Here is a 72,089-nt window from a genome sequence, read left to right as displayed (position 1 = left end):
TATATATATATATATATATATATATATATATATATATAAATATATATATATATATTTTTTTTTTTCTTCACCTATCGTTTATTTGACACGGCACAAATACAATTTAATGTTTAACGGCACCAATTATCTCTGATGACTTAAAATCTTTAAGTAAATTTTTTATCCTTGCTGCCGACTACGAGCTGAAATTAAGTCTATCTTAAAACTAGCATATATTTTTCAATTAATGTTTTGTAGTTGAATGGTCGTCTGATGATCGTCGAATGGCCATGAATATGCAGCATGTATGGATTTTTTCTGCTAAGTCACGATGTTATGAGCTGAGACAGGGGCTTGTAATCCTCGGGTCCTGGAAGTATTGTGCGGGGTTCAGTTGCTGGTTATGGCTCGTTGTTGTTGTTCGCTGTTGTTCAAGCCAAGATATCACGAAAGGCCTCGGGTTCTCAGGTCCTGGCGGATTCGTGTGGGGTTCAGTTGATGATTCCAAAATCGAGGTCTATGACGTGTTCTTGCCGTTTTGTTGAATGTGGATGGAAAGGAATGGGACTAGACTGGGGCGTGGATGGATTTCAGGAAAATGTATATAAGGGACATGTAGGGTAGGTCACGACTCGCCAAGACATCACGAACAGGAACAGCTGGTCCTCTACCCTCGGCCCGGAGGGAAGTTATTAATTTAGACCTGAAGTCACGGTGTACAGGGCATGACCAAACAACGTGCTCTATGTCGTGATAACCTTCACCACAGGCACAGATACCACTGTCCCCGAGCCCAATACGACGGAGATGCGTATCAAAACTATAGTGATTGGACATAAGCCGCGACATCACGCAAATGAAATCTCGACATACATCCAACCCCTTGAACCACGGGCTCGTCGATACCTTGGGGATAATGGAATGTAACCACCTTCCCAGTTCCCCTCTAGTTCAAGAATTTTGCCAACTGATGATCGTATTCTGACGTACAAGCGCGAAAAACTCATTGAAAGCAATTGGTCTTTCATAAATTTCACCGTTTGTTGCGCCCACCTTAGCCAAAGTGTCCGCTTTCTCACTACCCGGTATCGAGCAGTGAGAAGGGACCAACGCTAAGGTAATCTGATACGATTTTTCGGATAAAGCACTCAGATGTTCCCGTATTTTCCCCAAGAAAAACGGGGAGTGCTTAACATCTTTCATCGATCGGAGAGCCTCAATGGAACTGAGACTGTCCGTAAAGATGAAATTATGGTCCGTGGGCATTTTTTCGATAATCCCTAGGGTGTACTGAATTGCAGCTAATTCTGCGACGTAAACAGAAGCAGGATTATCGAGCTTATGGGAGACGGTTAAATTGTTATTGAAGATACCGAAGCCAGTGGACCCATCGAGAAGTGATCCGTCAGTGAAGAACATATTGTCGCAGTTGATATTTCGATATTTATTGGAAAAAATTTTGTGGATCTGCTGCACGCGTAAATGATCCGGGATTCCACGAGTTTCTTCTATCATGGATGTATCGAAAAACACAGTAGAATCAGAAGTATTTGATAAGTTGACACGATTTGGAATATTCGAAGAAGGGTTAATATTTTGGGACATATGATTGAAATACAATGTCATAAAACGGGTTTAAGAATTAAGTTCGATTAACCTTTCAAAATTTTTAATCACAGGACGGTTCAAGACCTCACATTTGATAAGAATACGAGAAGACAGGCTCCAAAAGTGGTTTTTCAATGGTAGAACTCCAGCTAAGACCTCCAAACTCATCGTATGGGTCGATTGCATGCAACCCAAGGCGATACGCAAACAACGATATTGTATTCGCTCCAGTTTGATCAAATGTGTGTTTGCTGCGGAGCGGAAGCAGAAACACCCGTACTCAATAACAGACAATATCGTTGTTTGGTAAAGCCTTATAAGGTCTCCTGGATGGGCACCCCACCATTGTCCGGTTATTGTACGAAGAAAATTCACTCTTTGTTGACATTTTTTCATCAGATACCTCACGTGACAACCCCAGGTGCCTTTAGAGTCGAACAAAATACCAAGATATTTGTGTACCAAAACCTGAGAAATCGTTTTACCCATTAATTGTGTTTGAAGCTGAGCATGTTCATGCTTCCTAGAAAAAACTACTATCTCAGTCTTCTCCGGAGAGAATTCGATACCTAGCTGTAAAGCCCAAGCAGACAAATTGTCCAAGGTATCTTGCAATGGTCCTTGCAAATCGGCAGCTTTGGCCCCTGTAACAGAGATTACACTGTCGTCTGCAAGTTGTCTTATCGTGCATGAATTTGCCAGACATTCGTCGATGTCATTTACATAAAAATGGTAAAGAAGGGGGCTTAAACATGAGCCCTGGGGAAGACCCATGTAGCTAATTCGAAAAGTTGCCAAATCACCGTGCGTAAAATGCATGTGCTTTTCGGACAACAAATTGTGCAAAATATTGTTCAAAATTGGGGAAAATCCTTGTCGGTGAAGTTTACCCGAAAGAATGTCAATAGAAACGGAATCAAAAGCCCCCTTAATGTCCAAGAACGCAGACGCCATTTGTTTTTTGCGAGCATACGCCAGCTGAATATCTGTTGAAAGCAACGCAAGACAATCATTCGTCCCTTTGGCACGGCGGAAGCCAAATTGAGTATCTGATAGTAGACCATTTGATTCGACCCAATGGTCTAAACGACGGAGTATCATTTTTTCCATCAATTTCCAGATACAGGATAGCATTGCAATCGGCCTATAAGAGTTGTAGTCAGAAGCTGGTTTTCCCGGTTTTTGGATGGCGATCACCTTCACCTGCCTCCAATCCTGCGGTACAATGTTTTGCTCCAGGAACTTATTGAACAAGTTCAACAAGCGCCTCTTGGCATTGCCGGGTAGATTCTTCAACAAGTTGAATTTGATTCTATCTAACCCAGGCGCGTTATTGTTACAGGACAGGAGGGCAACCGAAAATTCTGCCATCGTAAAAGGTGATTCTATCGCGTCGTGGCCCGGAGCCGATGCCAATATCCGCGTTTCTTTGCTTTAGCCAAGCTTTTAAGCTTGGTATCAAGCTCCGAATACCGTATATAGTCGCCAGGTATACCTCCCTTCTGGAAGGCCAAAAACGCCTCGGATCTTTGCGTGTAGACATCGGAGCACTCTTTGTCCCACCACGGAGTGGGAGGCCGTTCTTTAATCGTTACGCCGGGATATTTCTTCGTTTGGGCTTGCAACGCGGCGTCGAGAATCAAGCCCGCGAGGAGGTTGTATTCTTCAAGTGGTGGATGATGTTGAATCGACTCGACCGATTTTGAAATCATTTCCTCGTATAACTTCCAATTGACATTCCGTGTGAGGTCATACGGAATGTCAATTGGTCGCATGCGAGTTGACCCGCTAGTAATTGAAATAAGAATAGGCAAATGGTCGCTACCGTGAGGATCGAGGATTACCTTCCATGTGCAATCCAACCGTAGCGACGTCGAACATAAGGATAGATCCAAAGCGCTTGGGCGCGCCGGAGGTTTCGGGATACGTGTCATTTCACCGTTGTTTAAAATAGTTAGTCGAAGTCATCGCAAAGGTTATAGATTAAAGAGGAGCGGTTATCATTGTAAGGGGAGCCCCAAGCCACACCATGAGAGTTGAAGTCTCCCAAAATCAAACGTGGCGAGGGAAGTAGTTCTATTAAATCAAAGAGCAGCCGTTGCCCAATCTGTGCTCTGGGAGGAATATATATTGAGGCAATACAAAGCTCTTTACCTTATATTGTCATTTGACATGCAACAACTTCGATGCCTGGAATCGAGGGGAGGTTAATACGATAGAAAGAATAGCACTTTTTAATCCCTAGAAGTACTCCTCCATATGGTGTGTCTCGATCAAGGCGAATAATATTAAAATCATGAAAGTTGAGATTAATATTTGAAGTAAGCCAAGTTTCACAAAGGGAAAATGCATCGCATTTGTTTTTATTTATCAAAACTTTAAACGAATCAATTTTTGGTAAAATACTTCTACAATTCCACTGTAAGACAGAGATAGAATCTTCAGATTAGCAGATGAATTAGGCATCGAAGGATACGATCACTGCAAGGAGGGGCCATTGAGCGGTCAACTGCTTCAAAAATGTTCTAACTGTTGGGAGGAATGCTGTAAGAAAAACTTTTATTGGATCGGGTACATTGAAAGTTTCAAAAATCCAGTCCACAATGTCAGAAAATTTCACCAGTCCAGCATTTGATTTTTCCACTGGATGTGCAAAAGGAACAACTGGGGTTTTAGATGTTCCTGGCAGTGCTGGGAACTCCTTCTGGGACTTTAAATTTGCAAGCCCAGGAGGAGTTTGCTTCCGGATTTCCGCAGCACTGTTTGGTTTGTTTGTAACTTTCATTACACTTTGAGAAATCTTAGGACCTTTTCTGGGAGGTTTAGGAGAGGAAATATTTTTCCTCTTTCTAGACTCCCCAGGATTGGCGTAAGATGTTCCCGCTGGTGAATCGTCAGAATCGGTTTCATCAGTGGACAACAGATCAAATGGGTTTGATGTAATGGGAGAAGTGGTAACGGTCTTCTTCAGCATCTCAGCGTAAGAACGCTTCGAACGCTCTTTGAGAGACCTCTTTATTTTATCCCTGCGCTGCATGTACACCGCACATGTCGAGAGCTCATGCTTACTCTCCCCACAGTGAATGCATTTTTCAGCATTTTTACTGCAGGAATCATCCGCATGATTCTCCCCACACTTGCCACAACGTGCCTTATTGCAGCAGTAGGCGGCGGTGTGGCCTAACTGCTTACAATTCAGGCAGTTCATGACGCGAGGCACATATAAGCGCACAGGGAGACGAACCCGGTGGATCGAGACGTGGCTTGGTAGCGCTGACCCGGCGAACGTAACTCGAAACGAGTCTGACGGAGTGTATACTGTTTTGCCACCGATGATCGATGCTGACCGCAATTGCTTGCAGTCGAGCACCATTACATCGGGACAGGTTTTGTTCTTAAAGCACCCTTTGGCACTTTTCAATGTACACTCGACGGACAGACTCGAATCGGTTATGACACCGTCGATCTCCACGTCTCGTGCGGGTATGTAAACGCGATACTCGCGTGTGAAGAGCTCAGAGCAGGCTATATCGTTGGCCTCTTTCAGGCTACTGACCACGACACGGAGCTTGTTAGGCCGGACTTTGGAAATTTCGGTCACGCCCGACGAAGGAGTACGTCAGGTCTTTAGAAATCTGCAAGAGGTTCAACTGTTTCGATTTCGGTCCCGCCTTTGGCCGAAAATAGACAGTATAGCTGCCCTGGGCTCCGTCTGGGTAAAGCCTGGGGCGAGGGGGGACTGAAGAATGAACAGGGAAGGGTCTAACAGAAGGGTCAGGGTCAGAGGGGTTCGGGGATGGTTGCGCGGGAGGCGAGGGATCTACATCCATCCCGCTAAGTCTAGCGCACTAGCGCCGACAAGAGCACGTACCTTTTTACTTCTCCCTTCCAGTAAGGTTGGTTGTCCGATCGTTCGAAGTTGCAGCCGTTACAGCCAGCAGCACCAATACAGCAGCACCAAGCAGCCACCAGCAGCGAGCCAGGTGTGAGATCACTCCACACAGCGATACAACTCAACTGTCAACTGATGGCTTCTTCTTTTTCCTCTTTTGTGTCTCGTCCACTGCTGTAGCACAATTCAGCCAGCAGCCAAATCGGCTTACGCACCAGCTGGTAGTCACGATGCGAAACAGTTGCACAAAGGCGCGACCTTGAACCCGGATTTATTTCACTCGACCAGGCAAACAATGCCAACACTTGTTCACACGTCTTTTGTTTTATATTCTATCGGAGCGATCACCAAACACGTCCGATACTGATGCGTGTTCGGCTCAGAATGATGGATATAAAGTTACGTGATGTATTTTTTTGAGAAATTGAGCAATTAATTTAGTAAAACATGATTTACGGCTAGTTATAGCATGTCGAAGGAGAAAACCTCGAAAAATCTCGAATTTCACGATCCAGATATATCAAACAAAGTTAAGGTATACGTAGTACGGCCATTAATATTTAGGTAGTTTGGATTTAAATTTAACGAGTTGCGCTCTAAACTAACATTGCTTGTTAAAAAAATGGCCGCTTGCGCGTCGCACGCTCGTTTTTGTTTTTGATATTTTGAACGTTTAGCCGAAAATTGCCCAGAAAACTCTTTTGCTCCTGTCTTTATGAACACGAGGGAACATTATAATTTTTGAGTGAGCGCGGCTAACGGCGGGGATACCATTTTAAACTCTACATAAAGTTGGAGTGGCAAGTATTTTATACTACTTATTTTGTGGAAGGCTTATTGCCATGAAACAACTATAAAGAGGATATCCTAAGTTGTTAGAATGCTTGATTAAGGCCATTTAAGCAATTCGACACTATTGTAACATTCATTACTACTTCAGCATTCTGTAATAAATCACTTGGGTAAACAACGTGAAAATAGAGAAGCAGTGCTACTTACGGAAGAGCAGCTTGGCGCAGCTACCCTTGAAGATGGCTGGAGGAGCATCCGATCTGCCATAGGTAGCACTGCTGTGGCACTACTAGGTACAAGGGCCCCGAATCATAGAAATGACTGGTTTGACGGCGAATGCTAACGGCACGGACAACAGGCACGGAAAAGCCAAAACTCAGTCCTCCGAAGAAAGAAGCGCCAGCAAGAGGACCAAGATCGCGTAGCGAAGGAAGAGCTGTACCAAGCTAACGACACTCGGAAGTTTTACGAGAAGCTGAACAGCTCCCGTACAGGCTTCGTGCCGCAAGCCGATATGTGCAGGAGTTTGGACGGCAACCTCCTTACAGACGAGTGTGAGGTGATCGAAAGGTGGAAGCAGCACTTCGACGAGCATCTAAACGGCGATGCAGTAGAGCGCGAGGACGGTATGGCAACTGGTCTTGGTGCACGAGCAGAAGACATCAGCCCCCGATTCTCTGGAGGTGGAGGAGGAGATTGGTCGGCTGAAAAACAATAAAGCTGCTGGAGTCGACCAACTTTCCAGCGAGCTAATGAAATACGGTGTAGAAACACTGGCTAGAGCAGTGCACTGGGTCATTGTCAAGGTTTGGGAGAAAGAACGAGTACCTAAGGAGTGGATTGAGGGTATTGTGTGTCCCATCTACAAAAAGGGCTACAAACTGGAGTGCTACAATTACCGGGCAATCACTCTGTTGAACGCCGCCTACAAGATACTCTCCCAAATACTATGCCGTCGACTATCACCATTTGCGAAGCAGCTCGTGGGGCACTACCAGGCGGGATTTATGGGTGCCCGGATCAGATATTCGTGGTTCGGCAGGTTTTGCAGAAATGCGCGAATATAACGTGCCCACACATCATTTCTTCATCGATTTTAAATCAGCGTACGATACAATCGATCGGGACAAGCTATGGCAAATTATGCACGACTACGGATTTCCGGACAAACTGACGCGGTTGGTCAAAGCGACGATGGATCGAGTGATGTGTGTAGTTCGAGTTTCGGGGGCACTCTCGAACCCCTTTGAAACCCGAGGCAAGGTGATGGTCTCTCGTGCCTACTGTTTAACACTGCCCTGGAAGGTGTCATTAGAAAAGCGGGGATTAACACGAGTGGCACGATATTTCAAAAATCGGTTCAACTGTTTGGTTTCGCCGACGATATCGACATTGTGGCTCGGACCATTGTGAATATGGCTGATACGTACATCGGACTAAAGGCTGAAGCCAAACGGATTGGACTGGTCATTGATGCATCGAAGACGAAGTAGGAAAGGAAGGGGTTCACGAGAAGACAGTGCTAACCTCCCACCTCGATTTCAAATTGGTGGTGATGAAATCGAGGTGGTTGATGAGTTCGTGTATCTGGGCTCACTGGTAACTGCCGACAACGATACCAGCAGTTAAATGCAACAGCGCATTATGGTAGGAAATCGTGCATACTTTGGTGTCCGGAGGACGTTCCGATCGAGTAGAATTCGTCGCCTCACGAAGTTAACCATCTACAAGACGCTGATCAGACCGGTAGTCCTCTACGGGCATGATACATGGACTATGCTTGTGGAGGATCAACGCGCCCTTGCGGTCTTCGAGCGGAAGGTGTTGCGTACCATCTTCGGTGGACTGCAGATGGAAAACAGAGTGTGGAGTGGGCGAATGAACCACGAACTGTAGGAGCTGCTTGGGGAGCCATTTTTCGTCCACTCTGCTAAGATAGGCAGGTTGCGGTGGGCTGGGCATGTTGTAAGGATGTCAGACGACAGCCCGGTAAAGATGGTTCTTGAAACTAATCCGTCAGGGACGAGACGGAGAGGTGCAGAGCGGGCAAGGTGGATCGATCAGGTGGAAGACGACCTGCGGACGCTATGCAGAGTGCAGAGCTGGCGAACTGCAGCCATGGACCGAGTGGAATGGAGACGACTCTTACGTACAGCAAAGGCCACACCACGGCTTGGGACTGTTTGGTAAGTAAGGTAAAGTATCAGATACTCAATTTGGCTTCCGCCGTGCCAAAGGAAGGAATGATTGTCTTGCGTTGCTTTCTACAGATATTCAGCTTGCATATTCTCTCAAAGAACAAATGGCATCTGTTTTCTTGGACATTAAAGGGGCTTTTGATTCCGTTTCTATTGACATTCTTTCGGACAAACTTCACCGACAAGGATTTTCACTAATTTTAAACAATTTTTTGCTTAATTTGTTGTCCGAAAAGCATATGCATTTTACGCATGGCAAGGTTGCGCGATTTGGCAACATTTCGTATTAGCTACATGGGTCTTTCCCTGGGCTCATGCTTAAGCCCCCTTCTCTACAACTCTTATGTGAATGACATTGACGCATGTCTGGCAAATTTATGCACGATAAGACAACTTGCAGACGACAGCGTGGTTTCTGTTACAGGAGCCAAAGCTGCCGATTTGCAAGGACCATTGCCAGATACCTTGGACAATTTGTCTGCTTGGGCTTTACAGCTAGGTATCGAATTCTCTCCGGAGAAGACTGAGATAGCAGTTTTTCCAGGAAGTGCGAGCCTGCTCAGCTCCACTTACAGTTAATGGGTGAAAGGATTTCTCAAGTTTTGGTATATAAATATCTTGGTGTCTGGTGTCTGATTTGAAAGGCACCTGGGAATGTTACGTTTGGTATTTGATGAAAAAATTTCAACAGCGAGTAAATTTTCTCCGGACAATTACTGGGTGGGGCGCCCACAAAGGAGACCTTATAAGGCTTTACCAAACAACGATATTGTCGGTGCTTGAGTACGGGTGTTTCTGCTTCCGCTCCGCTGCAAACACCCATTTAATCAAGCTGGAACGATTGCGGTACCGTTGTTTGCGTTTTGCCTTAGGTTGCATGCATTTGACCCATGCGATGAGTTTGGACGTTTTGGTGGGCGTTCTCCCATTGAAAGACCGCTTTTGGGATCTGACTACTCGTATACTCATCAAATGTGAGGTTTTGAACCCCTTGGTAATTGAAAATTTCGATTGGCTAGTTGAACTTTATTCTCAAACTCGTTTCATGACTGTGTATTTCAATCACATGTCTCAAAGTATAAATCCTTCCTCATACACCTCCAATCGTGTCAACTTGTTATATACTTCTGTTTCTACTGTGTTTTTCGATAAATCCATGATGGAAGAAACTCTTGGAATACCGAATCACTTAAGCGTGCAGCAGATCCCCAAAATATTTTATAACAAATATAAAAACATCAACTGCGACAATGTGTTTTATACTGACGGATCACTTCTCAACGGGTCCATTGGCTTCGGTATCTTCAACAATAATTTTACCGCCTCGTACAAGCTCGATAATCCTGCTTCTGTTTACGTCGCAGAATTGGCTGCAATTCAGTATACCTTAGGGATTATTGAAAAAATGCCCACGGACCATTACTTCATCTTTACGGACAGTCTCAGTTCTATTGAGGCTTTCCGATCGATGAAGGATGTAAGGCACTCTCCGTATTTCCTGGGAAAAATACGGGAACATCTGTGTGCTTTATCCGAAAAATCTTCCCAGATTACCTTAGTGTGGGTCCCTTCACATTGTTCCATTCCGGGTAATGAGAAAGCGGACACTTTGGCTAAGGTGGGCGCAACAAACGGTGATATTTACAACAGACCAATTGCCTACAATGAATTTTTAAAATTTTCACGTCAGAGTACATTTATCAACTGGCAGGCCTCGTGGGAAAAGGCAGAATTAGGAAGGTGGCTACACAGCATCACCCCCAAGGTATCCACCAAATCTTGGTTTTGGGGTTGGATGTAGGACGAGACTTCATTCGCGTGATGTCTCGGATAATGTCCAACCACTACGGGTTAGACGCACATCTACTGCGCATTGGGCTCACGGACAGCAATCATTGCGTTTGTGGCTTGGGGTATCATGACATTGAACACGTAGTTTGGGTGTGTGCTGAATTCCGCGGCGCCAGTTCTCTACTTTTGGATACCCTCAAGGCCCGAGGAATACAGCCCTATGTGCCAGTTCGTGATATCCTCGCCCAGCGAAACTTGCCATACATGTTACATATTCATAGCTATTTGAAGAGCATCAAGGTTCCCATTTAACAGCGAAATGAATCTCGGATAAAAAAAATGTTATTTTTAGTATTAGATTTTGTTTCAGCTCGTAGTCGGCAGCGAGGATGAAAAATTTGCCCTTTGTTTATAAGATATTCTCGACCATAAGGCATTAGATTTAATTGGCTCCGTAAAACATTTATTTGTATTGTGCCGTGTCAAATAAATGTTGTGTGAACAAAAAAAAAACCAAAATGACAAACTAACATTGTATTTCTTTTGCAGGAGCACAAATTGCAAAAACACACCACACGATCATGTCGTAAAATTTGTAATTGTTTATTAATCAGCCGAGCTGCAGTGAGCAAGCTTATCAGGATTCTGAGGTTCTCGATGAAGAAGGCGGTGACCTTGTACTACTTTCTTGTGAAGGTATTTATAAACGTTATAGAAAACCAAAAAGTTTTAACACATTTCCTCCTTTCTTTTTCTACTTACAATAGGATCTAACTCTCATCAGAAAAACGGGTTTGATCTCTCAGATGTGCTGGTCGTGCCGGTCCAAAGTGCTGGTCGTAATTCAAACGTTCGAGTTTCAAAGCAACATTCAACATTACTGATGTGAACAGTGGATATTAATTAAGGCAAAACAAAATTTTTTAACTTTTTATTCATAGGACGATTATTACTTGAAGTATTTCAGATATAATGTGTTTGGAAAAATTGAACAATTTAGTTTTTTCCTATAGTTAATATTCTTGAAATAATCTGATATCCTAATGAAAATGGCAATGAATATTGACTTTCATAAACTTATCACATTAGATTCTATAAGGGCGATTTTTTATGTTTCAAAGTTCTAAAAGATCAAAATTCATAAGGTTGTCGTATGAAATGCATAGTTTTTTTAATCAATCGATCTTGGCTTATTTCATAAAACAATCCAATGGAATTAATGCTGGTTGCTTGTGGCAAAAAATCAGAAGGCATTTTAATGAACTTCGCTAGTCCAGTTACCTAAGTGCAGGACATCTCAAGAGCACGCGGAACATTTTAGATGGACGCGGGACATTCCGCGGGATGCATTTCTACGCGGGACATTTTGTTGCAAAGCGGGACTATGTCTGGTCACTTTATTCTATCCTTACTTGTAATTGTACAACACTATGCAAATAATAATTTCTGAAGCTAATGTTGTTTATCATTCTAGCCCGGTTTATTTTTTAACGTAGGACTACGTCTAACCGCACTATATTGAGCTACATTCTGAGAAAACTAAAAACCAAGGTGTAACGCCGGAATGAAAGATTTCAAACGGTAGTACTTGTGTAACCACATGATGGATTACAATGATCAATATGTCGTTGGATTGATAAAATGATGGACATTTTTGTGATACTTCAGTGATCATTATTACTTAATTGTTCAACAGTGAAAATTAGTGAAAACTTTCAAGATCGAATTTCCCCTACAATGAACCAATCACGTGCGCGCATGCCTGGCACAGACTTCATGAGTAGACACAAACCATGGCGCATGTAAACGTAAAATTGATTCTTGAAATGCCACGTCGTGATTGATTTTTTGTTACGCTTTCGGACATTTTAAACAACTATTCCATTTAACATACAGCTTCGAAAAAGTATGAATATCCTTGGTTGGATGAAATTGAATTAACTATTCTTATACATTTTTCAAAAGTCTTGAAAAGACTGTTTCTGAACTGCTTGATAAAGTTGTGTGCTGGGCTTCGGCAGATTCCTTCGCTGCAGCAAATTTGTTTACTACAAGTACTGCCCTACCAAGCATAGTTGTCCCAGCGTGCATAAGTTTTGTGTAGAACATGGGACTACTATGATTGGAACGGCAGAGTAGCCTTTCGACAGCCCATCACTTTCATCACAACTATTTTTCTGCGTCTCCAGTGTTAGCGCCATGAATCAGTCAAATGATTAGAGTTCGTTGTCTAATCCGAACAGGAACATCCACCGTTCCACTAGCTCCAAACAGAAATGCTGCGACGCGCACAGGTCTAGCTCAAAATGCGAAATGACTGAACGCGCGGACGGTTCTTTTCCTTTTATACTCGCACACTGGCAACTAATAAGCTCCGCCCGGTTTAATTTTTCTTTCATTTCCTTAGCTGCATATGTTATTATTATTTTTATTATATTTGATGTCAACAGATAAAATTTTTACCCCAATGACAGATTGAGATTAACTAACAGTACAATTAAGCTAACAGAAAACTGTCTTAAAGCTATTCTTATTGCTAACACGAGAGACATTAAAATCGAAAACAGCATAGCAACGATTAAACACACGGGACATACTGCGCATTGGTTCATTTAGTCCGTAATTAGTCCTCGAGGGCTGAATGTGCAGAAAAGTGTGTGAGCGAGTATCACGGCGCCGTGTGTTGATGTCAAGTAGACCCAAAAGAGTGTGAAAGTCGATGTTTCCCTGCAGTAGATCGCCTACAAAGCAAGCTTTAGCTACATTTCGTCTCGCTTCTAACATCTCTAGGTTGATGAGTTTGCAGCGATCGGCATACCTAGGTAAGTTGAAGGGGTCGCGCCAAGGGAGTTTACGCAAGGCGAAGCGAACGAATTTCCTTTGAACGGTTTCAATCCTATGTGTGTCGTTTTGGTAATAGGGAGACCAGATTACCGCAGCATATTCGAGTACTGGACGTACAAGAGCGCAGAATAGTGCCTTTAGGCAATAAATATCGTGGAATTTCTTTGAAAATCGAAGAATGAAGCCTAACTGGGACGATGCCTTGGAAACGACGTGCGAAACGTGTTCCTTGAAGCTCAGTTTTGAATCCAGCAACACTCCCAAATCTTTTACTGTCGTCTCACGCTTTAGCTCAGTACCGAATAGCGAATAGTTGTGATGGAGAAGAGTGCGCTTACGGCCAAATGAGATTGCTGAGCATTTAGTCACATTAAGAGACATCCGGTTGATGCAGCACCAAGCACCAAACAACTCCAGTTGTTGTTGTAGGAAGAAAGCATCAGCGTGATCCTTTATGACGAGAAATAACTTAAGGTCGTCAGCGTACGATAGCTTGAAACATTTGAGAGTGTTGTTTACGTCATTCATGTGAAGAAGAAAGAGGAAAGGGCCGAGATGGCTCCCCTGAGGCACTCCAGATGAGACAGAAATTGGCGATGAAATAAAATCACCAATCTTCACCGACATGTTCCGGCCGATAAGGTAAGAACGCAACCAGGTCAGCAAGCTATTGTCGATGCCCATACGGTCAAACTTCGCCAGGGCTATTTCGTGGTTCATTTTGTCAAAAGCAGCGGAGAGATCGGTATAGATGGCGTCTATCTGATGTCCATTTTCTATTTCTCGTATGATAAATGACGTGAAAGTGGCTAAATTGGTTGTAGTTAATCTCTTAGGCATAAAGCCATGCTGTTCCGGCGAAATGTTATGCGAGTACCTTGAGAATAATGTTTCAAGAACAATAATCTCGAAAAGCTTAGAGGTAGCGCACAATGCTGCTATACCGCGATAGTTTGAAACCGTGCGTTTGCAGCCTTTCTTGTGTACAGGAAAAACAAAAGAATCTTTCCAACAAGTAGGAAAAATACCAGATGATAACGACAGATTAAATACAGTTGTTAGCGGAGTTGCGAGCGGGCCAAGGCATCGTTTCAAGATTAGCGACGGAATTCCATCTGGGCCGCAACCTGTCGAGGATTTGATTTGTTTACCTGCCTTAGTCACCATTTCACTAGTGATGGACATTCGTAAGCTAGGGGAAGAAATTCTAGGTACGTTATTAGCGGCAGTAACGATATCTTCAGCACTTAGGGTCTCTCTAGTAAATACGCTGCTAAACTGCGAACGAAAAAGATTTGCGATACCGGGGATTGAATCCGCTTCGTTTGTACCGTTGGTCATGCACGAAGGCAGTCCAGATTCTTTCCTTTGTTCGTTGACATGATACCAGAAGTTTCTCGGGTTAGACCTGAGGCGTTGCTGAAGTCGGCCAAGATGAGTGTTGTGCAAACGCTGGTTCAGTTCTCTATATTCATTGTTCGCATGGACGTAGCGGGCTCTGGTTTGGTCAGTGCGATGCTTGCTGTGTTTTCTGAGTGCGGATCTTTTAATTCTCTTAAGAATTCTTAATTGTGGATTTGACCAGGCGGGTTTGACAGGTTTCCGACGATTTTTACGTGGCACGAATTGATCGATGGCATATAGCAAGATGCTAGACAGAGTTGATGCCGCCGAATAAGCATTAGTATCACAGAATGTCTCCTCCCAATTAATACTTGCAAGGAACGCGTTCATCTCGTCATAGTTACCTCTACCGAAATCGTACATCACGCTATCAATAACTTCATTGAAACTGTTTTTCAGGTTTACTGCCAATGTCATTAAAAGAGGAGGATGGTGTCTGCATTCTTTTACGAGAGGCACAGGAGCGCGGGAGACTGAGCAATCTGAGCCTATTTCCTCGCTGATAGAGCAAAGATCAAGGGTACGTCTGTTGCTGTTTTGAATCTCATTGGCCTGTTTAAGACCTGCTGTACAGTAGCCATCGAGCAAATTGATTGAGGCCGGCCTAAACGAGGAGTGACCAGGATCCGGGAAGAGGAAGCCATGAGAGTCTGGCACCCAGGCCATGTTTCTGTGAAGGCATCTGTTCCCGCAATCACACGCAATGAGAAATTATCTCAAGTAATCTGCGGCAGGACAAATGAATTCAATTTAAGTTTTGATTTATGACGGCTTGCCACTGCTCGTAAAAACCCCCAGAAACGATTTTAAAACACTAATAGTCATGGAATTCGATTTCCGTCTAACATTACAACAGTAATGCTGTCCGTTAAAACAAGCTAGCGCACCGTTTCTGAAGCAAAACGAACCTGTTATTATTCACTGTCCATTCACTGCACTGTCCATTCACAGGTGCAGAGCGGGCAAGGTGGATCGATCAGGTGGAAGACGACCTGCGGACGCTATGCAGAGTGCAGAGCTGGCGAACTGCAGCCATGGACCGAGTGGAATGGAGACGACTCTTACGTACAGCAAAGGCCACACCACGGCTTGGGACTGTTTGGTAAGTAAGGTAAAGTGTCAGATACTCAATTTGGCTTCCGCCGTGCCAAAGGAAGGAATGATTGTCTTGCGTTGCTTTCTACAGATATTCAGCTTGCATATTCTCTCAAAGAACAAATGGCATCTGTTTTCTTGGACATTAAAGGGGCTTTTGATTCCGTTTCTATTGACATTCTTTCGGACAAACTTCACCGACAAGGATTTTCACTAATTTTAAACAATTTTTGCTTAATTTGTTGTCCGAAAAGCATATGCATTTTACGCATGGCAAGGTTGCGCGATTTGGCAACATTTCATATTAGCTACATGGGTCTTTCCCTGGGCTCATGCTTAAGCCCCCTTCTCTACAACTCTTATGTGAATGACATTGACGCATGTCTGGCAAATTTATGCACGATAAGACAACTTGCAGACGACAGCGTGGTCTCTGTTACAGGAGCCAAAGCTGCCGATTTGCAAGGACCATTGCCAGATACCTTGGACAATTTGTCTGCTTGGGCTTTACAGCTAGGTATCGAATTCTCTCCGGAGAAGACTGAGATAGCAGTTTTTCCGGGAAGTGCGAGCCTGCTCAGCTCCACTTACAGTTAATGGATGAAAGGATTTCTCAAGTTTTGGTATATAAATATCTTGGTGTCTGGTGTCTGGTTTGAAAGGCACCTGGGAATGTTACGTTTGGTATTTGAAGCAAAAATGTCAACAGCGAGTAAATTTTCTCCGGACAATTACTGGGTGGGGCGCCCACAAAGGAGACCTTATAAGGCTTTACCAAACAACGATATTGTCGGTGCTTGAGTACGGGTGTTTCTGCTTCCGCTCCGCTGCAAACACCCATTTAATCAAGCTGGAACGATTGCGGTACCGTTGTTTGCGTTTTGCCTTAGGTTGCATGCATTTGACCCATGCGATGAGTTTGTTTGGGAGTTTTGGCGGGCGTTCTCCCATTAAAAGACCGCTTTTGGGATCTGACTACTCGTATACTCATCAAATGTGAGGTTTTGAACCCCTTGGTAATTGAAAATTTCGATTGGCTAGTTGAACTTTATTCTCAAACTCGTTTCATGACTGTGTATTTCAATCACATGTCTCAAAATATAAATCCTTCCTCATACACCTCCAATCGTGTCAACTTGTTATATACTTCTGTTTCTACTGTGTTTTTCGATAAATCCATGATGGAAGAAACTCTTGGAATACCGAATCACTTAAGCGTGCAGCAGATCCCCAAAATATTTTATAACAAATATAAAAACATCAACTGCGACAATGTGTTTTATACTGACGGATCACTTCTCAACGGGTCCACTGGCTTCGGTATCTTCAACAATAATTTTACCGCCTCGTACAAGCTCGATAATGCTGCTTCTGTTTACGTCGCAGAATTGGCTGCAATTCAGTATACCTTAGGGATTATTGAAAGAATGCCCACGGACCATTACTTCATCTTTACGGACAGTCTCAGTTCTATTGAGGCTTTCCGATCGATGAAGGATGTAAGGCACTCTCCGTATTTCCTGGGAAAAATACGGGAACATCTGTGTGCTTTATCCGAAAAATCTTCCCAGATTACCTTAGTGTGGGTCCCTTCACATTGTTCCATTCCGGGTAATGAGAAAGCGGACACTTTGGCTAAGGTGGGCGCAACAAACGGTGATATTTACAACAGACCAATTGCCTACAATGAATTTTTAAAATTTTCACGTCAGAGTACATTTATCAACTGGCAGGCCTCGTGGGAAAAGGCAGAATTAGGAAGGTGGCTACACAGCATCACCCCCAAGGTATCCACCAAATCTTGGTTTTGGGGTTGGATGTAGGACGAGACTTCATTCGCGTGATGTCTCGGATAATGTCCAACCACTACGGGTTAGACGCACATCTACTGCGTATTGGGCTCACGGACAGCAATCATTGCGTTTGTGGCTTGGGGTATCATGACATTGAACACGTAGTTTGGGTGTGTGCTGAATTCCGCGGCGCCAGTTCTCTACTTTTGGATACCCTCAAGGCCCGAGGAATACAGCCCTATGTGCCAGTTCGTGATATCCTCGCCCAGCGAAACTTGCCATACATGTTACATATTCATAGCTATTTGAAGAGCATCAATGTTCCCATTTAACAGCGAAATGAATCTCGGATAAAAAAAAACATGGTATTTTTAGTATTAGATTTAGTTTCAGCTCGTAGTCGGCAGCGAGGATGAAAAATTTGCCTTTTGTTTATAAGATATTCTAGACCATAAGGCATTAGATTTAATTGGCTCCGTAAAACATTTATTTGTATTGTGCCGTGTCAAATAAATGTTGTGTGAACAAAAAAAAACCAAAATGACAAACTAACATTGTATTTCTTTTGCAGGAGCACAAATTGCAAAAACACACCACACGATCATGTCGTAAAATTTGTAATTGTTTATTAATCAGCCGAGCTGCAGTGAGCAAGCTTATCAGGATTCTGAGGTTCTCGATGAAGAAGGCGGTGACCTTGTATTACTTTCTTGTGAAGGTATTTATAAACGTTATAAAAAACCAAAAAGTTTTAACACATTTCCTCCTTTCTTTTTCTACTTACAATAGGATCTAACTCTCATCAGAAAAACGGGTTTGATCTCTCAGATGTGCTGGTCGTGCCGGTCCAAAGTGCTGGTCGTATTTCAAACGTTCGAATTTCAAAGCAACATTCAGCATTCCTGATGTGAACAGTGGATATTTATTAAGGCAAAACAAAATTTTTTAACTTTTTATTCATAGGACGATTATTACTTGAAGTATTTCAGATATAATGTGTTTGGAAAAATTGAACAATTTAGTTTTTTCCTATAGTTAATATTCTTGAAATAATCTGATATCCTAATGAAAATGGCAATGAATATTGACTTTCATAAACTTATCACATTAGATTCTATAAGGGCGATTTTTTATGTTTCAAAGTTCTAAAAGATCAAAATTCATAAGGTTGTCGTATGAAATGCATAGTGTTTTTAATCAATCGATCTTGGCTTATTTCATAAGACAATCCAATGGAATTAATGCTGGTTGCTTGTGGCAAAAAATCAGAAGGCATTTTAATGAACTTCGCTAGTCCAGTTACCTAAGTGCAGGACATCTCAAGAGCACGCGGAACATTTTAGATGGACGCGGGACATTCCGCGGGATGCATTTCTACGCGGGACATTTTGTTGAAAAGCGGGACTATGTCTGGTCACTTCATTCTAACCTTACTTGTAATTGAACAACACTATGCAAATAATAATTTCTGAAGCTAATGTTGTTTATCATTCTAGCCCGGTTTATTTTTTGACGTAGGACTACGTCTAACCGCACTATATTGAGATACATTCTGAGAAAACTAAAAACCAAGGTGTAACGCCGGAATGAAAGATTTCAAACGGTAGTACTTGTGTAACCACATGATGGATTACAATGATCAATATGTCGTTGGATTGATAAAATGATGGACATTTTTGTGATACTTCAGTGATCATTATTACTTAATTGTTCAACAGTGAAAATTAGGGAAAACTTTCAAGATCGAATTTCCCCTACAATGAACCAATCACGTGCGCGCATGCCTGGCACAGACTACATGAGTAGACACAAACCATGGCGCATGTAAACGTAAAATTGATTCTTGAAATGCCACGTCGTGATTGATTTTTTGTTACGCTTTCGGACATTTTAAACAACTATTCCATTTAAAATACAGCTTCGAAAAAGTATGAATATCCTTGGTTGGATGAAATTGAATTAACTATTCTTATACATTTTTCAAAAGTCTTGAAAAAGACTGTTTCTGAACTGCTTGATCAAGTTGTGTGCTGGGCTTCGGCAGATTCCTTCGCTGCAGCAAATTTGTTTACTACAAGTACTGCCCTACCAAGCATAGTTGTCCCAGCCTGCATAAGTTTTGTGTGACTACTATGATTGGAACGGCAGAGTAGCCTTTCGACAGCCCATCACTTTCATCACAACTATTTTTCTGCGTCTCCAGTGTTAGCGCCATGAATCAGTCAAATGATTAGAGTTCGTTGTCTAATCCGAACAGGAACATCCACCGTTCCACTAGCTCCAAACAGAAATGCTGCGACGCGCACAGGTCTAGCTCAAAATGCGAAATGACTGAACGCGCGGACGGTTCTTTTCCTTTTATACTCGCACACTGGCAACTAATAAGCTCCGCCCGGTTTAATTTTTCTTTCATTTCCTTAGCTGCATATGTTATTATTATTTTTATTATATTTGATGTCAACAGATAAAATTTTTACCCCAATGACAGATTGAGATTAACTAACAGTACAATTAAGCTAACAGAAAACTGTCTTAAAGCTATTCTTATTGCTAACACGAGAGACATTAAAATCGAAAACAGCATAGCAACGATTAAACACACGGGACATACTGCGCATTGGTTCATTTAGTCCGTAATTAGTCCTCGAGGGCTGAATGTGCAGAAAAGTGTGTGAGCGAGTATCACGGCGCCGTGTGTTGATGTCAAGTAGACCCAAAAGAGTGTGAAAGTCGATGTTTCCCTGCAGTAGATCGCCTACAAAGCAAGCTTTAGCTACATTTCGTCTCGCTTCTAACATCTCTAGGTTGATGAGTTTGCAGCGATCGGCATACCTAGGTAAGTTGAAGGGGTCGCGCCAAGGGAGTTTACGCAAGGCGAAGCGAACGAATTTCCTTTGAACGGTTTCAATCCTATGTGTGTCGTTTTGGTAATAGGGAGACCAGATTACCGCAGCATATTCGAGTACTGGACGTACAAGAGCGCAGAATAGTGCCTTTAGGCAATAAATATCGTGGAATTTCTTTGAAAATCGAAGAATGAAGCCTAACTGGGACGATGCCTTGGAAACGACGTGCGAAACGTGTTTCTTGAAGCTCAGTTTTAAATCCAGCAGCACTCCCAAATCTTTTACTGTCGTCTCACGCTTTAGCTCAGTACCGAATAGCGAATAGTTGTGATGGAGAAGAGTGCGCTTACGGCCAAACGAGATTGCTGAGCATTTAGTCACATTAAGAGACATCCGGTTGATGCAGCACCAAGCACCAAACAACTCCAGTTGTTGTTGTAGGAAGAAAGCATCAGCGTGATCCTTTATGACGAGAAATAACTTAAGGTCGTCAGCGTACGATAGCTTGAAACATTTGAGAGTGTTGTTTACGTCATTCATGTGAAGAAGAAAGAGGAAAGGGCCGAGATGGCTCCCCTGAGGCACTCCAGATGAGACAGAAATTGGCGATGAAATAAAATCACCAATCTTCACCGACATGTTCCGGCCGATAAGGTAAGAACGCAACCAGGTCAGCAAGCTATTGTCGATGCCCATACGGTCAAACTTCGCCAGGGCTATTTCGTGGTTCATTTTGTCAAAAACAGCGGAGAGATCGGTATAGATGGCGTCTATCTGATGTCCATTTTCTATTTCTCGTATGATAAATGACGTGAAAGTGGCTAAATTGGTTGTAGTTAATCTCTTAGGCATAAAGCCATGCTGTTCCGGCGAAATGTTATGCGAGTACCTTGAGAATAATGTTTCAAGAACAATAATCTCGAAAAGCTTAGAGGTAGCGCACAATGCTGCTATACCGCGATAGTTTGAAACCGTGCGTTTGCAGCCTTTCTTGTGTACAGGAAAAACAAAAGAATCTTTCCAACAAGTAGGAAAAATACCAGATGATAACGACAGATTAAATACAGTTGTTAGCGGAGTTGCGAGCGGGCCAAGGCATCGTTTCAAGATTAGCGACGGAATTCCATCTGGGCCGCAACCTGTCGAGGATTTGATTTGTTTACCTGCCTTAGTCACCATTTCACTAGTGATGGACATTCGTAAGCTAGGGGAAGAAATTCTAGGTACGTTATTAGCGGCAGTAACGATATCTTCAGCACTTAGGGTCTCTCTAGTAAATACGCTGCTAAACTGCGAACGAAAAAGGTTTGCGATACCGGGGATTGAATCCGCTTCGTTTGTACCGTTGGTCATGCACGAAGGCAGTCCAGATTCTTTCCTTTGTTCGTTGACATGATACCAGAAGTTTCTCGGGTTAGACCTGAGGCGTTGCTGAAGTCGGCCAAGATGAGTGTTGTGCAAACGCTGGTTCAGTTCTCTATATTCATTGTTCGCATGGACGTAGCGGGCTCTGGTTTGGTCAGTGCGATGCTTGCTGTGTTTTCTGAGTGCGGATCTTTTAATTCTCTTAAGAATTCTTAATTGTGGATTTGACCAGGCGGGTTTGACAGGTTTCCGACGATTTTTACGTGGCACGAATTGATCGATGGCATATAGCAAGATGCTAGACAGAGTTGATGCCGCCGAATAAGCATCAGTATCACAGAATGTCTCCTCCCAATTAATACTTGCAAGGAACGCGTTCATCTCGTCATAGTTACCTCTACCGAAATCGTACATCACGCTATCAATAACTTCATTGAAACTGTTTTTCAGGTTTACTGCCAATGTCATTAAAAGAGGAGGATGGTGTCTGCATTCTTTTACGAGAGGCACAGGAGCGCGGGAGACTGAGCAATCTGAGCCTATTTCCTCGCTGATAGAGCAAAGATCAAGGGTACGTCTGTTGCTGTTTTGAATCTCATTGGCCTGTTTAAGACCTGCTGTACAGTAGCCATCGAGCAAATTGATTGAGGCCGGCCTAAACGAGGAGTGACCAGGATCCGGGAAGAGGAAGCCATGGGAGTCTGGCACCCAGGAGATTTCACGCATGTTGAAGTCGCCAAGAATTACGATGTTATCTCTGGCACCCATCTGCGAGACAATCCATTCGAGCGAACATAGATGCTGCTCAATAAGGCTGCTATCATTCACGCGATCTGGTGGAATATATACGATGCAAATAAAGTACGTAACTTCGGAGCTAGTAATCGCCACCCACAGATGTTCAACTGTTGATCCCTCGGGAGGATTCAATATACGAGACTCGTAACAGGACCTCACAGCCAACAAAACACCATCACCTGAGCGCTTATTGCTGTTAGTCGATGATCGATCTTGACGGTAGACCGTGAATGAATCATCAAAAAGTAGAGTGGAGATTGTGTTGTCGTTGAGCCATGTTTCTGTGAAGGCATATGTTCCCGCAATCACACGCAATGAGAAATTATCTCAAGTAATCTGCGGCAGGACAAATGAATTCAATTTTAGTTTTGATTTATGACGGCTTGCCACTGCTCATAAAAACCCCCAGAAACGATTTTAAAACACTAATAGTCATGGAATTCGATTTCCGTCTAACATTACAACAGTAATGCTGTCCGTTAAAACAAGCTAGCGCACCGTTTCTGAAGCAAAACGAACCTGTTATTATTCACTGTCCATTCACTGCACTGTCCATTCACAGGTGCAGAGCGGGCAAGGTGGATCGATCAGGTGGAAGACGACCTGCGGACGCTATGCAGAGTGCAGAGCTGGCGAACTGCAGCCATGGACCGAGTGGAATGGAGACGACTCTTACGTACAGCAAAGGCCACACCACGGCTTGGGACTGTTTGGTAAGTAAGGTAAAGTATCAGATACTCAATTTGGCTTCCGCCGTGCCAAAGGAAGGAATGATTGTCTTGCGTTGCTTTCTACAGATATTCAGCTTGCATATTCTCTCAAAGAACAAATGGCATCTGTTTTCTTGGACATTAAAGGGGCTTTTGATTCCGTTTCTATTGACATTCTTTCGGACAAACTTCACCGACAAGGATTTTCACTAATTTTAAACAATTTTTTGCTTAATTTGTTGTCCGAAAAGCATATGCATTTTACGCATGGCAAGGTTGCGCGATTTGGCAACATTTCGTATTAGCTACATGGGTCTTTCCCTGGGCTCATGCTTAAGCCCCCTTGTCTACAACTCTTATGTGAATGACATTGACGCATGTCTGGCAAATTTATGCACGATAAGACAACTTGCAGACGACAGCGTGGTCTCTGTTACAGGAGCCAAAGCTGCCGATTTGCAAGGACCATTGCCAGATACCTTGGACAATTTGTCTGCTTGGGCTTTACAGCTAGGTATCGAATTCTCTCCGGAGAAGACTGAGATAGCAGTTTTTCCGGGAAGTGCGAGCCTGCTCAGCTCCACTTACAGTTAATGGGTGAAAGGATTTCTCAAGTTTTGGTATATAAATATCTTGGTGTCTGGTGTCTGGTTTGAAAGGCACCTGGGAATGTTACGTTTGGTATTTGATGCAAAAATGTCAACAGCGAGTAAATTTTCTCCGGACAATTACTGGGTGGGGCGCCCACAAAGGAGACCTTATAAGGCTTTACCAAACAACGATATTGTCGGTGCTTGAGTACGGGTGTTTCTGCTTCCGCTCCGCTGCAAACACCCATTTAATCAAGCTGGAACGATTGCGGTACCGTTGTTTGCGTTTTGCCTTAGGTTGCATGCATTTGACCCATGCGATGAGTTTGTTTGGGAGTTTTGGCGGGCGTTCTCCCATTAAAAGACCGCTTTTGGGATCTGACTACTCGTATACTCATCAAATGTGAGGTTTTGAACCCCTTGGTAATTGAAAATTTCGATTGGCTAGTTGAACTTTATTCTCAAACTCGTTTCATGACTGTGTATTTCAATCACATGTCTCAAAATATAAATCCTTCCTCATACACCTCCAATCGTGTCAACTTGTTATATACTTCTGTTTCTACTGTGTTTTTCGATAAATCCATGATGGAAGAAACTCTTGGAATACCGAATCACTTAAGCGTGCAGCAGATCCCCAAAATATTTTATAACAAATATAAAAACATCAACTGCGACAATGTGTTTTATACTGACGGATCACTTCTCAACGGGTCCACTGGCTTCGGTATCTTCAACAATAATTTTACCGCCTCGTACAAGCTCGATAATCCTGCTTCTGTTTACGTCGCAGAATTGGCTGCAATTCAGTATACCTTAGGGATTATTGAAAGAATGCCCACGGACCATTACTTCATCTTTACGGACAGTCTCAGTTCTATTGAGGCTTTCCGATCGATGAAGGATGTAAGGCACTCTCCGTATTTCCTGGGAAAAATACGGGAACATCTGTGTGCTTTATCCGAAAAATCTTCCCAGATTACCTTAGTGTGGGTCCCTTCACATTGTTCCATTCCGGGTAATGAGAAAGCGGACACTTTGGCTAAGGTGGGCGCAACAAACGGTGATATTTACAACAGACCAACTGCCTACAATGAATTTTTAAAATTTTCACGTCAGAGTACATTTATCAACTGGCAGGCCTCGTGGGAAAAGGCAGAATTAGGAAGGTGGCTACACAGCATCACCCCCAAGGTATCCACCAAATCTTGGTTTTGGGGTTGGATGTAGGACGAGACTTCATTCGCGTGATGTCTCGGATTATGTCCAACCACTACGGGTTAGACGCACATCTACTGCGTATTGGGCTCACGGACAGCAATCATTGCGTTTGTGGCTTGGGGTATCATGACATTGAACACGTAGTTTGGGTGTGTGCTGAATTCCGCGGCGCCAGTTCTCTACTTTTGGATACCCTCAAGGCCCGAGGAATACAGCCCTATGTGCCAGTTCGTGATATCCTCGCCCAGCGAAACTTGCCATACATGTTACATATTCATAGCTATTTGAAGAGCATCAATGTTCCCATTTAACAGCGAAATGAATCTCGGATAAAAAAAAACATGGTATTTTTAGTATTAGATTTAGTTTCAGCTCGTAGTCGGCAGCGTGGATGAAAAATTTGCCTTTTGTTTATAAGATATTCTAGACCATAAGGCATTAGATTTAATTGGCTCCGTAAAACATTTATTTGTATTGTGCCGTGTCAAATAAATGTTGTGTGAACAAAAAAAAACCAAAATGACAAACTAACATTGTATTTCTTTTGCAGGAGCACAAATTGCAAAAACACACCACACGATCATGTCGTAAAATTTGTAATTGTTTATTAATCAGCCGAGCTGCAGTGAGCAAGCTTATCAGGATTCTGAGGTTCTCGATGAAGAAGGCGGTGACCTTGTATTACTTTCTTGTGAAGGTATTTATAAACGTTATAAAAAACCAAAAAGTTTTAACACATTTCCTCCTTTCTTTTTCTACTTACAATAGGATCTAACTCTCATCAGAAAAACGGGTTTGATCTCTCAGATGTGCTGGTCGTGCCGGTCCAAAGTGCTGGTCGTATTTCAAACGTTCGAATTTCAAAGCAACATTCAGCATTCCTGATGTGAACAGTGGATATTTATTAAGGCAAAACAAAATTTTTTAACTTTTTATTCATAGGACGATTATTACTTGAAGTATTTCAGATATAATGTGTTTGGAAAAATTGAACAATTCAGTTTTTTCCTATAGTTAATGTTCTTGAAATAATCTGATATCCTAATGAAAATGGCAATGAATATTGACTTTCATAAACTTATCACATTAGATTCTATAAGGGCGATTTTTTATGTTTCAAAGTTCTAAAAGATCAAAATTCATAAGGTTGTCGTATGAAATGCATAGTGTTTTTAATCAATCGATCTTGGCTTATTTCATAAGACAATCCAATGGAATTAATGCTGGTTGCTTGTGGCAAAAAATCAGAAGGCATTTTAATGAACTTCGCTAGTCCTGTTACCTAAGTGCAGGACATCTCAAGAGCACGCGGAACATTTTAGATGGACGCGGGACATTCCGCGGGATGCATTTCTACGCGGGACATTTTGTTGAAAAGCGGGACTATGTCTGGTCACTTCATTCTCACCTTACTTGTAATTGAACAACACTATGCAAATAATAATTTCTGAAGCTAATGTTGTTTATCATTCTAGCCCGGTTTATTTTTTGACGTAGGACTACGTCTAACCGCACTATATTGAGATACATTCTGAGAAAACTAAAAACCAAGGTGTAACGCCGGAATGAAAGATTTCAAACGGTAGTACTTGTGTAACCACATGATGGATTACAATGATCAATATGTCGTTGGATTGATAAAATGATGGACATTTTTGTGATACTTCAGTGATCATTATTACTTAATTGTTCAACAGTGAAAATTAGGGAAAACTTTCAAGATCGAATTTCCCCTACAATGAACCAATCACGTGTGCGCATGCCTGGCACAGACTACATGAGTAGACACAAACCATGGCGCATGTAAACGTAAAATTGATTCTTGAAATGCCACGTCGTGATTGATTTTTTGTTACGCTTTCGGACATTTTAAACAACTATTCCATTTAAAATACAGCTTCGAAAAAGTATGAATATCCTTGGTTGGATGAAATTGAATTAACTATTCTTATACATTTTTCAAAAGTCTTGAAAAAGACTGTTTCTGAACTGCTTGATAAAGTTGTGTGCTGGGCTTCGGCAGATTCCTTCGCTGCAGCAAATTTGTTTACTACAAGTACTGCCCTACCAAGCATAGTTGTCCCAGCGTGCATAAGTTTTGTGTAGAACATGGGACTACTATGATTGGAACGGCAGAGTAGCCTTTCGACAGCCCATCACTTTCATCACAACTATTTTTCTGCGTCAGGAACATCCACCGTTCCACTAGCTCCAAACAGAAATGCTGCGACGCGCACAGGTCTAGCTCAAAATGCGAAATGACTGAACGCGCGGACGGTTCTTTTCCTTTTATACTCACACACTGGCAACTAATAAGCTCCGCCCGGTTTAATTTTTCTTTCATTTCCTTAGCTGCATATGTTATTATTATTTTTATTATATTTGATGTCAACAGATAAAATTTTTACCCCAATGACAGATTGAGATTAGCTAACAGTACAATTAAGCTAACAGAAAACTGTCTTAAAGCTATTCTTATTGCTAACACGAGAGACATTAAAATCGAAAACAGCATAGCAACGATTAAACACACGGGACATACTGCGCATTGGTTCATTTAGTCCGTAATTAGTCCTCGAGGGCTGAATGTGCAGAAAAGTGTGTGAGCGAGTATCACGGCGCCGTGTGTTGATGTCAAGTAGACCCAAAAGAGTGTGAAAGTCGATGTTTCCCTGCAGTAGATCGCCTACAAAGCAAGCTTTAGCTACATTTCGTCTCGCTTCTAACATCTCTAGGTTGATGAGTTTGCAGCGATCGGCATACCTAGGTAAGTTGAAGGGGTCGCGCCAAGGGAGTTTACGCAAGGCGAAGCGAACGAATTTTCTTTGAACGGTTTCAATCCTATGTGTGTCGTTTTGGTAATAGGGAGACCAGATTACCGCAGCATATTCGAGTACTGGACGTACAAGAGCGCAGAATAGTGCCTTTAGGCAATAAATATCGTGGAATTTCTTTGAAAATCGAAGAATGAAGCCTAACTGGGACGATGCCTTGGAAACGACGTGCGAAACGTGTTTCTTGAAGCTCAGTTTTAAATCCAGCAGCACTCCCAAATCTTTTACTGTCGTCTCACGCTTTAGCTCAGTACCGAATAGCGAATAGTTGTGATGGAGAAGAGTGCGCTTACGGCCAAACGAGATTGCTGAGCATTTAGTCACATTAAGAGACATCCGGTTGATGCAGCACCAAGCACCAAACAACTCCAGTTGTTGTTGTAGGAAGAAAGCATCAGCGTGATCCTTTATGACGAGAAATAACTTAAGGTCGTCAGCGTACGATAGCTTGAAACATTTGAGAGTGTTGTTTACGTCATTCATGTGAAGAAGAAAGAGGAAAGGGCCGAGATGGCTCCCCTGAGGCACTCCAGATGAGACAGAAATTGGCGATGAAATAAAATCACCAATCTTCACCGACATGTTCCGGCCGATAAGGTAAGAACGCAACCAGGTCAGCAAGCTATTGTCGATGCCCATACGGTCAAACTTCGCCAGGGCTATTTCGTGGTTCATTTTGTCAAAAGCAGCGGAGAGATCGGTATAGATGGCGTCTATCTGATGTCCATTTTCTATTTCTCGTATGATAAATGACGTGAAAGTGGCTAAATTGGTTGTAGTTAATCTCTTAGGCATAAAGCCATGCTGTTCCGGCGAAATGTTATGCGAGTACCTTGAGAATAATGTTTCAAGAACAATAATCTCGAAAAGCTTAGAGGTAGCGCACAATGCTGCTATACCGCGATAGTTTGAAACCGTGCGTTTGCAGCCTTTCTTGTGTACAGGAAAAACAAATGAATCTTTCCAACAAGTAGGAAAAATACCAGATGATAACGACAGATTAAATACAGTTGTTAGCGGAGTTGCGAGCGGGCCAAGGCATCGTTTCAAGATTAGCGACGGAATTCCATCTGGGCCGCAACCTGTCGAGGATTTGATTTGTTTACCTGCCTTAGTCACCATTTCACTAGTGATGGACATTCGTAAGCTAGGGGAAGAAATTCTAGGTACGTTATTAGCGGCAGTAACGATATCTTCAGCACTTAGGGTCTCTCTAGTAAATACGCTGCTAAACTGCGAACGAAAAAGGTTTGCGATACCGGGGATTGAATCCGCTTCGTTTGTACCGTTGGTCATGCACGAAGGCAGTCCAGATTCTTTCCTTTGTTCGTTGACATGATACCAGAAGTTTCTCGGGTTAGACCTGAGGCGTTGCTGAAGTCGGCCAAGATGAGTGTTGTGCAAACGCTGGTTCAGTTCTCTATATTCATTGTTCGCATGGACGTAGCGGGCTCTGGTTTGGTCAGTGCGATGCTTGCTGTGTTTTCTGAGTGCGGATCTTTTAATTCTCTTAAGAATTCTTAATTGTGGATTTGACCAGGCGGGTTTGACAGGTTTCCGACGATTTTTACGTGGCACGAATTGATCGATGGCATATAGCAAGATGCTAGACAGAGTTGATGCCGCCGAATAAGCATCAGTATCACAGAATGTCTCCTCCCAATTAATACTTGCAAGGAACGCGTTCATCTCGTCATAGTTACCTCTACCGAAATCGTACATCACGCTATCAATAACTTCATTGAAACTGTTTTTCAGGTTTACTGCCAATGTCATTAAAAGAGGAGGATGGTGTCTGCATTCTTTTACGAGAGGCACAGGAGCGCGGGAGACTGAGCAATCTGAGCCTATTTCCTCGCTGATAGAGCAAAGATCAAGGGTACGTCTGTTGCTGTTTTGAATCTCATTGGCCTGTTTAAGACCTGCTGTACAGTAGCCATCGAGCAAATTGATTGAGGCCGGCCTAAACGAGGAGTGACCAGGATCCGGGAAGAGGAAGCCATGGGAGTCTGGCACCCAGGAGATTTCACGCATGTTGAAGTCGCCAAGAATTACGATGTTATCTCTGGCACCCATCTGGGAGACAATCCATTCGAGCGAACGTAGATGCTGCTCAATAAGGCTGCTATCATTCACGCGATCTGGTGGAATATAATCGCCACCCACAGATGTTCAACTGTTGATCCCTCGGGAGGATTCAATATACGAGACTCGTAACAGGACCTCACAGCCAACAAAACACCATCACCTGAGAGCTTATTGCTGTTAGTCGATGATCGATCTTGACGGTAGACCGTGAATGAATCATCAAAAAGTAGAGTGGAGATTGTGTTGTCGTTGAGCCATGTTTCTGTGAAGGCATATGTTCCCGCAATCACACGCAATGAGAAATTATCTCAAGTAATCTGCGGCAGGACAAATGAATTCAATTTTAGTTTTGATTTATGACGGCTTGCCACTGCTCATAAAAACCCCCAGAAACGATTTTAAAACACTAATAGTCATGGAATTCGATTTCCGTCTAACATTACAACAGTAATGCTGTCCGTTAAAACAAGCTAGCGCACCGTTTCTGAAGCAAAACGAACCTGTTATTATTCACTGTCCATTCACTGCACTGTCCATTCACAGGTGCAGAGCGGGCAAGGTGGATCGATCAGGTGGAAGACGACCTGCGGACGCTATGCAGAGTGCAGAGCTGGCGAACTGCAGCCATGGACCGAGTGGAATGGAGACGACTCTTACGTACAGCAAAGGCCACACCACGGCTTGGGACTGTTTGGTAAGTAAGGTAAAGTATCAGATACTCAATTTGGCTTCCGCCGTGCCAAAGGAAGGAATGATTGTCTTGCGTTGCTTTCTACAGATATTCAGCTTGCATATTCTCTCAAAGAACAAATGGCATCTGTTTTCTTGGACATTAAAGGGGCTTTTGATTCCGTTTCTATTGACATTCTTTCGGACAAACTTCACCGACAAGGATTTTCACTAATTTTAAACAATTTTTTGCTTAATTTGTTGTCCGAAAAGCATATGCATTTTACGCATGGCAAGGTTGCGCGATTTGGCAACATTTCGTATTAGCTACATGGGTCTTTCCCTGGGCTCATGCTTAAGCCCCCTTCTCTACAACTCTTATGTGAATGACATTGACGCATGTCTGGCAAATTTATGCACGATAAGACAACTTGCAGACGACAGCGTGGTCTCTGTTACAGGAGCCAAAGCTGCCGATTTGCAAGGACCATTGCCAGATACCTTGGACAATTTGTCTGCTTGGGCTTTACAGCTAGGTATCGAATTCTCTCCGGAGAAGACTGAGATAGCAGTTTTTCCGGGAAGTGCGAGCCTGCTCAGCTCCACTTACAGTTAATGGGTGAAAGGATTTCTCAAGTTTTGGTATATAAATATCTTGGTGTCTGGTGTCTGGTTTGAAAGGCACCTGGGAATGTTACGTTTGGTATTTGATGCAAAAATGTCAACAGCGAGTAAATTTTCTCCGGACAATTACTGGGTGGGGCGCCCACAAAGGAGACCTTATAAGGCTTTACCAAACAACGATATTGTCGGTGCTTGAGTACGGGTGTTTCTGCTTCCGCTCCGCTGCAAACACCCATTTAATCAAGCTGGAACGATTGCGGTACCGTTGTTTGCGTTTTGCCTTAGGTTGCATGCATTTGACCCATGCGATGAGTTTGGGAGTTTTGGCGGGCGTTCTCCCATTAAAAGACCGCTTTTGGGATCTGACTACTCGTATACTCATCAAATGTGAGGTTTTGAACCCCTTGGTAATTGAAAATTTCGATTGGCTAGTTGAACTTTATTCTCAAACTCGTTTCATGACTGTGTATTTCAATCACATGTCTCAAAATATAAATCCTTCCTCATACACCTCCAATCGTGTCAACTTGTTATATACTTCTGTTTCTACTGTGTTTTTCGATAAATCCATGATGAAAGAAACTCTTGGAATACCGAATCACTTAAGCGTGCAGCAGATCCCCAAAATATTTTATAACAAATATAAAAACATCAACTGCGACAATGTGTTTTATACTGACGGATCACTTCTCAACGGGTCCACTGGCTTCGGTATCTTCAACAATAATTTTACCGCCTCGTACAAGCTCGATAATCCTGCTTCTGTTTACGTCGCAGAATTGGCTGCAATTCAGTATACCTTAGGGATTATTGAAAGAATGCCCACGGACCATTACTTCATCTTTACGGACAGTCTCAGTTCTATTGAGGCTTTCCGATCGATGAAGGATGTAAGGCACTCTCCGTATTTCCTGGGAAAAATACGGGAACATCTGTGTGCTTTATCCGAAAAATCTTCCCAGATTACCTTAGTGTGGGTCCCTTCACATTGTTCCATTCCGGGTAATGAGAAAGCGGACACTTTGGCTAAGGTGGGCGCAACAAACGGTGATATTTACAACAGACCAATTGCCTACAATGAATTTTTAAAATTTTCACGTCAGAGTACATTTATCAACTGGCAGGCCTCGTGGGAAAAGGCAGAATTAGGAAGGTGGCTACACAGCATCACCCCCAAGGTATCCACCAAATCTTGGTTTTGGGGTTGGATGTAGGACGAGACTTCATTCGCGTGATGTCTCGGATTATGTCCAACCACTACGGGTTAGACGCACATCTACTGCGTATTGGGCTCACGGACAGCAATCATTGCGTTTGTGGCTTGGGGTATCATGACATTGAACACGTAGTTTGGGTGTGTGCTGAATTCCGCGGCGCCAGTTCTCTACTTTTGGATACCCTCAAGGCCCGAGGAATACAGCCCTATGTGCCAGTTCGTGATATCCTCGCCCAGCGAAACTTGCCATACATGTTACATATTCATAGCTATTTGAAGAGCATCAATGTTCCCATTTAACAGCGAAATGAATCTCGGATAAAAAAAACATGTTATTTTTAGTATTAGATTTAGTTTCAGCTCGTAGTCGGCAGCGAGGATGAAAAATTTGCCTTTTGTTTATAAGATATTCTAGACCATAAGGCATTAGATTTAATTGGCTCCGTAAAACATTTATTTGTATTGTGCCGTGTCAAATAAATGTTGTGTGAACAAAAAAAAACCAAAATGACAAACTAACATTGTATTTCTTTTGCAGGAGCACAAATTGCAAAAACACACCACACGATCATGTCGTAAAATTTGTAATTGTTTATTAATCAGCCGAGCTGCAGTGAGCAAGCTTATCAGGATTCTGAGGTTCTCGATGAAGAAGGCGGTGACCTTGTATTACTTTCTTGTGAAGGTATTTATAAACGTTATAAAAAACCAAAAAGTTTTAACACATTTCCTCCTTTCTTTTTCTACTTACAATAGGATCTAACTCTCATCAGAAAAACGGGTTTGATCTCTCAGATGTGCTGGTCGTGCCGGTCCAAAGTGCTGGTCGTATTTCAAACGTTCGAATTTCAAAGCAACATTCAGCATTCCTGATGTGAACAGTGGATATTTATTAAGGCAAAACAAAATTTTTTAACTTTTTATTCATAGGACGATTATTACTTGAAGTATTTCAGATATAATGTGTTTGGAAAAATTGAACAATTTAGTTTTTTCCTATAGTTAATATTCTTGAAATAATCTGATATCCTAATGAAAATGGCAATGAATATTGACTTTCATAAACTTATCACATTAGATTCTATAAGGGCGATTTTTTATGTTTCAAAGTTCTAAAAGATCAAAATTCATAAGGTATGAAATGCATAGTGTTTTTAATCAATCGATCTTGGCTTATTTCATAAGACAATCCAATGGAATTAATGCTGGTTGCTTGTGGCAAAAAATCAGAAGGCATTTTAATGAACTTCGCTAGTCCAGTTACCTAAGTGCAGGACATCTCAAGAGCACGCGGAACATTTTAGATGGACGCGGGACATTCCGCGGGATGCATTTCTACGCGGGACATTTTGTTGAAAAGTGGGACTATGTCTGGTCACTTTATTCTAACTTTACTTGTAATTGAACAACACTATGCAAATAATAATTTCTGAAGCTAATGTTGTTTATCATTCTAGCCCGGTTTATTTTTTGACGTAGGACTACGTCTAACCGCACTATATTGAGATACCTTCTGAGAAAACTAAAAACCAAGGTGTAACGCCGGAATGAAAGATTTCAAACGGTAGTACTTGTGTAACCACATGATGGATTACAATGATCAATATGTCGTTGGATTGATAAAATGATGGACATTTTTGTGATACTTCAGTGATCATTATTACTTAATTGTTCAACAGTGAAAATTAGGGAAAACTTTCAAGATCGAATTTCCCCTACAATGAACCAATCACGTGCGCGCATGCCTGGCACAGACTTCATGAGTAGACACAAACCATGGCGCATGTAAACGTAAAATTGATTCTTGAAATGCCACGTCGTGATTGATTTTTTGTTACGCTTTCGGACATTTTAAACAACTATTCCATTTAAAATTGGATGAAATTGAATTAACTATTCTTATACATTTTTCAAAAGTCTTGAAAAAGACTGTTTCTGAACTGCTTGATAAAGTTGTGTGCTGGGCTTCGGCAGATTCCTTCGCTGCAGCAAATTTGTTTACTACAAGTACTGCCCTACCAAGCATAGTTGTCCCAGCGTGCATAAGTTTTGTGTAGAACATGGGACTACTATGATTGGAACGGCAGAGTAGCCTTTCAACAGCCCATCACTTTCATCACAACTATTTTTCTGCGTCTCCAGTGTTAGCGCCATGAATCAGTCAAATGATTAGAGTTCGTTGTCTAATCCGAACAGGAACATCCACCGTTCCACTAGCTCCAAACAGAAATGCTGCGACAGGTCTAGCTCAAAATGCGAAATGACTGAACGCGCGGACGGTTCTTTTCCTTTTATACTCGCACACTGGCAACTAATAAGCTCCGCCCGGTTTAATTTTTCTTTCATTTCCTTAGCTGCATATGTTATTATTATTTTTATTATATTTGATGTCAACAGATAAAATTTTTACCCCAATGACAGATTGAGATTAACTAACAGTACAATTAAGCTAACAGAAAACTGTCTTAAAGCTATTCTTATTGCTAACACGAGAGACATTAAAATCGAAAACAGCATAGCAACGATTAAACACACGGGACATACTGCGCATTGGTTCATTTAGTCCGTAATTAGTCCTCGAGGGCTGAATGTGCAGAAAAGTGTGTGAGCGAGTATCACGGCGCCGTGTGTTGATGTCAAGTAGACCCAAAAGAGTGTGACAGTCGATGTTTCCCTGCAGTAGATCGCCTACAAAGCAAGCTTTAGCTACATTTCGTCTCGCTTCTAACAGCTCTAGGTTGATGAGTTTGCAGCGATCGGCATACCTAGGTAAGTTGAAGGGGTCGCGCCAAGGGAGTTTACGCAAGGCGAAGCGAACGAATTCCCTTTGAACGGTTTCAATCCTATGTGTGTCGTTTTGGTAATAGGGAGACCAGATTACCGCAGCATATTCGAGTACTGGACGTACAAGAGCGCAGAATAGTGCCTTTAGGCAATAAATATCGTGGAATTTCTTTGAAAATCGAAGAATGAAGCCTAACTGGGACGATGCCTTGGAAACGACGTGCGAAACGTGTTCCTTGAAGCTCAGTTTTAAATCCAGCAGCACTCCCAAATCTTTTACTGTCGTCTCACGCTTTAGCTCAGTACCGAATAGCGAATAGTTGTGATGGAGAAGAGTGCGCTTACGGCCAAACGAGATTGCTGAGCATTTAGTCACATTAAGAGACATCCGGTTGATGCAGCACCAAGCACCAAACAACTCCAGTTGTTGTTGTAGGAAGAAAGCATCAGCGTGATCCTTTATGACGAGAAATAACTTAAGGTCGTCAGCGTACGATAGCTTGAAACATTTGAGAGTGTTGTTTACGTCATTCATGTGAAGAAGAAAGAGGAAAGGGCCGAGATGGCTCCCCTGAGGCACTCCAGATGAGACAGAAATTGGCGATGAAATAAAATCACCAATCTTCACCGACATGTTCCGGCCGATAAGGTAAGAACGCAACCAGGTCAGCAAGCTATTGTCGATGCCCATACGGTCAAACTTCGCCAGGGCTATTTTGTGGTTCATTTTGTCAAAAGCAGCGGAGAGATCGGTATAGATGGCGTCTATCTGATGTCCATTTTCTATTTCTCGTATGATAAATGACGTGAAAGTGGCTAAATTGGTTGTAGTTAATCTCTTAGGCATAAAGCCATGCTGTTCCGGCGAAATGTTATGCGAGTACCTTGAGAATAATGTTTCAAGAACAATAATCTCGAAAAGCTTAGAGGTAGCGCACAATGCTGCTATACCGCGATAGTTTGAAACCGTGCGTTTGCAGCCTTTCTTGTGTACAGGAAAAACAAAAGAATCTTTCCAACAAGTAGGAAAAATACCAGATGATAACGACAGATTAAATACAGTTGTTAGCGGAGTTGCGAGCGGGCCAAGGCATCGTTTCAAGATTAGCGACGGAATTCCATCTGGGCCGCAACCTGTCGAGGATTTGATTTGTTTACCTGCCTTAGTCACCATTTCACTAGTGATGGACATTCGTAAGCTAGGGGAAGAAATTCTAGGTACGTTATAAGCGTCAGTAACGATATCTTCAGCACTTAGGGTCTCTCTAGTAAATACGCTGCTAAACTGCGAACGAAAAAGGTTTGCGATACCGGGGATTGAATCCGCTTCGTTTGTACCGTTGGTCATGCACGAAGGCAGTCCAGATTCTTTCCTTTGTTCGTTGACATGATACCAGAAGTTTCTCGGGTTAGACCTGAGGCGTTGCTGAAGTCGGCCAAGTTGAGTGTTGTGCAAACGCTGGTTCAGTTCTCTATATTCATTGTTCGCATGGACGTAGCGGGCTCTGGTTTGGTCAGTGCGATGCTTGCTGTGTTTTCTGAGTGCGGATCTTTTAATTCTCTTAAGAATTCTTAATTGTGGATTTGACCAGGCGGGTTTGACAGGTTTCCGACGATTTTTACGTGGCACGAATTGATCGATAGCATATAGCAAGATGCTAGACAGAGTTGATGCCGCCGAATAAGCATCAGTATCACAGAATGTCTCCTCCCAATTAATACTTGCAAGGAACGCGTTCATCTCGTCATAGTTACCTCTACCGAAATCGTACATCACGCTATCAATAACTTCATTGAAACTGTTTTTCAGGTTTACTGCCAATGTCATTAAAAGAGGAGGATGGTGTCTGCATTCTTTTACGAGAGGCACAGGAGCGCGGGAGACTGAGCAATCTGAGCCTATTTCCTCGCTGATAGAGCAAAGATCAAGAGTACGTCTGTTGCTGTTTTGAATCTCATTGGCCTGTTTAAGACCTGCTGTACAGTAGCCATCGAGCAAATTGATTGAGGCCGGCCTAAACGAGGAGTGACCAGGATCCGGGAAGAGGAAGCCATGGGAGTCTGGCACCCAGGAGATTTCACGCATGTTGAAGTCGCCAAGAATTACGATGTTATCTCTGGCACCCATCTGGGAGACAATCCATTCGAGCGAACGTAGATGCTGCTCAATAAGGCTGCTATCATTCACGCGATCTGGTGGAATATATACGATGCAAATAAAGTACGTAACTTCGGAGCTAGTAATCGCCACCCACAGATGTTCAACTGTTGATCCCTCGGGAGGATTCAATATACGAGACTCGTAACAGGACCTCACAGCCAACAAAACACCATCACCTGAGCGCTTATTGCTGTTAGTCGATGATCGAACTTGACGGTAGACCGTGAATGAATCATCAAAAAGTAGAGTGGAGATTGTGTTGTCGTTGAGCCATGTTTCTGTGAAGGCATATGTTCCCGCAATCACACGCAATGAGAAATTATCTCAAGTAATCTGCGGCAGGACAAATGAATTCAATTTTAGTTTTGATTTATGACGGCTTGCCACTGCTCATAAAAACCCCCAGAAACGATTTTAAAACACTAATAGTCATGGAATTCGATTTCCGTCTAACATTACAACAGTAATGCTGTCCGTTAAAACAAGCTAGCGCACCGTTTCTGAAGCAAAACGAACCTGTTATTATTCACTGTCCATTCACTGCACTGTCCATTCACAGGTGCAGAGCGGGCAAGGTGGATCGATCAGGTGGAAGACGACCTGCGGACGCTATGCAGAGTGCAGAGCTGGCGAACTGCAGCCATGGACCGAGTGGAATGGAGACGACTCTTACGTACAGCAAAGGCCACACCACGGCTTGGGACTGTTTGGTAAGTAAGGTAAAGTATCAGATACTCAATTTGGCTTCCGCCGTGCCAAAGGAAGGAATGATTGTCTTGCGTTGCTTTCTACAGATATTCAGCTTGCATATTCTCTCAAAGAACAAATGGCATCTGTTTTCTTGGACATTAAAGGGGCTTTTGATTCCGTTTCTATTGACATTCTTTCGGACAAACTTCACCGACAAGGATTTTCACTAATTTTAAACAATTTTTTGCTTAATTTGTTGTCCGAAAAGCATATGCATTTTACGCATGGCAAGGTTGCGCGATTTGGCAACATTTCGTATTAGCTACATGGGTCTTTCCCTGGGCTCATGCTTAAGCCCCCTTCTCTACAACTCTTATGTGAATGACATTGACGCATGTCTGGCAAATTTATGCACGATAAGACAACTTGCAGACGACAGCGTGGTCTCTGTTACAGGAGCCAAAGCTGCCGATTTGCAAGGACCATTGCCAGATACCTTGGACAATTTGTCTGCTTGGGCTTTACAGCTAGGTATCGAATTCTCTCCGGAGAAGACTGAGATAGCAGTTTTTCCGGGAAGTGCGAGCCTGCTCAGCTCCACTTACAGTTAATGGGTGAAAGGATTTCTCAAGTTTTGGTATATAAATATCTTGGTGTCTGGTGTCTGGTTTGAAAGGCACCTGGGAATGTTACGTTTGGTATTTGATGCAAAAATGTCAACAGCGAGTAAATTTTCTCCGGACAATTACTGGGTGGGGCGCCCACAAAGGAGACCTTATAAGGCTTTACCAAACAACGATATTGTCGGTGCTTGAGTACGGGTGTTTCTGCTTCCGCTCCGCTGCAAACACCCATTTAATCAAGCTGGAACGATTGCGGTACCGTTGTTTGCGTTTTGCCTTAGGTTGCATGCATTTGACCCATGCGATGAGTTTGTTTGGGAGTTTTGGCGGGCGTTCTCCCATTAAAAGACCGCTTTTGGGATCTGACTACTCGTATACTCATCAAATGTGAGGTTTTGAACCCCTTGGTAATTGAAAATTTCGATTGGCTAGTTGAACTTTATTCTCAAACTCGTTTCATGACTGTGTATTTCAATCACATGTCTCAAAATATAAATCCTTCCTCATACACCTCCAATCGTGTCAACTTGTTATATACTTCTGTTTCTACTGTGTTTTTCGATAAATCCATGATGGAAGAAACTCTTGGAATACCGAATCACTTAAGCGTGCAGCAGATCCCCAAAATATTTTATAACAAATATAAAAACATCAACTGCGACAATGTGTTTTATACTGACGGATCACTTCTCAACGGGTCCACTGGCTTCGGTATCTTCAACAATAATTTTACCGCCTCGTACAAGCTCGATAATCCTGCTTCTGTTTACGTCGCAGAATTGGCTGCAATTCAGTATACCTTAGGGATTATTGAAAGAATGCCCACGGACCATTACTTCATCTTTACGGACAGTCTCAGTTCTATTGAGGCTTTCCGATCGATGAAGGATGTAAGGCACTCTCCGTATTTCCTGGGAAAAATACGGGAACATCTGTGTGCTTTATCCGAAAAATCTTCCCAGATTACCTTAGTGTGGGTCCCTTCACATTGTTCCATTCCGGGTAATGAGAAAGCGGACACTTTGGCTAAGGTGGGCGCAACAAACGGTGATATTTACAACAGACCAATTGCCTACAATGAATTTTTAAAATTTTCACGTCAGAGTACATTTATCAACTGGCAGGCCTCGTGGGAAAAGGCAGAATTAGGAAGGTGGCTACACAGCATCACCCCCAAGGTATCCACCAAATCTTGGTTTTGGGGTTGGATGTAGGACGAGACTTCATTCGCGTGATGTCTCGGATTATGTCCAACCACTACGGGTTAGACGCACATCTACTGCGTATTGGGCTCACGGACAGCAATCATTGCGTTTGTGGCTTGGGGTATCATGACATTGAACACGTAGTTTGGGTGTGTGCTGAATTCCGCGGCGCCAGTTCTCTACTTTTGGATACCCTCAAGGCCCGAGGAATACAGCCCTATGTGCCAGTTCGTGATATCCTCGCCCAGCGAAACTTGCCATACATGTCACATATTCATAGCTATTTGGAGAGCATCAATGTTCCCATTTAACAGCGAAATGAATCTCGGATAAAAAAAACATGTTATTTTTAGTATTAGATTTAGTTTCAGCTCGTAGTCGGCAGCGAGGATGAAAAATTTGCCTTTTGTTTATAAGATATTCTAGACCATAAGGCATTAGATTTAATTGGCTCCGTAAAACATTTATTTGTATTGTGCCGTGTCAAATAAATGTTGTGTGAACAAAAAAAAACCAAAATGACAAACTAACATTGTATTTCTTTTGCAGGAGCACAAATTGCAAAAACACACCACACGATCATGTCGTAAAATTTGTAATTGTTTATTAATCAGCCGAGCTGCAGTGAGCAAGCTTATCAGGATTCTGAGGTTCTCGATGAAGAAGGCGGTGACCTTGTATTACTTTCTTGTGAAGGTATTTATAAACGTTATAAAAAACCAAAAAGTTTTAACACATTTCCTCCTTTCTTTTTCTACTTACAATAGGATCTAACTCTCATCAGAAAAACGGGTTTGATCTCTCAGATGTGCTGGTCGTGCCGGTCCAAAGTGGTGGTCGTATTTCAAACGTTCGAATTTCAAAGCAACATTCAGCATTCCTGATGTGAACAGTGGATATTTATTAAGGCAAAACAAAATTTTTTAACTTTTTATTCATAGGACGATTATTACTTGAAGTATTTCAAATATAATGTGTTTGGAAAAATTGAACAATTTAGTTTTTTCCTATAGTTAATATTCTTGAAATAATCTGATATCCTAATGAAAATGGCAATGAATATTGACTTTCATAAACTTATCACATTAGATTCTATAAGGGCGATTTTTTATGTTTCAAAGTTCTAAAAGATCAAAATTCATAAGGTATGAAATGCATAGTGTTTTTAATCAATCGATCTTGGCTTATTTCATACGACAATTCCAATGGAATTAATGCTGGTTGCTTGGGGCAAAAAATCAGAAGGCATTTTAATGAACTTCGCTAGTCCAGTTACCTAAGTGCAGGACATCTCAAGAGCACGCGGAACATTTTAGATGGACGCGGGACATTCCGCGGGATGCATTTCTACGCGGGACATTTTGTTGAAAAGCGGGACTATGTCTGGTCACTTCATTCTAACCTTACTTGTAATTGAACAACACTATGCAAATAATAATTTCTGAAGCTAATGTTGTTTATCATTCTAGCCCGGTTTATTTTTTGACGTAGGACTACGTCTAACCGCACTATATTGAGATACATTCTGAGAAAACTAAAAACCAAGGTGTAACGCCGGAATGAAAGATTTCAAACGGTAGTACTTGTGTAACCACATGATGGATTACAATGATCAATATGTCGTTGGATTGATAAAATGATGGACATTTTTGTGATACTTCAGTGATCATTATTACTTAATTGTTCAACAGTGAAAATTAGGGAAAACTTTCAAGATCGAATTTCCCCTACAATGAACCAATCACGTGCGCGCATGCCTGGCACAGACTACATGAGTAGACACAAACCATGGCGCATGTAAACGTAAAATTGATTCTTGAATTGCCACGTCGTGATTGATTTTTTGTTACGCTTTCGGACATTTTAAACAACTATTCCATTTAAAATACAGCTTCGAAAAAGTATGAATATCCTTGGTTGGATGAAATTGAATTAACTATTCTTATACATTTTTCAAAAGTCTTGAAAAAGACTGTTTCTGAACTGCTTGATAAAGTTGTGTGCTGGGCTTCGGCAGATTCCTTCGCTGCAGCAAATTTGTTTACTACAAGTACTGCCCTACCAAGCATAGTTGTCCCAGCGTGCATAAGTTTTGTGTAGAACATGGGACTACTAAGATTGGAACGGCAGAGTAGCCTTTCGACAGCCCATCACTTTCATCACAACTATTTTTCTGCGTCTCCAGTGTTAGCGCCATGAATCAGTCAAATGATTAGAGTTCGTTGTCTAATCCGAACAGGAACATCCACCGTTCCACTAGCTCCAAACAGAAATGCTGCGACGCGCACAGGTCTAGCTCAAAATGCGAAATGACTGAACGCGCGGACGGTTCTTTTCCTTTTATACTCGCACACTGGCAACTAATAAGCTCCGCCCGGTTTAATTTTTCTTTCATTTCCTTAGCTGCATATGTTATTATTATTTTTATTATATTTGATGTCAACAGATAAAATTTTTACCCCAATGACAGATTGAGATTAACTAACAGTACAATTAAGCTAACAGAAAACTGTCTTAAAGCTATTCTTATTGCTAACACGAGAGACATTAAAATCGAAAACAGCATAGCAACGATTAAACACACGGGACATACTGCGCATTGGTTCATTTAGTCCGTAATTAGCCCTCGAGGGCTGAATGTGCAGAAAAGTGTGTGAGCGAGTATCACGGCGCCGTGTGTTGATGTCAAGTAGACCCAAAAGAGTGTGAAAGTCGATGTTTCCCTGCAATAGATCGCCTACAAAGCAAGCTTTAGCTACATTTCGTCTCGCTTCTAACATCTCTAGGTTGATGAGTTTGCAGCGATCGGCATACCTAGGTAAGTTGAAGGGGTCGCGCCAAGGGAGTTTACGCAAGGCGAAGCGAACGAATTTCCTTTGAACGGTTTCAATCCTATGTGTGTCGTTTTGGTAATAGGGAGACCAGATTACCGCAGCATATTCGAGTACTGGACGTACAAGAGCGCAGAATAGTGCCTTTAGGCAATAAATATCGTAGAATTTCTTTGAAAATCGAAGAATGAAGCCTAACTGGGACGATGCCTTGGAAACGACGTGCGAAACGTGTTCCTTGAAGCTCAGTTTTAAATCCAGCAGCACTCCCAAATCTTTTACTGTCGTCTCACGCTTTAGCTCAGTACCGAATAGCGAATAGTTGTGATGGAGAAGAGTGCGCTTACGGCCAAACGAGATTGCTGAGCATTTAGTCACATTAAGAGACATCCGGTTGATGCAGCACCAAGCACCAAACAACTCCAGTTGTTGTTGTAGGAAGAAAGCATCAGCGTGATCCTTTATGACGAGAAATAACTTAAGGTCGTCAGCGTACGATAGCTTGAAACATTTGAGAGTGTTGTTTACGTCATTCATGTGAAGAAGAAAGAGGAAAGGGCCGAGATGGCTCCCCTGAGGCACTCCAGATGAGACAGAAATTGGCGATGAAATAAAATCACCAATCTTCACCGACATGTTCCGGCCGATAAGGTAAGAACGCAACCAGGTCAGCAAGCTATTGTCGATGCCCATACGGTCAAACTTCGCCAGGGCTATTTCGTGGTTCATTTTGTCAAAAGCAGCGGAGAGATCGGTATAGATGGCGTCTATCTGATGTCCATTTTCTATTTCTCGTATGATAAATGACGTGAAAGTGGCTAAATTGGTTGTAGTTAATCTCTTAGGCATAATGCCATGCTGTTCCGGCGAAATGTTATGCGAGTACCTTGAGAATAATGTTTCAAGAACAATAATCTCGAAAAGCTTAGAGGTAGCGCACAATGCTGCTATACCGCGATAGTTTGAAACCGTGCGTTTGCAGCCTTTCTTGTGTACAGGAAAAACAAAAGAATCTTTCCAATAAGTAGGAAAAATACCAGATGATAACGACAGATTAAATACAGTTGTTAGCGGAGTTGCGAGCGGGCCAAGGCATCGTTTCAAGATTAGCGACGGAATTCCATCTGGGCCGCAACCTGTCGAGGATTTGATTTGTTTACCTGCCTTAGTCACCATTTCACTAGTGATGGACATTCGTAAGCTAGGGGAAGAAATTCTAGGTACGTTATTAGCGGCAGTAACGATATCTTCAGCACTTAGGGTCTCTCTAGTAAATACGCTGCTAAACTGCGAACGAAAAAGGTTTGCGATACCGGGGATTGAATCCGCTTCGTTTGTACCGTTGGTCATGCACGAAGGCAGTCCAGATTCTTTCCTTTGTTCGTTGACATGATACCAGAAGTTTCTCGGGTTAGACCTGAGGCGTTGCTGAAGTCGGCCAAGATGAGTGTTGTGCAAACGCTGGTTCAGTTCTCTATATTCATTGTTCGCATGGACGTAGCGGGCTCTGGTTTGGTCAGTGCGATGCTTGCTGTGTTTTCTGAGTGCGGATCTTTTAATTCTCTTAAGAATTCTTAATTGTGGATTTGACCAGGCGGGTTTGACAGGTTTCCGACGATTTTTACGTGGCACGAATTGATCGATGGCATATAGCAAGATGCTAGACAGAGTTGATGCCGCCGAATAAGCATCAGTATCACAGAATGTCTCCTCCCAATTAATACTTGCAAGGAACGCGTTCATCTCGTCATAGTTACCTCTACCGAAATCGTACATCACGCTATCAATAACTTCATTGAAACTGTTTTTCAGGTTTACTGCCAATGTCATTAAAAGAGGAGGATGGTGTCTGCATTCTTTTACGAGAGGCACAGGAGCGCGGGAGACTGAGCAATCTGAGCCTATTTCCTCGCTGATAGAGCAAAGATCAAGGGTACGTCTGTTGCTGTTTTGAATCTCATTGGCCTGTTTAAGACCTGCTGTACAGTAGCCATCGAGCAAATTGATTGAGGCCGGCCTAAACGAGGAGTGACCAGGATCCGGGAAGAGGAAGCCATGGGAGTCTGGCACCCAGGAGATTTCACGCATGTTGAAGTCGCCAAGAATTACGATGTTATCTCTGGCACCCATCTGGGAGACAATCCATTCGAGCGAACGTAGATGCTGCTCAATAAGGCTGCTATCATTCACGCGATCTGGTGGAATATATACGATGCAAATAAAGTACGTAACTTCGGAGCTAGTAATCGCCACCCACAGATGTTCAACTGTTGATCCCTCGGGAGGATTCAATATACGAGACTCGTAACAGGACCTCACAGCCAACAAAACACCATCACCTGAGCGCTTATTGCTGTTAGCCGATGATCGATCTTGACGGTAGACCGTGAATGAATCATCAAAAAGTAGAGTGGAGATTGTGTTGTCGTTGAGCCATGTTTCTGTGAAGGCATATGTTCCCGCAATCACACGCAATGAGAAATTATCTCAAGTAATCTGCGGCAGGACAAATGAATTCAATTTTAGTTTTGATTTATGACGGCTTGCCACTGCTCATAAAAACCCCCAGAAACGATTTTAAAACACTAATAGTCATGGAATTCGATTTCCGTCTAACATTACAACAGTAATGCTGTCCGTTAAAACAAGCTAGCGCACCGTTTCTGAAGCAAAACGAACCTGTTATTATTCACTGTCCATTCACTGCACTGTCCATTCACAGGTGCAGAGCGGGCAAGGTGGATCGATCAGGTGGAAGACGACCTGCGGACGCTATGCAGAGTGCAGAGCTGGCGAACTGCAGCCATGGACCGAGTGGAATGGAGACGACTCTTACGTACAGCAAAGGCCACACCACGGCTTGGGACTGTTTGGTAAGTAAGGTAAAGTATCAGATACTCAATTTGGCTTCCGCCGTGCCAAAGGAAGGAATGATTGTCTTGCGTTGCTTTCTACAGATATTCAGCTTGCATATTCTCTCAAAGAACAAATGGCATCTGTTTTCTTGGACATTAAAGGGGCTTTTGATTCCGTTTCTATTGACATTCTTTCGGACAAACTTCACCGACAAGGATTTTCACTAATTTTAAACAATTTTTTGCTTAATTTGTTGTCCGAAAAGCATATGCATTTTACGCATGGCAAGGTTGCGCGATTTGGCAACATTTCGTATTAGCTACATGGGTCTTTCCCTGGGCTCATGCTTAAGCCCCCTTCTCTACAACTCTTATGTGAATGACATTGACGCATGTCTGGCAAATTTATGCACGATAAGACAACTTGCAGACGACAGCGTGGTCTCTGTTACAGGAGCCAAAGCTGCCGATTTGCAAGGACCATTGCCAGATACCTTGGACAATTTGTCTGCTTGGGCTTTACAGCTAGGTATCGAATTCTCTCCGGAGAAGACTGAGATAGCAGTTTTTCCGGGAAGTGCGAGCCTGCTCAGCTCCACTTACAGTTAATGGGTGAAAGGATTTCTCAAGTTTTGGTATATAAATATCTTGGTGTCTGGTGTCTGGTTTGAAAGGCACCTGGGAATGTTACGTTTGGTATTTGATGCAAAAATGTCAACAGCGAGTAAATTTTCTCCGGACAATTACTGGGTGGGGCGCCCACAAAGGAGACCTTATAAGGCTTTACCAAACAACGATATTGTCGGTGCTTGAGTACGGGTGTTTCTGCTTCCGCTCCGCTGCAAACACCCATTTAATCAAGCTGGAACGATTGCGGTACCGTTGTTTGCGTTTTGCCTTAGGTTGCATGCATTTGACCCATGCGATGAGTTTGTTTGGGAGTTTTGGCGGGCGTTCTCCCATTAAAAGACCGCTTTTGGGATCTGACTACTCGTATACTCATCAAATGTGAGGTTTTGAACCCCTTGGTAATTGAAAATTTCGATTGGCTAGTTGAACTTTATTCTCAAACTCGTTTCATGACTGTGTATTTCAATCACATGTCTCAAAATATAAATCCTTCCTCATACACCTCCAATCGTGTCAACTTGTTATATACTTCTGTTTCTACTGTGTTTTTCGATAAATCCATGATGGAAGAAACTCTTGGAATACCGAATCACTTAAGCGTGCAGCAGATCCCCAAAATATTTTATAACAAATATAAAAACATCAACTGCGACAATGTGTTTTATACTGACGGATCACTTCTCAACGGGTCCACTGGCTTCGGTATCTTCAACAATAATTTTACCGCCTCGTACAAGCTCGATAATCCTGCTTCTGTTTACGTCGCAGAATTGGCTGCAATTCAGTATACCTTAGGGATTATTGAAAGAATGCCCACGGACCATTACTTCATCTTTACGAACAGTCTCAGTTCTATTGAGGCTTTCCGATCGATGAAGGATGTAAGGCACTCTCCGTATTTCCTGGGAAAAATACGGGAACATCTGTGTGCTTTATCCGAAAAATCTTCCCAGATTACCTTAGTGTGGGTCCCTTCACATTGTTCCATTCCGGGTAATGAGAAAGCGGACACTTTGGCTAAGGTGGGCGCAACAAACGGTGATATTTACAACAGACCAATTGCCTACAATGAATTTTTAAAATTTTCACGTCAGAGTACATTTATCAACTGGCAGGCCTCGTGGGAAAAGGCAGAATTAGGAAGGTGGCTACACAGCATCACCCCCAAGGTATCCACCAAATCTTGGTTTTGGGGTTGGATGTAGGACGAGACTTCATTCGCGTGATGTCTCGGATTATGTCCAACCACTACGGGTTAGACGCACATCTACTGCGTATTGGGCTCACGGACAGCAATCATTGCGTTTGTGGCTTGGGGTATCATGACATTGAACACGTAGTTTGGGTGTGTGCTGAATTCCGCGGCGCCAGTTCTCTACTTTTAGATACCCTCAAGGCCCGAGGAATACAGCCCTATGTGCCAGTTCGTGATATCCTCGCCCAGCGAAACTTGCCATACATGTCACATATTCATAGCTATTTGAAGAGCATCAATGTTCCCATTTAACAGCGAAATGAATCTCGGATAAAAAAAAACATGTTATTTTTAGTATTAGATTTAGATTCAGCTCGTAGTCGGCAGCGAGGATGAAAAATTTGCCTTTTGTTTATAAGATATTCTAGACCATAAGGCATTAGATTTAATTGGCTCCGTAAAACATTTATTTGTATTGTGCCGTGTCAAATAAATGTTGTGTGAACAAAAAAAAACCAAAATGACAAACTAACATTGTATTTCTTTTGCAGGAGCACAAATTGCAAAAACACACCACACGATCATGTCGTAAAATTTGTAATTGTTTATTAATCAGCCGAGCTGCAGTGAGCAAGCTTATCAGGATTCTGAGGTTCTCGATGAAGAAGGCGGTGACCTTGTATTACTTTCTTGTGAAGGTATTTATAAACGTTATAAAAAACCAAAAAGTTTTAACACATTTCCTCCTTTCTTTTTCTACTTACAATAGGATCTAACTCTCATCAGAAAAACGGGTTTGATCTCTCAGATGTGCTGGTCGTGCCGGTCCAAAGTGCTGGTCGTATTTCAAACGTTCGAATTTCAAAGCAACATTCAGCATTCCTGATGTGAACAGTGGATATTTATTAAGGCAAAACAAAATTTTTTAACTTTTTATTCATAGGACGATTATTACTTGAAGTATTTCAGATATAATGTGTTTGGAAAAATTGAACAATTTAGTTTTTTCCTATAGTTAATATTCTTGAAATAATCTGATATCCTAATGAAAATGGCAATGAATATTGACTTTCATAAACTTATCACATTAGATTCTATAAGGGCGATTTTTTATGTTTCAAAGTTCTAAAAGATCAAAATTCATAAGGTATGAAATGCATAGTGTTTTTAATCAATCGATCTTGGCTTATTTCATAAGACAATCCAATGGAATTAATGCTGGTTGCTTGGGGCAAAAAATCAGAAGGCATTTTAATGAACTTCGCTAGTCCAGTTACCTAAGTGCAGGACATCTCAAGAGCACGCGGAACATTTTAGATGGACGCGGGACATTCCGCGGGATGCATTTCTACGCGGGACATTTTGTTGAAAAGCGGGACTATGTCTGGTCACTTCATTCTAACCTTACTTGTAATTGAACAACACTATGCAAATAATAATTTCTGAAGCTAATGTTGTTTATCATTCTAGCCCGGTTTATTTTTTGACGTAGGACTACGTCTAACCGCACTATATTGAGATACATTCTGAGAAAACTAAAAACCAAGGTGTAACGCCGGAATGAAAGATTTCAAACGGTAGTACTTGTGTAACCACATGATGGATTACAATGATCAATATGTCGTTGGATTGATAAAATGATGGACATTTTTGTGATACTTCAGTGATCATTATTACTTAATTGTTCAACAGTGAAAATTAGGGAAAACTTTCAAGATCGAATTTCCCCTACAATGAACCAAACACGTGCGCGCATGCCTGGCACAGACTACATGAGTAGACACAAACCATGGCGCATGTAAACGTAAAATTGATTCTTGAAATGCCACGTCGTGATTGATTTTTTGTTACGCTTTCGGACATTTTAAACAACTATTCCATTTAAAATACAGCTTCGAAAAAGTATGAATATCCTTGGTTGGATGAAATTGAATTAACTATTCTTATACATTTTTCAAAAGTCTTGAAAAAGACTGTTTCTGAACTGCTTGATAAAGTTGTGTGCTGGGCTTCGGCAGATTCCTTCGCTGCAGCAAATTTGTTTACTACAAGTACTGCCCTACCAAGCATAGTTGTCCCAGCGTGCATAAGTTTTGTGTAGAACATGGGACTACTATGATTGGAACGGCAGAGTAGCCTTTCGACAGCCCATCACTTTCATCACAACTATTTTTCTGCGTCTCCAGTGTTAGCGCCATGAATCAGTCAAATGATTAGAGTTCGTTGTCTAATCCGAACAGGAACATCCACCGTTCCACTAGCTCCAAACAGAAATGCTGCGACGCGCACAGGTCTAGCTCAAAATGCGAAATGACTGAACGCGCGGACGGTTCTTTTTCTTTTATACTCGCACACTGGCAACTAATAAGCTCCGCCCGGTTTAATTTTTCTTTCATTTCCTTAGCTGCATATGTTATTATTATTTTTATTATATTTGATGTCAACAGATAAAATTTTTACCCCAATGACAGATTGAGATTAACTAACAGTACAATTAAGCTAACAGAAAACTGTCTTAAAGCTATTCTTATTGCTAACACGAGAGACATTAAAATCGAAAACAGCATAGCAACGATTAAACACACGGGACATACTGCGCATTGGTTCATTTAGTCCGTAATTAGTCCTCGAGGGCTGAATGTGCAGAAAAGTGTGTGAGCGAGTATCACGGCGCCGTGTGTTGATGTCAAGTAGACCCAAAAGAGTGTGAAAGTCGATGTTTCCCTGCAGTAGATCGCCTACAAAGCAAGCTTTAGCTACATTTCGTCTCGCTTCTAACATCTCTAGGTTGATGAGTTTGCAGCGATCGGCATACCTAGGTAAGTTGAAGGGGTCGCGCCAAGGGAGTTTACGCAAGGCGAAGCGAACGAATTTCCTTTGAACGGTTTCAATCCTATGTGTGTCGTTTTGGTAATAGGGAGACCAGATTACCGCAGCATATTCGAGTACTGGACGTACAAGAGCGCAGAATAGTGCCTTTAGGCAATAAATATCGTGGAATTTCTTTGAAAATCGAAGAATGAAGCCTAACTGGGACGATGCCTTGGAAACGACGTGCGAAACGTGTTCCTTGAAGCTCAGTTTTAAATCCAGCAGCACTCCCAAATCTTTAACTGTCGTCTCACGCTTTAGCTCAGTACCGAATAGCGAATAGTTGTGATGGAGAAGAGTGCGCTTACGGCCAAACGAGATTGCTGAGCATTTAGTCACATTAAGAGACATCCGGTTGATGCAGCACCAAGCACCAAACAACTCCAGTTGTTGTTGTAGGAAGAAAGCATCAGCGTGATCCTTTATGACGAGAAATAACTTAAGGTCGTCAGCGTACGATAGCTTGAAACATTTGAGAGTGTTGTTTACGTCATTCATGTGAAGAAGAAAGAGGAAAGGGCCGAGATGGCTCCCCTGAGGCACTCCAGATGAGACAGAAATTGGCGATGAAATAAAATCACCAATCTTCACCGACATGTTCCGGCCGATAAGGTAAGAACGCAACCAGGTCAGCAAGCTATTGTCGATGCCCATACGGTCAAACTTCGCCAGGGCTATTTCGTGGTTCATTTTGTCAAAAGCAGCGGAGAGATCGGTATAGATGGCGTCTATCTGATGTCCATTTTCTATTTCTCGTATGATAAATGACGTGAAAGTGGCTAAATTGGTTGTAGTTAATCTCTTAGGCATAAAGCCATGCTGTTCCGGCGAAATGTTATGCGAGTACCTTGAGAATAATGTTTCAAGAACAATAATCTCGAAAAGCTTAGAGGTAGCGCACAATGCTGCTATACCGCGATAGTTTGAAACCGTGCGTTTGCAGCCTTTCTTGTGTACAGGAAAAACAAAAGAATCTTTCCAATAAGTAGGAAAAATACCAGATGATAACGACAGATTAAATACAGTTGTTAGCGGAGTTGCGAGCGGGCCAAGGCATCGTTTCAAGATTAGCGACGGAATTCCATCTGGGCCGCAACCTGTCGAGGATTTGATTTGTTTACCTGCCTTAGTCACCATTTCACTAGTGATGGACATTCGTAAGCTAGGGGAAGAAATTCTAGGTACGTTATTAGCGGCAGTAACGATATCTTCAGCACTTAGGGTCTCTCTAGTAAATACGCTGCTAAACTGCGAACGAAAAAGGTTTGCGATACCGGGGATTGAATCCGCTTCGTTTGTACCGTTGGTCATGCACGAAGGCAGTCCAGATTCTTTCCTTTGTTCGTTGACATGATACCAGAAGTTTCTCGGGTTAGACCTGAGGCGTTGCTGAAGTCGGCCAAGATGAGTGTTGTGCAAACGCTGGTTCAGTTCTCTATATTCATTGTTCGCATGGACGTAGCGGGCTCTGGTTTGGTCAGTGCGATGCTTGCTGTGTTTTCTGAGTGCGGATCTTTTAATTCTCTTAAGAATTCTTAATTGTGGATTTGACCAGGCGGGTTTGACAGGTTTCCGACGATTTTTACGTGGCACGAATTGATCGATGGCATATAGCAAGATGCTAGACAGAGTTGATGCCGCCGAATAAGCATCAGTATCACAGAATGTCTCCTCCCAATTAATACTTGCAAGGAACGCGTTCATCTCGTCATAGTTACCTCTACCGAAATCGTACATCACGCTATCAATAACTTCATTGAAACTGTTTTTCAGGTTTACTGCCAATGTCATTAAAAGAGGAGGATGGTGTCTGCATTCTTTTACGAGAGGCACAGGAGCGCGGGAGACTGAGCAATCTGAGCCTATTTCCTCGCTGATAGAGCAAAGATCAAGGGTACGTCTGTTGCTGTTTTGAATCTCATTGGCCTGTTTAAGACCTGCTGTACAGTAGCCATCGAGCAAATTGATTGAGGCCGGCCTAAACGAGGAGTGACCAGGATCCGGGAAGAGGAAGCCATGGGAGTCTGGCACCCAGGCCATGTTTCTGTGAAGGCATATGTTCCCGCAATCACACGCAATGAGAAATTATCTCAAGTAATCTGCGGCAGGACAAATGAATTCAATTTGAGTTTTGATTTATGACGGCTTGCCACTGCTCGTAAAAACCCCCAGAAACGATTTTAAAACACTAATAGTCATGGAATTCGATTTCCGTCTAACATTACAACAGTAATGCTGTCCGTTAAAACAAGCTAGCGCACCGTTTCTGAAGCAAAACGAACCTGTTATTATTCACTGTCCATTCACTTGGCTCGAAATTCCCATCGTTGAGTAAAATTGAATTAACTTTCTTTATAAATTTAATAAAAGTCTTGAAAAAGACTGTTTGTGAACTGCGTGTTAAAGTTGTCCAAACAGGAACACCGGGAGTCCGCTAACTGCAAACAGAATTGCTGCGACCGCCTTGGAATTCGATTTTGGTCTAACATTACAACAGTATTGCTGCCGGTTGAAACAAGCTAGCGCACCGTTTCTGAAGTAAAACGAACCTGTTATTATTCACTGTCCATTCACTGGGCTCGAAAATCCCATCGTTGAGTAAAATTGAATTAACTTTCTTTATAAATTTAATAAAAGTCTTGAAAAAGATTGTTTGTGAACTGCGTGTTAAAGTTGTCCAAACAGGAACATCGGGAGTCCGCTAACTGCAAACAGAAATGCTGCGACCGCGACGCGCACAGGTCTAGCTGAAAATGCGAAATGACTGAACGCGCGGACGATTTTTTTCCTTTTATACTCGCACACTGGCAACTAATAAGCTCCGCCTGGTTTAATTTTTCTTTCATTTCCTTAGCTGCATATGTTCCCGCAATCACACGCAATGAGCAATTATCTCAAGCAATCTGCGGCAGGACAAATGAATCCAATTTAAGTTTTAATTTATGACGGCTTGCCACTGCCCGTATAAACCCCCAGAAACGATTTTATAACACTAATAGTCATGGAATTCGATTTCCGTCTAACATTACAACAGTAATGCTGCCCGTTAAAACAAGCTAGCGCACCGTTTCTGAAGCAAAACGAACCTGTTATTATTCACTGTCCATTCACTGGGCTCGAAAATCCCATCGTTGAGTAAAATTGAATTAACTTTCTTTATAAATTTAATAGAAGTCTTGAAAAAGACTGTTTGTGAACTGCATGTTGAAGTTGTCCAAACAGGAACATCGGGAGTCCGCTAACTGCAAACAGAAATGCTGCGACCGCGACGCGCACAGGTCTAGTTCAAAATGCAAAATGACTGAACGCGCGGACGGTTTTTTTTCTTTTATAATCGCACACTGGCAACTGATAAGCTCCGCCCGGTTTAATTTTTCTTTCATTTCCTTAGCTGCATATGTTCCCGCAATCACACGCAATGAGCAATTATCTCAAGCAATCTGCGGCAGGACAAATGAATTCAATTTAAGTTTTGATTTATGACGGCTTGCCACTGCTCGTAAAAACCCCCAGAAACGATTTTAAAACACTAATAGTCATGGAATTCGATTTCCGTCTAACATTACATCAGTAATGCTGCCCGTTAAAACAAGCTAGCGCACTGTTTCTGAAGCAAAACGAACCTGTTATTATTCACTGTCCATTCACTTGGCTCGAAATTCCCATCGTTGAGTAAAATTGAATGAACTTTCTTTATAAATTTAATAAAAGTCTTGAAAAAGACTGTTTGTGAACTGCGTGTTAAAGTTGTCCAAACAGGAACATCGGGAGTCCGCTAACTGCAAACAGAAATGCTGCGACCGCGACGCGCACAGGTCTAGCTAAAAATGCGAAATGACTGAACGCGCGGACGATTTTTTTCCTTTTAAACTCGCACACTGGCAACTAATAAGCTCCGCCTGGTTTAATTTTTCTTTCATTTCCTCAGCTGCATATGTTCCCGCAATCACACGCAATGAGCAATTATCTCAAGCAATCTGCGGCAGGACAAATGAATCCAATTTAAGTTTTTATTTATGACGGCTTGCCACTGCTCGTAAAAACCCCCAGAAACGATTTTAAAACACTAATAGTCATGGAATTCGATTTCCGTCTAACATTACAACAGTAATGCTGCCCGTTAAAACAAGCTAGTGCACCGTTTCTGAAGCAAAACCAACCTGTTATTATTCACTGTCCATTCACTGGGCTCGAAATTCCCATCGTTGAGTAAAATTGAATTAACTTTCTTTATAAATTGAATAAAAGTCTTGAAAAAGACTGTTTGTGAACTGCGTGTTAAAGTTGTCCAAACAGGAACATCGGGAGTCCGCTAACTGCAAACAGAAATGCTGCGACCGCCATGGAATTCGATTTTGGTCTTATATTACAACAGTATTGCTGCCGGTTGAAACAAGCTAGCGCACCGTTTCTGAAGCAAAACGAACCTGTTATTATTCACTGTCCATTCACTGGGCTCGAAAATCCCACCGTTGAGTAAAATTGAATTAACTTTCTTTATGAATTTAATAAAAGTCTTGAAAAAGACTGTTTGTGAACTGCGTGTTAAAGTTGTCCAAACAGCAACATCGGGAGTCCGCTAACTGCAAACAGAAATGCTACGACCGCGACGCGCACAGGTCTAGCTGAAAATGCGAAATGACTGAACGCGCGGACGATTTTTTTCCTTTTATACTCGCACACTGGCAACTAATAAGCTCCGCCCGGTTTGATTTTTGAAGTAGAATACTTCTCTCAGGAAGTTCGGCTACATAGGGATGTGAAATGAAAATCTAAAACCGAAAAAAGTGAAAAATATGTCCAATTTCAAATGCTAATAAATCGGTTAGTATTCGATGGATTTTCTTCGTTCTTGCAGCAATAGATTGGAAAATCTTCTAAGATTCTTCCCAAAATAAGATAATTGTAATTTTATTATTTAGACTATTGTACTATTGAAAATAGTCAAGCCTTGTCAAAACGAAAAATTCGACCTCTGATTGGTCGTTATATGCTCGCTTCCCAAGCACGGTCGACAGGATCATATACCTTGCAATTGAAAACATGCTATTTGGCCTATATAAGAGCCTGTTTCAGCCGGAGCCGCTCATAATAGTTCTAGACAGCGACAACAGCAGTCGTCCTTCCTTAGCAGCAGCACTAGCCCTGTGGTTGGTCACCACGTCTCAGGAGCAGCGCGGTTTTTCTCAGCGTGTGGTGCCAGACAGCCATTATTCCCCCCGTGTTGGGGCAGCATGAAGATTGCCATCAGAAAATCCAATTTCGGAAATCAAAATGCCTTTTTTAAGGCAAATAAACAAGTCATTAAAAGTTAATAATTTTCGTCAACGCAAGCAAGCATTCTGTGTTGCATCCTAGCAATTCAAATTTGTCGCACCCGTCTAATTTACTGAATGTGAAATAGCTTCCACAGTGCATGTTGTCCGTGTATCTTAATTCCCCCAATGTTAGGGCAGCTCAAAGGTTGTAATTAGCAACCGATTTTGAACAACAAAATGCTTTTTTGAAGGCAAATAAAAAAATAATTGAAGGTTAATAATTTTCTGGCATCAACACAAGCAGACATTCTGTGCGGGATGCAATCAAATTCTATTGTAGTTGTCCAATTTTTACTTTATTAAGTGATCCCCTCACTGTAGGGGCAGCGCAAAGGCTGCGTTCAGCATGACCAACTTTGAATAACAAACGGATAACGTTTATTCACTAAAAATTCATCCAATTCAAAACAGGTTTTTGTCTGAGTACAATAATTTGCACAAAAAGACATTAAAAATTTTACCGCATTATTAGACGCGTTTCTCCAGTCATGCCTCGTGAACGTGAAGGTTCCCTATCACAGACATAGATTTCGTGCTCCAGCACGTTACAACACGTGAAAATTGTCTTTTTACTAGTGCAACATTTCTTGGAAGTGTTTTATTATTCTCGGGTAAGAGACTACGAGTGCATTTATTGCATTTATTGAGAAATCCATCGGAAGTGTATTCAGTGCTATGTCTAGATATATGAACGCCAAATACAAGCGTGATGCTCGGAAACGCGCGAATGACCAGCATGGGGGAAGTGCATCGAAGAAACCAAGTACCAGTACGGAGGTCAATGTAAAAGCAGCCAGAGGTAACACGTGTCCAACCTCTGGTTGGGACGCTGGAGAAGGGCCCTCTACTAGGGGTAGGAGAAATCGAACCATTTATTTATTCCGTATGCTCTCATGTCTAATTTACCTTGGATATAATACTGCGAAAATGATGAAATTTATATATTGTCGTGCATGCAATATAAGCAATAACTTTTGAACTCTCCTAAGGGATGTAATAAGAGGCAAAATAATTCTAACTTTTAATTCTCATCATTTTCGTTGCATAAACAAAGATTTACAAAAGGTACAACAGTTTACTGAAACAAAAGGTCTGAACTGTGCCTAAAAGGTTCCGCACATAATATACCATAACTGCCGTGATATGACATTGTGACGTAGATCCAAGTGATCAACCAATATCAACAATCATCCAAGATTTACAAAAGGTACAACAGTTTACTGAAACAAATAGTTTTTCAGTACGGCCCAAAAACGAATGAATTTCTCGTCACTTTTGTATGGAAATGTGTGCCAACGTCACTTTGTTTTTTTGATTTTATGCAACGTACGGATAAGTTACAACGAAAAGGAAGATATCGATAGATAGGTATTCGAATAATGAACAAATTGGTATGAAAAACTCATATTCGGGAAAATGGCACTTACGTCACTTTGTCATCTCACGGCAGATAAGTCCTCATCTAAATGTCATATCTGCATAAAAGAGCACGAAAAGTTCTGATTGCATTTTTGAAGTAGAATACTTCTCTCAGGAAGTTCGGCTACATAGGGATGTGAAATGAAAATCTAAAACCGAAAAAAGTGAAAAATATGTCCAATTTCAAATGCTAAGAAATCGGTTAGTTTTCGATGGATTTCCTTCGTTTTTGCAGCAATCGATTAGAAAATCTTCTAAGATTCCTACTAAATGCAGGAAATTGCAATTTTTTTATTCGAACTATTGTACTATTGAAAATTCTTAAGCCTCGTTAAAACACAAAATTCGACCTCTGATTGGTTGTTATACGATTGCTTTCCCAAACACGGTCGACAGAGTTATGGACCTAGTAAATTGAAAAATGCATTATTTGGCCTAAATAAGAGCCTTCATCAGATATTAAACAGATATTTCATCAGATATTAAACCGAACAACTGAAACTTGAAGAACACAAATGAATATTTGAAGAGTTAATATTTTCGCTATAATCCAAAGTTAATTATCTTCATCTACATGCATACTCTGCCTATTATTATGTATTTGCGTCGCTTAGTGTTAGGCTACGGTGTTGCAGAAATGACGGTGCGATGCGATTCGGCAAGACGAAATGTGTTGAAATGTATAGCTCTACTTCGCCGTAAAAAGAGCTGTACATTTCACCACGGTAAGACGAATCGCATCGCGCCGTCATTCGCGTTCTGCATAACTGTAGCTTTTGTTCCGTTTCCGTTCAATGATGTCGTATTTAATGTGCATATTACAATTCGGCAGCACTTCAACTGTTTATTTGCGCAAAATTTTAAAAATATTCAATACACTTTATTCAAAATATCAAACAAAATGAAATGAAATTAGAAAAAATGACTGACACGCAAGCAGCCGGGCTATCTTTCTTTCAAAAGTATTCTACTTCAACCTTGCGGTCGTGGCTTTGCATACAACCTTCCTGTGATTTTTCTTTCATTTTCTTAGCTGCATGTTTTCGCATCAGAAAATATCACTTGTAATGTCAATCACCTCCAATATCCTGTAGCACAGCTGATTTAATCTAGCTTCCAGTGAGTGAGCGTGTATATTTATCGCTATGTCACAGTGGTTACAGGCGTTATATTTGCGGAATCACCGGAAGCGCGTCCGTGAACAAGTAGAAGAAACTAACAGTGAAACTAAAAAACGTGAGCCTGCTATGGCGGGAGCAGAGCGCATCAGGCAGTACCGTAAGGCTAATGACATACTGAGGCGTCAAATGAAGCGGAGCAAAAAGCGTCGCAAAAGCGTCTGAGCTACTTCTTCGACAAAGATGGCAAAGATGCGTCGGTAGAGGCGGCGAAACAGAACGAGTAGTGTTTTGACGCGCGTATACGTACGTGGTAATACCATATTCAGGCTAAATCTTTCATCGCCAGGTGCTTTATATTTACTTTATTTTGGTCTTGAATCATAAAAAACAATAAGGATAGAAAATACTATCGAGAAAATTTTATAGGTCGTCGGGAAATTATATAATATTTCGATTGATATTATTGAGTTTTGATTCGAATGGCCAGGAATCTATGCTGAGCTTCTTTGGTCGTGAAAATGCAAGCCGCTGAGTAACTAGCTGTGCTTACATGGGTTAGTCAAATCTTAACAGATATATAATATAAACTAGTTGAACGTTGCTTGGGGTCAACGGGATTCACATTTAGAATAATTTCTTATATTTTTTACTACGTTTGTAGCGCAACTCACTTCAGAAATATTATTTTATTTCATAAAAAAATCTCTATGTTTACTAAAAACGTAATTTACCGTGCTTGAAGAAGCAAAAAAATCTTCATTGGACGAATTCATATTTCCTTCAAACAAAACCGCTACTGGAATCTAGGAATATGACAACACAACGCATTTGCGACGCTCGCTCCAGTATGTCATAGGAAGCTTCACCCAACGCTTCTGTTTATTCCGCTTCTCATACGCTCAACGCTTCGCTCCATTTTACGCCTCAGTATGTCACTAGCCTAAGAGAAGGCGAGAAGCTGAGGGCATTCCGACAGAAGCTGTTGCTGGTCCGTCGCATAGAGGAAATAGTCCTTCGCGTGATGTATTGAATCATTCACATGAACGGGCAGGTGAGCTTGACGTGATGTTCGATTTGTAATTTCTAAATTCAAACCTAAATTAATTACTAAATTATAAATCACGGAAACGAACAAATGTTTGGTGTTTTTTAACAAGACAAGAACGAGCCAGTATTGTCATTCGCTGGGTGAGGGTAGGGAGAAGCTTTGTGCTGGATATGTCGTTGCAATGAAACCTAATGAAAATAGAGCGGTGAAGAAATTGAAATCAATGATTTGAGCATGTAAAAATCAAAGATGTGGTAATTCTAGTTTTCTTTCCTGTTGCTCACTGTGTTGTGTGTCAATGAACAATTACTCGGAGTAGTCCTACGTCAATAATGCGGTTGTGTGTCAGATATAACCTTCTACTTTTTAAGATAACAGACAGATGACTTTCAAATATGGCATCTTTGTAGTTTTTTGATATCTTAAAACTGATTTTTTTTCTGATTCTGCTTACAGATAAAATGTTTGAATTGCCCTGAACTGAATGTTAAAATGTTCATAAAATTCTATGTCATTTTTATCTGTAAATACACATTTTGGATTCAAACTGTAATTATTTATCGTTACTTTTCCCACGAACTTGAAAATGCAGGAAAAGTTTTTTATGTATCTCTTCGCGTATTGAAGAAAATATAGTGGATGGATATAAAGTCTTGCGAATAAATAATCATATCATGACGCAATTAAAGGCAAATAGCGGTTCTTAATAGTTTTGGCACACGTGTGCCAAAATCGAACCATGCCAAAAGTAAAATGTGTGTTAACTATGCGGCCGTGTTTTGGATACCACTCTCCTACTTTTTACACCGAAAGAACTTAAAATCCCAAAGGAATTTTTGATTGGACGATACTGAGGTAGATTCGTTGGATTGCGTATGTGGGATACAAATAGAGTCGAATGGTTGTTCTAAAACGTTTGTGTTTGACGTAAAAAATTGAATCCATAATTTTGTTCAACCATTCGTTCTGATAAATATTTTGATTGATAGCCAAACCACTAGGCTTGAACCATGATTTGTACAAAAAGAAAAAAGTCCTTTCCTGTCCACTACTCTGGCCGGTCTTCCACTACCTTTCTGGCGGATTATTGTTGAGGTTTACAAGAAATTATACACAGTCTTAACTGGGAGATTCTCGTTTTAAAAATGGTTTACCGTGAACTTTTTGCCGAAATTGTTGTGTAGTTCATAGCGCACTGTACAATGCGCTTGCGGAATACTTCTTGTATCGAGGCACTGTGGGGCAGAACCCAGAAAAGTCGCGACAAAACTCAAAAAAACGAAATTCAGTTTACATGCCTCATTTTATTTTCTACTTGCAGTAGACATGTTATCGACTGGAAATCACGATAATTTACTTTGAAAAATAATTTAGAAAATGTGCTACAATATTGTGAAAGTGAGGATTTACAAGGCTTGTGAAATGAAAGAAAAAATTTTCACGGATATTTTCCAGTAGAGCATGTAAATACTTAGAAATTAATTAGCTAACTCATATGATCCTCATAAAATAGAGTATAAACTAAAAGGTAATGTGATATTAAGACAGTTTTGTTGAAAATAGGTTCGAAGGAGGCATAGTATGTAAAACAAGTTTTGCCTTTCTCCTAGAAAGGTATAGCAATCACTTGCAAAACCGAAAGTATAAAAGTGCTCCAAAGGGCCGAATGGCATATATCACTCGACTCAGCTCGACGAGCTGAGCATTTTCTGTGTGTGTGTGTGTGTGTGCAGATTTTTATTCTCATTCACTTTTCTCAGAGATGGCTGGACCGATTTTCATGAAATTAATTGCAAATGAAAGGTCTTGATGTCCCATAAGACCTTATTGAATTTCATTCTAATCGGATTTTTAGTTTAGAGGTTATGTATCAAAATGTAAAAACCATGAAACATCATTATCTCAAAAACTACATAACCGATTTGAACAAAATTGGTTTCAAATGAACGGGCTACCTGAAAAACCATTAACTTTTGAATTTATAAAGATTGAACTTGTGGTTCAAATGTTATGAAAAGAAACGTGTTTTGAGGACCACTTAATCTCACTCATGTTCCTCAGAGATGACTGGACCGATTTTTATAAAATTAGTGTCAAATGGAAGGTCTAGTTGTCCCATAAGACCCTATTCATTTGATTAGCAATTGGACTATTACTTTGCCTGTTATGTTTAAAAATGTGAAATCCAGCTATAAAAAGGAACATATTCCGAAGACTACTTGAACTCACTCACATTTCTTAGTGATGGCTGATCCGATTTCCACAAAATTAGTGTCAAACAAAAGGTCTAGATGTCTCATAACACCCTTTTGAATTTTACTGTAATCGGACAGTAATTTCATCTGTAATGTACCGAAATATGAAAATCACGAAACTTCATTATCTCAGAAACTACACAACCGATTTGATCAATATTATTATCAGATGAGCGAGCTAGTTAAGGGTTAACTGATGAATTATGATTGAACACGTGGTTTCAAAGTTTGGCTACTCTATACGTTCCCATTTCATTTGATTATAATCAAACTGAAGCAACCGTTATGTATTAAATTGTTAAAAAACAAAGATAGTCTAGTATCTCAAAGATTACATGACTTATTTGAACATAACTAGTGTTATACGAACGAGTCATCTCTCAAACTTACAAATAACAAACTTCATAACAATTTGATATGTGACTCAAAGTTTTTGGAAAGCAAAGAAATTCAAAGAATATTTAAAACTATACCTGCTTTGATCGATATATGTGGCCTCAACATAATTTCAATGTGGTATCGTACTATTTGAACTTTCCAAATTCATTGATTCCTTGCGATGTGTTTAAAGTCTGCAAATGCACGACGAATCGGCCATAGGATATGATCAAAGTCAAATAACAACTCGTTTGAAATGTTTGGTTTTATCGAAATGACAACATCTTTGACTTTTGGCTTCTGTACATCGCCTTAATTCTGAATTTATTCATATTGGTGGTATACGGTCATTCTCAGCAGATTTTCTGGCATCAATCTGACACCGGAAATACCCATATTGGGAGATATTTAGTTATTTTGGTTGTTTTCCACAAACTAAAAGTGGTCGTCTTAAATTCAAAATGGTATCCAGGGTCAATGTTTGGTTTCTATGCATCATCTCGTTTACGGAAATATCCATATTGAGTATTATTCGGTCATTTTCGACTGTTTACTAGAAGTTGCCATTTAGCAATTCAAAGTGATGCCTGAGGTCAATTGGTAGCTCATTGCATCATTCTGGTTCCAGATATACTCATATTGGATGGTATTTGGTTATTTAAGGCTGTTTTTCACAAACCGGAAGTCGCCATCTTAGATTTCAAAATGGTATTTAAGATAATTTATGGCCTCTGATTGTCATTCTGGTTGAGTAAACACTCATATTGAGTGTTATTCGATTTTCGGCTGTTTTCCAGGAACCGGAAGTCGCCAACCGAGAATCTAAAATGGGGTTTGTGGTCGATTTCAACTGCTGTGTATCATTCTAGATCCGGAGATACTCATGTTAGACGAAAATCGGCCATTTTTGGCTGTTTTCTAGAAACCAGATACCTACCATCCTACAATTCATAATGGTGTCTGAGGTCAATTTTTAGCTTCTTGCAACATTCTGGTTCCGAAGAAACCCATATTGGGTGGTATTTGGTCACTTTTTGTCATCTGGGCGTAATTCTGGTTCCGAAAACATTCATATTGAATGGTATAAGGTCATTTCCGGCTGTTTGCCAGATACCGGAAGTCATCATCTTAAAATTCAAGATTGTGTCTGTGATCAATTTTTAGCTTCTGTGCTTCTTTCTGGTTCCGAAGATACTCATATATAATGGGAATTGTCCATTTCAGGCTGTTTTCCAGAAACCGGATATTGCCATCTTACAATTTAAAATGCTGTCTAAGGTCGATTTGTGGCTCCAGTGCATCATTACGATTCCGGAAATACCCATATTGGGCAGTCTTTGGTCGTTTGCCGCTTGTTTTTCCGGACGTCTATTTTAGATTTCATAATGGCATTTGGAGAAAATTTCTGGATTCTGAACGTCATACTGGTTAAGGGAACACTTATATTGGGTGGTATTTGATCATTTACAGCTGTTTTTCAGAAACCAGAAGTCGCCATCTTAGAATTCAAAATGGTATCTTTGGTCGATTTTAGCTCCTGTGTATCATTCTTGATCCGGATATTATTATATTGGGTGGAAATCGGCCATTTTTGGCTGTTTTCCAGAAACCGAAAGTTGCCATCTTACAATCCAAAATGTTGCCTGAGGTCGATTATGGAACATATTTGTTACCACGCAAAACATTCACCTGCCAAATATGGTTCCATTTAGTTGATTAGATCGCGAGATGTGCAGAAATTGTGCTTCCAGATGAGGTAGGGGCGTCGAACCATTATTATATTTTTAACCTCTAAAAACATTCACATACCGAATTTGGTTGTATTTACTTGATTGGTTCTTGACCTGTGCGAAATTTGTGTTTCATTTGTATGGAACCGCTCCCTTCCAGAAGAGGAAGGGGTCTCAAACTATAATAGGAACCTTTATTGGCACCAAAAACTCCTACATACAAATTTTTACGTCGATCGGTTCGATAGTTTTCGAGCCTACATATATGCATCAGATAGACCGGACTGCATTTTTATATGTATAGATTACAACATCAATATTTTAGAACCTAAAGGGTGAATATACATTTATTGGATTGAAGCGTTCATGTAAATCTTTTTTTACAAATAAAAGTTTGAATGAGAAAGGCTGGGTCTGACCGCTAGGTGGATTAATTTAAGTTTTTTTTGTAATTTTTCCTCATTTTCGGCAATATGAAAAACATAAAGTTCTACGATGTTCTGCTATGACACTATTATTGTACTAAAATACAACGTATTGGCTAGTACTAAACCAAAAATCAGTTGCTGCTAGTTGCGACTTACCGAGTAATTCGAGTTTTCGCAACGATTGTTTTCATGTCAATTAATGTAAAAAATCGTTAACCAGCAGGGTCCGTATCGATGTTTTTCCTACAATAGGCTTTACTAAATGCCGGTGTATGCAACACGACCATTATCGTGTTCGGGGGTCTTGCAAAACTGACGTCCAGCAGTATGAAGACCCCTCAGAAATAATTATTAGTACTAGGAAACAGTTTGTTATTGAATTAACAGTGTCTTAAACAAAACTAAGCATTAAGTATCTATGCCAAATGGAATAAAATATAACCAGAGGAGCTCTTAGAAAGGGAACATGACCAACCAATCTTTAATTGAACAATGTTCCTATTTGAAATATTTTGTCACAAACAATAACATTAAAATTCTATTTAATATTCTTTCTCAAAAATGATGACACATCATAGGTTGGCAAAAAACTATACAAAGGCAACTACAAACTTCAAATAATTCATTTCATGAGGACTCGGAAATTCGTATACTTCTAAAATTGAAACATATGTACTTAAGTCCCAGCTATGATTCATTACTGAAATTTTGGGTTTATGAATAATGAAAATAATTTCATCTCGTTAACGGTCCGTCCTACAGTTGTAATATGTTAGACAACTTTATGTCAATTGATGATATAAACAACTTTCCCGAAGAAACAAAATGGATAGCACCATTTATTCAGAAGATAGATGTCAGCGCCATCTGTAGAAAAAAAAATAAAGTTACCTGAATACATTTTTAAAAAAAATGTTTTTATGTTGAACAACATTGCCGATAACATGAACACTGTGGAAACAACTGTTAAGGAGTTATGAGGTTTTGTCGCGCCAACGGACCAATTTGCTCCACTGTGCGACGCTATTTTGAACAGAACTGGGCATGCAAAAACAAGACAAAAAAAACGGGCATAAAGATGAGAGAGAGAGAGAGAGAGTTAACATATACATACTCTCATTTCTCTTCAGCGTATTTGTTGTGGAGTAAGAGAGCCTAAAAAAATCCAATTTTTTAGTTGTCACCCGTTATCTACAACTTTTCCGAAGAACGCATGGCAAGTGTCTGATCGCAAGTTCAGGGGAAATCATGGTAAATATCGATTTATTACTTTAAATTATTACGATGCTATGACGATTTTTCTCACAGATTCGTTAAATAAGAGGTCGTTCAGGTGTCTGGGCATCCAGAATGTATGGTATTTGACCATTTCATTTTATTCTCCAGAAACCAGAACTCGCAATCTTGAATTTCAAAATCAAAAATCGTTTGCATTAATGAGCAATATATGCAACATATATGGGGCTTGTTGGTCATTTTTGGACAAAATGTTCTCTAACTTTTCGTAGAAAATATTATGGCAAAAATTCATTATATAAAAATGAAATTCATTACATAAAAATGAAATTAATCCACCTAGCGGTCAGACCCAGCCTTTCTCATTCAAACTTATTATTTGTAAAAATAGATTTACATGAACGCTTCAATCCAATAAATGTGTATTCACTTGTTGGGTTCTAAAATAATGATGTTGTAATAAAAGTATAAAATATGAAATTTGACGTAATGTAAATGCTCAAGAAATAGCGAAATGAAAGAAATGCCTCTTAATTTCGAACAATTCAATCACGAGCGATACCGGGAACATTGAAATGGTACGATACCACATTTATATTAAATTGTGGCCACATATATTGATCCAAGCAGGTATGGTTTATAATAGCCTTTGAATTTCTTTTCTTTCCATAAGTTTTGAACCACATATCAAATTGTTATGAAGTTTGTTATTTGTAAGTTTGAGAGATGACTCGTTCGTATGACACTAGTTATGTTCAAAAAGGTCGTGTAATCTTTGAGATAATAGAATTTCATTGTTTTACTAACAATTTAATACATAACGGTTGCTTAGTTCGATTATAATCAAATGAAATGGGACCGTATAGGGCAGCCAAACTTTGAAACTACGTGTTCATAATTCATCAGTTAACCCTCAACTGGTCCGCTCATCTGATAATAATATTGATCAAATCGATTTTCTAGTTTCTGAGATAATGAAGTTTCGTGATTTTCACAATTCGGTTCATTACAGACGAAGTTACAATTCGATTACAGTAAAATTCAATAGGGAGTCATGAGTCAACTAGACCTTCCATTTGACACTAATTCAATACATGTGCTTAAGTCAACTTAAGTCAATACATGTGCTTGTATATGCTGATGACATGAAGCTCTTTATAGAAATAACCAATGCAGAAGACTTCGAAATATTCCAGAATGAAATTGATGTTTTCTACACTTGGTGCAACAAACGCCTATTACAACTCAACATTAAAAAATGTAATTCAATAGCCTTTAGCAGAAAAACAGTAACACCACCTACAAACTTTTTGTTAGGAAACCAACCAGTAGAAAAATGCAAAATCGTAAGGGACCTAGGCGTAATCTTAGACTCCAAACTTACATTCATAGAACATTATAATACAATTATCAACAAAGCAAATAGTATGCTGGGCTTTATAAAACGCTTCGGCCACAATTTTCAAGACCCATGTACAATCAAACTATTATATATTACATACGTCCGACCAATTCTGGAATACTGTAGCATTGTATGGAATCCCTATATTGCCACACATGAAGAACGCATTGAATCTGTCCAAAAACAATTTCTTTTGTACGCGCTACGTAAGCTAAATTGGACATCATTTCCCTTACCATCATATGAAGCACGCTGCATGGTTATGGACATACAAGCACTTAAAGAACGCCGCGATCTTTCAATGCTTTATTTTATCAATGACATTATTTCTTAACGCGTGCAATCTACTCAATTATTATCACAACTAAATTTTTATGCACCCAGAAATCGTAAAATATTTTCGGAAAATTCTCACAGAACAAACTACTCAAAAAATGGCCCAATAAATCGCATTATGCGTCACTATAATCAGCACTGCGAAAATATCGACATCACCATGGGCAGAAATCAAATAAAAAAACGACTAACTACTGGAAATAATGTATAGAATATAAGAAAACATTGTATTATTATAACTGTAGTTTACATTTGCTTGACGAAATAAATAAATAAATAAATAAATAAATTTCGTGAAAATCTGTTCAGCCATCTCTGAGAAAAGTGAGTGAGTTTATGTATTCTTCGAAATATGTTCCTTTTCATAGCTAGATTTCACGATTTTAAGCATAACAGACAAAGTAATAGTCCGATTGCAAAACAAATCAATAGGATCTTATGGGGTAACTAGACCTTTCATATGACACTGATTCTGTGGAAATCGGTCCAGCCATCTCTGAGAAATATGAGTGAAATTAAACAGTCTTCAGAAGACGTTTTTTTCATAACTTTTGAACCACATGTTCAATCTATATAAAATTCAAAAGTTAAGAGTTTTTAAGATAGCCCGTTCATTTGATACCAATATTGTTGAAATCGGTTGTGTGGTTTCTGAGATATTGATGTTTCGTGATTTTTACATATTTAAACATAACCTCTGAAATAAAAATCCAATTACAATGAAATTTAATAGGACAACTAGAACTTCCATTTGCATATAATTTCATTGAAATCGGTCCAGCCATCTCTGAGAAAAGTGAGTGAAAATAAAAATCTGCACATACACACACATACATACAGAAAATGCTCAGCTCGTCGAACTGAGACGAGTGATATATGCCATTCGGCTCTTTAGAGCACTTTCATATCTTCGGTTTTGCAAGTGATTGCTATACCTTTCTAGGAGGAAGGCAAAAAGTGAAAAAATTAATAATTAGGAGTAAAATATTCATGCTGAAGAAATAGCGAAATAAAAGAAATGACTTTGAATTTCGTACATTTCAATCACGAGCAAGACCGGGAACGTACGAATAGCACAATACCAAGTTTAAATTTTGTTGAGGCCGTATGTTTTGATCAAAGCAGTTACAGTTTTAAATAGTCTTTGAATTTCGTTTCTTTTCATAACTTTTGAACCACATATCAAATTGCTATGAAATTTCTTACTTGTGAGTTTGAGAGACAACCCGTTCAAATGACACTAGATATGTTCAAATAAGTCGTGTGATCTTTGAGATAATAGACTCGTTGTTTTTATAATTTAATACATAACGGTTGGAATAAAAATACGATTATAGTCGAATAAAATGGGAACCTAAAGGAAAGCCAAACTTTTCATTTGACACTAAGATTGTTGAATTTAGTCCAGCCATTTTTAAGAAAACGAGTGAATTTGAAAAGTCACCGGAACATGTTTCTTTTCACAATTTTTGAACCACGTGTTTGATCACTATAAAATTCATTAATTAACCTTTAACTAGCCCGTTCATTTGATACCAATATTGTTCAAATCGGTTGTGTACTTTCAGAGATAATGAAGTTTCGTGATTTTCATATTTTGATACATTACAGACAAAGTAACAGATCGATTACATTGAAATTCAATAAGGTGTTATGAGGCAGCTAGACCTTTCATTTGACACTAATTTCGTGGAAATCGGTTCAGCCATCTCTGAGAAAAGTGAGTGAGTTTAAGTAGTCTTCGGAATATGTTCCTATGAAAAGCTGAATTTCACATTTTTAAACATAACAGGCAAAGTAATAGTCCGATTGCAAAAAAATTCAATAGGGTCTTATGGGGTAACTAGACCTTCCAAATGACACTGATTTTGTGTAAATCGGTCCAGCCATCTCTGAGAAACTTGAGTGAGATTAAACACTCTCCAGAACACGTTGCTTTAAATAACTTCTGAACCACACGTTCAATCTTCTTGAAACTCAAAAATTAAGGGTTTTTTAAGTAGCTCGTTCATTTAAAACCAATTTTGTTAAAATCGGTTGAGTAGTTTCTGAGATAATGATGTTTCGTGATTTTCACATTTTTGAACATAACCTCTAAACTAAAAATCCGATTGCAATAAAATTCAATAGTGTCTTATGGGGCAACTATACCTCTCATTTGCAATTAATTTCATGAAGATCGGTCCAGCCATCTCTGAGAAAATCGAGTGAGATTGGGAGAGCGTTACACACACACATACACACACACACACACACACACACACACACACACACACACATACGCACACACACACATACAGAAAATGCTCAGATCGTCAAACTAAGTCGATTGATATACGAGATTCGACCCTTTGGAGCACTTTTATACCTTTGGTTTTTCCAGTGATTGCTATACCTTTCTAGGAGAAAGGCTATATGAACGACTCAAAATAGTTTACGATTTTGCGGATATTTTATGTTTTTTGAGTTGATGTTAAATTGCCCAACTGTATTGTGCCGTGTCAAATAAATGTTGGCCCTTCAGGTGGGGTAAGTTGGTCAGGGTGTGGGGTAAATTGACCATTTTTATTTCGGAAGGACAATTCAGTTATCCTTCCTCACTGCATTTAGGGCAGCTTGTAACGTCTCAGCGGAAGTCAAACCTCTTGCAGTTTTTTGTTTATACGTTCGCTTTCCGAAATCCCAAGCCATGAGAAAAGTAACTCATAATGCATGAAAAAAATACCCGACGAAGGATATATGCTGAAATCTTTATAGTGGTTTGGTTGGACACTAAACCAAAGACAACACGGATTAAATTGAGAACCGCAGCCGAATTCTAGATTCGCATCTGAAATCACAAGCACACTACCAAAGCCTCATTAGTTTCTGTTGTTGTTGAAAACTTGCATTCAATGAAATTTTTGTCGGGTAGGAGGCATTTGTCGATGCATTAGTGTAGGTTATAATTATTTCAGATCAATGACACGGCATTTATAGTGTCCACTGAAACATCCATAAAAACGACGACGAAATGAAGATAACCTTTACCAAATTGTTTATCGTTCAAAATAAACGGTTTTGCTAGGCAGAGCACATGTTGTTTTCGTTTGGTTTTAGTATGCATCACGAAATGCGCCATTCCTGAAATTGCATATAGGGTATCAAAAGTCCTCGTCAGTGGTTTTCTTCGGCCCCCTTTTGCATAAGATTGCTGCAGTAAAACTGCCAAAGAAAACCACTGACGAAGACGTTCGATACCCTACTTGGTTACTTGAATTTATTGATGATGTGCATAGGATCAACCAGCCCCGCTAGTATGTGACCAACTAGCCTCTCATGTATTAAATATGAAAATTACTTAAAATACATGAAAATAAAATTTTGGGGGAAATTTGTTTTACACAACTTAAAACTAACAAAAAGTACTGTCATTATGCATTGAACTAGGTTTATTTTAATTAGGCTAGATTTGTTTAGACAAAAAGTTTCAACTTGAAAACCGAGTATAATTGATGGCCAATTTGCACCAACCTGTATTTATTATACGACCTAATGAAAACTGTACTTTCTTTTGTCAATTAGTTTCTCTGGTTATCTGCTACATATCACCCATATTACACGACTTTTTTGATACGTAGATTCGAAGATATTCTCATCGACCAACTTACCCCGTAACCAACTAGCCCCGCACTGTGGTCCAGAAATGAAAAAAGGTGGTCAAAAGTAATTTTCTCATAAACGTTACATTTTAGAGCAATACTGTCTTCGGGAAAGTTTTTGAGTAAGAAGAGATCCTTTTTTGGACATTAACAGATCAGTGATTAATCCCCTTAAAAGTGAGATAAAAAGAACATATTCTCTAAAAATCAATATTTTTTATCGCCTCTTTTGGCAAAGATTTCCAAAATAACATAAAAAAAACTTTGCTGAAGACACTAGGTAGCTATTTCTCAATCTTACTGAGCTATCTGATTATGTTCAATGATGTTTTTTAAAAAAAAGTGTTTGCCGTTAAAATTCATATTTTAAACTACTATATCTCTGATATTCTCACTGAACTTTTAAAACAACATCTGATCTTTATTTTTTATATGGTACAGCAGACATCATTTCATGATAATTAGGTTTCCATCAATTTTCCCTGCCAAAAAATTTACTGTTGACAAGTAATTTTCGATTTTCCACCGTTTCCCAACACATTCCACGGCAAGATTACTACCAATTGAATTGTCCATGTGTTCTGCACACACGGCAGTTAAAATTTCTTGCAGAAATTTGCAGAAACTTATGAAATCATGGAACAAAACAACTTTAACGTAAGCTCATTTATGTCATGTTGATCTTTGTTGGAAAAAACATAGCAAGCTTTGCATTTTTACGTTTTGATGCATCTTTTGAAGTATTATCAATGCATATAAACAATAACTAATCATTATTGTTGCCCAAGGATGGAAAAAATCGTTCAAGTGATAATTAATCAGTAGTCCAAACTGATTCTCTATCGCTTTCGATAATTTCAAATGGATATGTGGTGAAAAATTTTCACTCGGGATTACTTTGATTTGCTTGTTTCGTTTCGCGCTTTCGATTTTTTTCACACGTGTAGATAGGTACAACACGCGCAAACCGAGAAGCTAATTTTCTTCTTTTGAAATTATTAAACAAGAAGGAAAGCTGGATGTTCTACGGGGTGTTGTCTTCTAGAAATAGACAAACAGAATCAAACTGATTTCCAGGAAGCATGTATTCAAGTATATTACTTGCATGCTTTCATATAATATAGGATGGTGAACGGCGTCGGCAGTGGTTTTCTTCGGCAGGTTCCTACATAAGATCGCTGTAGGAAACCTGCAGAAGGAAACCACTGACGAAGCCATTCGCTACCCTACATAAAGTACATGCAGTATTGAGATTTGAATTGCCTTATAGTTTGGAGGTTTCAACCAAGAAATACATTAGAGAATTGTCGAGAGACTAGTTTGATACTTTCTATATTTTATACTTCATGAGTCCAATTTTATTTCATTGTGAAACAAATCTGTAGAGTTGGCATCATTATATGTCGTTGATTCAATGTTGAATGTATTGCAAAAAATTGAAGCTTAAAACTAATGGCCTGGATAAAAATCGGTGAGAGAATTTTCGTCTTCAGGAAACGAAAATTTTCAGTATTAATTTTCCTGAAATTATCAGTAACGATTCTTTTTCATTTCTGTAACTAAGCAGCCGTATCA

This window comes from Wyeomyia smithii, chromosome 1 (genome assembly GCF_029784165.1).
Source record: "Wyeomyia smithii strain HCP4-BCI-WySm-NY-G18 chromosome 1, ASM2978416v1, whole genome shotgun sequence".
Taxonomy (NCBI): domain Eukaryota; kingdom Metazoa; phylum Arthropoda; class Insecta; order Diptera; family Culicidae; genus Wyeomyia; species Wyeomyia smithii.
The sequence above is the reverse complement of the archived record's forward strand: the minus strand, read 5'-3'. Positions refer to the sequence as shown.